This window comes from Homalodisca vitripennis, chromosome 1 (assembly GCF_021130785.1).
Source record: "Homalodisca vitripennis isolate AUS2020 chromosome 1, UT_GWSS_2.1, whole genome shotgun sequence".
In the NCBI taxonomy this organism is placed as follows: domain Eukaryota; kingdom Metazoa; phylum Arthropoda; class Insecta; order Hemiptera; family Cicadellidae; genus Homalodisca; species Homalodisca vitripennis.
Window position 1 is genome coordinate 246,619,886 of NC_060207.1, and position 72,089 is coordinate 246,691,974.

Sequence of the window (72,089 nt, forward strand, 5' to 3'; positions counted from 1 at the left end):
CTGTCCTAATATATATAGTTTAATGTTCGTTTAGGGTAATGTTTCATTAAACAAATTATAATATAAGAAAGAGTAGATGAATATCTAAGCAATTTTTATCGCCTCTGTTATAGACTAAGTATTATCACTATAACGTTTGAAAGAAGAGTTGTGGCTTTTTTTTGTTATTGAGACACACATTAAATAGCCTATATAATATCGGGTATGAAGTGTTTTCAAATTCATCGTAACACTTTTATAGTAATAAACGTACATAAAACCCGTAACACGTGTGGTATAAATTTAAAGATATCTTATTGAAGACACAAAATATGCAGCAGAATTCAAAACTTACATAGACAGAGTTAGTAACATAGTAATGGAACTGTGAAGACGTGAGACGTTCTTACTTTATACGCTTAAGAAATCTCATCTGCTTAAGAGATTGCATTTCAAGAGAAAACATCAAAGGTTCGCTTTTTGTGTTCTTTTAATTTGTTTTGCGTAAATGTCACATATTTAAAAGATGGAAATGTTTTTTCAACGAAAAAAAAAAACTTAATAAAATATGAGGATAAACAACCGTGAAATTGTTTATTGTTGCACTAAAACTAAAGAATCAATTCTGAATGTGTTTTTGAAAAATCTATGTACATGATTCTGTAGTAAAGTTCCAAAATTGAAGTTTAGAATGTTTAATTCAGATCTTACTCTCTCCAATACCTAATTAAGTATTATTAAAATTAAAGTTATTACATAAATAAGTTATACGGGCTTTAGACAAATCTAAACGTATGAAGCACTAATTACAGAAGGTTTTACCGAAGATGAAAATTTTCAGCTTTAAAATTTAGGCTTAAAGTTAATGAAATAAAAATTAAAGAACGAATTCTGGCTAAACTAAACAACAATATATGTATGTATGTATATATATATATATATATATATATATATATATATATATATATACACACATATATTGTTTAATATTTTCTGTTTCTTATTTTGTAATTATCCGCGATTGAAACTTATCTTTTCATGTGAGCATAGAAGACGAGGGATATTGTTGACACCCCAAATATTATATTTTGCAATTTTTAACGTAACAAAATGCTTAGCTTCAAACTTGACAAACTGAACATATGTACCGTATCAAAAAAGTAAAAAATAATATAATTAATTTTATTGATTATTATATCTTGCAATGCTGTGAAAACTTTCACGTAGGGTACTCTAAACTGTCTCTTTGACATTGTGTATGACATTTTTACTGTAGCTTCAGGAAGTATGGATGATTCATCCTATTAAACCGGAAGGAGAACAAAGCGACAGATGCTTTATAACCGAATTTGACATTCTTAGCTTACGTTTCCGTATATTGTCCTGACCGGGGTAAAACTCAAAGCCAACTATAGCAATAAAAATAACGTCGACCGGAAGTAGATGCCTAAAGGTAGATTATAACATTAGTTTGTTTCTGAAACATTGGTCTGTATCCTATATTATATACAGCCGCATGTGAAACCACTCACTCACTCACTGACTGACAGAATATATACAAATTCTAACATAGTTCTAGAAGTGCTAGAAACTTGAAATTTGGCATGCAGGTACCTTTTGCAATATGACCCGGAGGAAAAGTCTGAAAACCGGACTTTTTTACTTTTAAACCCCTCAAAAAAATTCCCAAAAAATCGCGCATTTTTCACCCCTGCAGGCATTTTTTGTAAGCCCGATAGTGGGCGAACCGTTCGAGCTAGCTGGGATCTGACGAAAAATTCATGGTCAGGAATGAAGTGAACTACAAAAAAGGTCTAGTGACTTTTTGCTCTATCTTCCATGGTTAAGCGACAAAAACGCTCGAACATTTGACATTCCAGAGATTTTTTTTTTTCGCTTAAAGTAATGTTTCGAGCCCGATAGCGGCCGAACGGTAGGTCGTAGCTCAAATCTGATTGACCCATCAAATTAGCAAATTACGTGAACTACAGAAATAGTCTAGTGACTTTTTTTTCCCTATCTCCATTGGTTTGGCCGAAAAACGTGATTATGTGTAATTTTTTTTGTTAACTTTTACGTGGAAATTTTGTTTACGGGGTCGATAGCGGCGAAACCATTGGTCGGAGGTCAAAATAAAACGAAGGTTAGATTTAGGAAATAATATGATCTACAAAAAAGGTTAATTGACTTTTTACTATATCTCCATTATTTGACCGCAAAACGCGATTAAGTGAAAATATTTGGAAATTTTCGCTTAAAAAATTTACATTCCAGGCTTGATAGCGGCTAAACGGTTGGTCGTAGCTCAAATAAAATTTTCATTAGGATTTAGGAAATCACGTGATCTATATAAAACTTTCAGTAACATTTTTTGCCCTATCCTCAACGGTTTGGCCGCATAACGCGTTTTAAAGTTTTGATTTTTTGAGTTTTACGTGAGATTTTGTTTTTTGGGCTCTATTTCAGACAAAATCTTAGTTCTAGGCCAGAATAAAAATTTGATTGTAATACAAAAATAATGCGGTGTACACAAACGTTTTCAGTGACTTTTTACTCTATCTTCCATGGTTTTAGCCGTAAAACGTGATTATCTCGAAAATTTTACTTAAAAACTTACATTTCGTGCTCGATAGTGGCCGAACCGTTGGCCGTAGCTTAAAATGTAAAACTTTTTCATAACTAGCTATTTATGAAATCAACAAAAAAGGTCCAGTAGCTTTTTGTCGTTTAATCTTTCCGTAAGCCTGGTTAATGCTCTAAAAGGCAAATTCTTTGTCGTCAATTTTAGGGGTTTTAAATCTTGCAACTATAATTAGTGCGATTCGTGCTGGTTCCAGATTGACCTTGTATTACTACGTTACCGAGTGACTAAAACCCCCCTCCACGTCGGGAGTTGGCTGAGCGTTAGTGAAGCTTCAATAGAAGATAGGGACAGAGTGTTTTTTTATTATGTTCACAGACACAACACCCTCAAAAAATAGGCCCGAACTGTGTAATTAACCCCCGGTAACACCCCCCCCCCGGGGATTTCCTGGTAATGACCAATAACCTCCTGAATAAATTAAACCCCCTGATGTGTTAACCCCCCCAGGGGAATTTCCTGGCTTGACTAGATAATCTCCTGATGATATTAAACCAACTGTTTCAACTTAAAATACTGCCTTAAGGTCGGTTTTTATTATGTTTGTACTAAACAATTCACGATAGCTGACCAGTGCAGACTTTTCTCCCGAGCTCATTCCTGCTAAACCAAAGGTCGCAGCTAAAGTCTGACGACTGAATCGAAAGATAAAATTAAATTTCCGACAAGAAAGGTCCAGTTACTTTTTCACGTATCTCTAACGGTTAAGCCACAAAACGCCCTCAAATTCAAAAGTTTGGGTAAATCCGGAAAATTAAACTATGGTATACATACGTCCTCTGACTTTGGTTAAAACCAAATTCTTCTTGTCTCCAAATTTCACGAACACATAACTTAACTCTTCTACCACATCAATTGATTAATATTATACACTACACATCTTTTGGCTGAGCGTTAGCGAAGCATTACGACCCATAAGATTCTCGAGAACGGATACATAAAATTTGGAAACTTCACGTCTGAATTTAACCAATCACCGAACTACGCTTATCCCCGAATTTAGCCAACACCCAAATGGGGGCCTGGGGGCGTAGCCCCCAGCGAGCCGAAGGCGAGTCTAATATATATACAACCGCATGTGTAACTGACTGACTGACTCACGTATACTAATTCTAACCTACTTCCAGATGAGTTAGAGACTTGAAATTTGGGTACACAGATAGCTTTCCACGTGTAACCACCAGGAAAATCCGAAAAGTGAGAATTTTTCATTTTCAACCCCTCAAAAAAAATTCCCAAAAAATCGCGCATTCTTCACCCCTGCAGGCATTTTTTGTAAGCCCGATAGCGGGCGAACCGTTGGAGCTAGCTCGGATCTGACGGAAAATTCATGGTCAGGAATGAAGTGAACTACAAAAAAGGTCTAATGACTTTTTGCTCTATCTTCCATGGTTAAGCGACAAAACGCTCGAACATTTGAAATTCCAGAGATTTTTTCGATAAAAATAATGTTTCAAAGCCCGATAGCGGCCGAACCGTTGGTCGTAGCTCAAATCTGATTGACCCATCAAATTAGCAAATTGCGCGATCTACAGAAAAGGTCCAGTAATCTTTTGCCCTATCTCGATTGGTTTGGCCGAAAAACGTGATTATGTACAATTTTGTTGTAACTTTTACGCGAAACTTTTGTTTTTGGGGTCGATAGCGGCGAAACCATTGGTCGGAGGTCGAAATAAGACTAACGTTTTATTTAGGAAATAAGATGACTCTACAAAAAGGTCCAGTGACTTTTTACTATATTTCCCTTAGTTTGACCGCAAAACGCGATTAAGTGAAAAATATTGGACATTTTCGCCTAAAAATTTACATTCCGGGCTTGATAGCGGCTAAACGGTTGGTCGTAACTCAAAACAAAATTTTAAACGGGATTTAGGAAATCACGTGATCTACAGAAAAGGTTCAGTGACTTCGGGAGTTGGCTGAGCGTTAGCTAAGCGTCAATAGTAGATAGGGACAGAGGAATATTTATTATGTTTCACAGACACAATACCCTCTAAAAAAGGCCCAAGTGTGTCATTAACCCCCGGTAATATTAACCCCCCCCCCCCCCGGGGATTTCCTGGTATGACCTGATAACCTCCTGTACATTCAACCCCCTGATGTGTTAACCCCCCTGGTAACATTAAACCCCCCCAGGGGAATTTCCTGCCATGACCTCATGTCCGAATTTTACAGTCACCAAATCTCTTAAACCCCCCCCCCCTGGGAAGATCCTGGTATGACCAGATAACCCCCTGGAGACTTATCCCCCGGTAACGTTAACCCCCCCTGGGAATTTGTTCGTATGACCAGACAATATCCTGACGAAATTAAACCCCCTCTTGTCTTAACCATCCTTAACATTAATCACCCACCCAGGGAATTTCTCGCCTTGACTAGATAGTCTCCTGGTGATATTAAACCCCCTGTTCGACTTAAAATACTGCCTTGAGGTCGGTTTTTATTATGTTTATACTAAACAATTCAAGATAGCTGACCCGTGCAGACTTTTCTCCCGAGCTCATTTCTGGCTAAACCATAGGTCCGTAGATCAGATCTGAGGGCACAATCGAAAGACAAAATTAAATTTCCAACAAGAAAGGTCCCAGTCACTTTTTGTCGTATCTCTAACGGTTTTAACCGCAAAATGCCCTCAAAGTCAAAAGTTTTTACGAATCCGGAAAAAAATCTATGAAAAAGGTCAATTTTTAAATCCCTTGTCATTTACTTAATGTCCGGACTTAACCAGTCACCGAATTCCGCTTATCCCCGAATTTGCAAGCGTTTACTTTGGGGGCCTGGGGGCGTAGCCCCCAGCGAGCCGAAGGCGAGTCCTATATATATACAGCCGCATGTGAAACTGACTGACTGATATATGTATACAAATTCTAACCTACTTCTTCTAGAAGTGCTAGAAACTTGAAATTTTTGCACGCAGGTACCTTTTGCCGTAAAACCAACAGGAATTTTAAACCCCTCAAAAAAATTTCCCCGAAAAATCGCGCATTCTTTACCCTTGCAAGCCTTTCTTGTAAGCCCGATAGCGGGCGAACCGTTGGAGCTAGCTTCGATCTGACGAAAAAATCGTTAGTCAGGAATGAAGTGAACAACAAAAAAGGTCCAGTGACTTTTTGCTCTATCTTCCATGGTTAAGCGACAAAAACGCTCGAACATTTGACATTCCAGAGATTTTTTTGATAAAAATAATGTTTCGAGCCCGATAGCGGCCGAACCGTTGGTCGTAGCTCAAATCTGATTGACCCATCAAATTAGCAAATTACGTGATCTACAGAAATGGTCTAGTGACTTTTTGCCCCTATCTCCATCGGTATGACCGCAATACGCGATTTATGTGCAAAATTTATGTAATTTTTACGTGAAAACTTTGTTTTTGGGGTCGATAGCGGCGAAACAATTGGTCGGAGGGTCGGAGGTCAAAATAAAACAAAGGTTAGATTTAGTAAATAATATATGATCTACAAAAAAGGTTCAGTTACTTTTACTATATATCTCCATTATTTTTGACCGCAAAACGCGATTAAGTGAAAATATTTGGAAATTTTCGCCTACAAATTTTCATTCCAGCCTTGATAGCGGCTAAAAACGGTTGGTCGTAGCTCAAAACACGTCATTTAACAAACTTTTAGTAAACGACGTGTTTCTATAAAAAAAAAGTCCAGTAACTTTTTGCCTTATCCTAAGTGGTCTGGCCTAAAAACCTGTTTAAAAGGAAATGTTTTTATTATTTTTTAGATGAACATTTTTGTTTCTGGAGGCAAGTAGCAGCCGAACCATTGGTCAATAACTTAAATCCTAAATGTTCAATAACTAGACAGAATTTTACCAATCACACCAAATCTCTTAACCCCCCTTTGGGAAGTTCCCAGGATGACCAGATAACCCCCTGATGTCTTAACCCTTGGTAACGTTAACCCCTCCCCCCCCTGGGGAATTCCTTGTATGACCTCATGTCCGAATTTTACCTATCAATAAACCACTCTTATCCCTTAATTAGGCAAACACCCTAGTTTTACATCCTTTAATAAGCCTGGAAAACTCTATAAATGGTTAAAATATTTGTCGTGGGATTGGCAATTTTTTGAGTTTTAAATTTTATGTGCGATAAATATTTGTGTAATTCATTCCAGATTCAGACTGCACTTGCTTTGCTAGGTTAACGAGTGAATACAACCCCACATTAGAAATTAGCTGAGCGTTAGCTAAGCGTCAGTAGTAGATATGGACAGAGTGAAGTTTTGTTTTGTTCACAGACACAACACCCTCAAAAATAGACCCCAGTGTGTCATTTACCCCCGGTAAACATTAACCCCCCCCCGGGAATTTACTGGTAAGACCAGATAACCTCCTGAGTAAAATAAACCCCCTGATGTCTTAACCCCCGATAACATTAAACCCCCCCAGGGAATTTCTCGGCATGACCTCATGTCCGAATTTTACCAATCACCAAATCCCTCTCATCCCCGATTTTGCTAGCGTACATCAGATCTACCAATCACCAAATCCTTTAACCACCCCCGGAATTTCCTGTTTATGACTAGATAACCTCCTGAGTAAATTAAACCCCCTGATGGCTTAACCCTCGGTAAGATTAACTTCCCCCCTGGGAATTTCCTGGCATGACTATATACACTCCTGAGCAAATAAAACCCCCTAAGCAACTTAAAAATGTTGACTTAGGGTTAGGTGTTTTACTATATTTCCACTCAACAATTTACAATAGTTGACAGGTGCAGACTTTACACTACCACACTCTGTACTTCCTAAACCAGAGCTCGTAGCTCAAAATCTGATGGCATAATCGAAACACAAAATTAAATTTCCGACAAGAAAGGTCCGGTCACTTTTTGTCGTATCTCTAACGGTTTAGCCGCAAAATGCCCTCAAAGTCAAAAGTTTGGACGAATCCGGAAAAAAAATCAATAAAAAGGTCAATTTTTAAAATCCCTTGTCATTTACCTAATGGTCCGGACTTAACCAGTCACCGAATTCCGCTTATCCCCGAATTTTAAGCATCTACCTTGGGGGCCTGGGGGGCGTAGCCCCCAGCGAGCCGAAGGCGAGTTTATTTTCTTATAACTGCGGAACAACACACACTAAATTGATAAATAAAATGAGGCTGAGAGAGAATTACAACGGCCGAACTGACCTATTTTTGTAGTACAGAAACTTTTAAAATGAAATAATTTGTTTAATCTGGAAAAAATCTAAACTATATATATATATATATATACCCTATATATTTATATATATATATATATATATATATATATATATATACTCGTATATATACATACATACAACTATATATAATATACTTCGGCAGTTCATAAATTTAAACAGTAAAGAGTAGACGCATTTTGACGGAAGTTGGTTTTTTTAAACATTTATTTTCTATGAAGGGCAAGGCAACAATTCAACTATGGTACTGTATATACCTTACACAAAAATTTTACTAAAGAGAATGGTTGACCTAGTTATGTTTAAGAAACCTATATGTATTAATCCGTTCATACATAAAAACCAAATCAGAAAAATTCATTATTTCATTAACTTTAGATTTGTTTACCATGGATCGACCCGCGCTGTCACAGAATCCACCAAGCTGCTTGTCACTTCATCTAAGTATTATACAAAAATATTTCAGATTGATGAATACCGTCATGTTACAGTACAAGATGAATAATAACCGATTTGGTTGGTCTAGATTAACCACTGAAACCACACATTCTGTCACAGAAACTACTGTGGTATACTGTCATTTTATATAAGTTGTATACCCAAATACCCGAGGGTGATGAATACCGTCTGTTACAGTACAAGATGAATATATACGTTTTGATTGGTCTTTATAGACCACTGAAACCACACTGCTGTCACAGAAACTAGTGTTGCCTGTCACTCAATCTTAGTATTATTCCCAAATGCCCGAGGGTGATGAATACCGTCTGTTACAGTACAAGATGAATATATACGTTTTGATTGGTCTGGATAGACCACTGAAACCACACTGCTGTCACAGAAACTAGTGTTGCCTGTCACTCAATCTTAGTATTATTCCCAAATGCCCGAGGGTGATGAATACCGTCTGTTACATTACAAGATGAATATATACGTTTTGATTGGTCTGGATAGACCACTGAAACCACACTGCTGTCACAGAAACTAGTGTTGCCTGTCACTCCATCTCAGTATTATACAAAAATGTCCCAGGGCGATAAGTGCCGTCAGTTACATTACAAGATGATAAAACTATTTTATAGGTCTGGATAAACCACTGATACCATCCTTGCTGTCACATAAACCAGTGCTGTTTGTCACTCCATCTCAATATTATACCAAAATGTCCCATGGTGATGAGTGCTGTGACTGATGGCAATCATCACCCTAGGACAATAGTTATAATACGGAGGTGGAGGGAAAGGCAACACGGTGGTAGATTTGTGTGACAGCAAGTTTGGATTCAGTGGTCTACCTTGTTCAACCAGATAGTTTTTATCATTGACTGCAACTAACGACGCTCAGTACACGGAAAAATTGCTATGATATTCTAGTGCTTGTAACTAGGACAGTCAAACAGACTAAATCAGTGGTGTCCCGCAATAATCATCCCTGTACTGCTAATTCCGTGGTTTATTGAATACCGTGACACACTTTCTCATTGATTATTACATCTCTGTTTCAATAACGATGCAAGATTATCATACCGGGGTTCATGATTATATTCTTATTTAATATCACATGAAAATCCTATTCGGTTACATGTCGAGATCTCTTATCTGAAATTTCTTCTAATAACTATTTTGTTTTCATACCGATTTATTTTAAAATCCCGCTATCGGTATTACACATAATATTTTCTATTTTCTATACATGTTTAAAAAATATAAGCACTTACATGGAATACAAATCTGTGTGATGAATATACGAGTATACACTTCTGCGCTTGCTACCCATCTCAAACCTCGCACCTGAACTCTGAATATCCCTTGAAAGCGGTAAAGGCTGACGAATTGTGTATAAGCTAAATTGTCTCTAACTTGTGAGAACTGTTGACTGTTTCAGGAAAAGAAAAAGGACCTTATGATAAATATTATATTACACCGATTCAAAAATTCATTACAGTAGTGGAATTGTAGATTATTAGTATCTGTCTATAAAATAATGATTTTTATAAGTTTTATTTTGGCGGCTATTTATGCATCCGCCATCAAAGATTTGTAGGCATATTATTTTAAATTAAAATGATGTGTGAAATATCGTTTAAAATTGTTTTATTTTCATTAAAATTGTGGAAAAATCTTATAAAACATTATAACAATCTGCAGCTCCTGAACTGTATTTCAAACTATAATAATGTTTTTTAATAAAGTTTTTTCTGCTTGTTTTGAGTTAAATGGTAAAACCCATGTCCAAATAATCTTACAAATTAATCGCGGCTTTAAAAACTTTAACTGCTTTAGGTATCCTATTATATTCTTCCTGAAACAAACCTATAACTTACTCTATGAACTTTTTAACTATTGAGAACTTAATCAAAATAAGAATCCGTAAGTTATCTGTGACTTACATAGGATAATTTAGATGTACCATTAAGATACCACTATAATCAGTGAGTGATTTACGAAGGGGCTTTCAATAGCTTATTCTTGTAAAACTTTTCCATTTTACAAACTATATTTTTCGTTTGGGGAGAATATATATATATATACCTCCACAAGTGCATTGGAACTTCTGACCTAAACTAATTAAAATCTTCCTTAATTCTTATTGTTGTAAATACAAGGATATATTAGTTAGGAAAACCTTAATTATTATGATTACTCACGGTTCTTAGGAAAGGATCCATACACTGTTCTTGGACAAACGCTATTATTGCAACCGCTTTTTATATAAACCCTTACTTCAAGTAAAAGTTTTTCCTAGATCAAGTTTGAAGATATCGTAAAATTAACAAATACCTAGTTTTTTCAATTTAAAATACAATGCACTGTTTAGCCTAAATATCTAACTGAATAGTTCAGTTTTATGCCTCAGAGTGGGTTGTCTACTCTCAACAAACACGTGTTTCATAATGTGGTATATAGTATGGTATGTCTTTATTATAATTTAATTACAGCTAATATACGTACTAGTAAACAGTTAAGAAACCATTACTACTCTTCATCGTGAGGGACTTGTTTGTACAGTCTCACAGGCTGTAATGCACTGGTGTTGTTCAAGGAAGATCTGCTCTACTTCTATTCACTATCAGAACAAACTTTTAATCTCTATCTGGAATATAATTTTCCGCAGCTCACACAAAATCAACATGTGCACAAATTGTACCAAAGTGAATCACCAATTGCAAGAATCCCACGATATACTTTTTCATCTGGTTCGTTTTGATCCATTATTGAAATAACGTTTTTTAGCCCAATAGTTACATTCCACTCATAACTATTATACGTAAAGTGATACTACACGTCAGAAGAGTATACCATAATAATATATAGTAAGATAGTACTATACGTACTGATTTAATAGTATTTATGAAGACATCCATTACTGTACCCGTCTGTAATTATAAATTAGACGTTTGTTACTCTTGTGTGAAACACAATTGTTTTGATAGTTAAGCTTAGAACTGGGATTATAACTACATGAATGACACCTACTCAAGATACTGTTAACCCCTCTTGTTCAAACGTGAGGTTTTTATATCTATAATATGAAAAAAATTAAATAAAATTGAAAATTTCATTAAGTTACTTCTGGTAAATACAATATAATGCTCCAAGGCAGTAAGCAAATATTCTCTATTACACTTACTATTTATGAGTGTTCTGATGTTCGAAAATCAAGATTTAATGCCTTGTGTTGTAGACTCAACAGAAGTTTTCACGGTACCAAATCTACAAATTTTAGGAAAGACAGTGTTTTGTACATGATTGTTGGTTGAGCGTAAGCGAAGGAGATGTAAAATTGTATTTCTGTCTGTTCGTTCATACATCTCTCTGTTTGCCTTTACAGTAACTAAAATCCAAACTGAACTACAGACCTGAAATTTTCCATGAACCTCCAATCCTCATTAACATTAAGTTTAATGATGGTGCATGTTATTTGTGACATGATTTGACAGTGAGACAATCGTAGAATAAATAAATTTTTAAGCAATCTGCGTACAACATTATGACTTTTCAACATGTAACAGTTCAAATTAAAGTTCTAATAGAATATCAAAATTTTTGAATTGATAGCGATCTAGTAACAGGTTTTCTTCTTTCTTGTGTATAATATTTCATATTTTATGCGTTTTAATTTCCTATGGTAGAGTTGTTGATAGTAAATTTGTACTAATGCAAATTTACCTTTTTACAGCGATATTTCTTATAATATAAGCATCTCTTTTGAATGAGATATTGAGGAAAATTTAAATTCATATGGAGCAAAACAGCATTTTCACCACAGAGATTTAAAAGGTTATATCCAACAAACACTATAGATACGTAATTGAACATTTGGTAAAAGGGTAAAAATGAAAACTCACATATGAAAGAATATTTATTGTTTGTTACAATTGCCATTATGGATTCAGTCAAGATCTACAGAACGAACGGCACTTAACAGGTCAAAGAATGGAACTGTGAAAACGTAACGAGGAACTCCGTGATAACAGCCTGTACAAGAAATTGCCTCACGTGACTTCAAAACACATCCATTAGAAATGTCTCGTCTCGGCTGACAGCTGCATTGATATCTGTAACCGTTCCGTATGAGTCACTGGGTCACATGTGTTGGTCTTTTGGTTTCACATTCAAAGTAATCGTAAGTTTAAGACTTCACAAATATCAATGTTTGCTTTTTAAACAGTATAAAATTTACCCATTAACAGTTTGTAGTTGCGATATCTTACACAATATAGTTCACTTGAATACAAAACTGTATAGGTTCATTAAGTGTTATTTACAGTCACCAGTACACTAACGTACAAATTTAAAAAAGGAGTTATAACGAATTATTAATTCTATATTTACATGAGCACGATCCCTTAAAATAAATAATAGATTTTTTATTTGTATTTGAACATTTTTGTGTATTACAAAATATAAATATTTTATACTTTTGCTTGGATCGTGGTGTATCAACACAAGAGACTGCGAGAAATAGTTTCCAGCTGAAGCCTTTTTGGGCAAATATTTTAAAATATCTAGGATATAACTTATTCAAATATCTGAGTTCAATCCAAAATACTACAATGGAAAAAACTAAAATTAAAAGCGTTTTAACTTATTACGATTAACATTCTTTGAAATTATTTTACTGTTATTGTATTTTATAGCCATGAACTTATTAGATCATTTAAAACATACGTACCAATATGAATGAGCACTCAAAGTCTAACATGTAAACGGTCTTTTTAAATGATACGGATAAACATAATACAAAAATAAAAAATAAAATGTTTTCCTCTGTTATGTGTTTACTTGCCGACCAGACAGCATACAATCCAATAATTATTTGGATTGCTAAATATAGCTTGAAATCTGTAACTAGATATTGCATTCAGATTTAATTTGTTATTATATTAAATAGGAATTACATACACGATCATTTCGTAATTCATTTTCAAAAAACTATTGTAAACGAAATTAAACAGGGTTTACTTAATTTGTCATCATTTTCCACGTTACTAAATTATTTAAATTTTTTAATAGCAATGCAAAACAACAATCTACTTGGATATTGAGTCTTTTTTATTTAGTTTTTATCTAAAATGAAGTTATAAGGCATTAAGATGATGTACGCGTAAACAGTTTTTCATCTGTTTTAATTTTAAATAACAGAAACCGTTATCCTGACTGCAAAACTAAAACTTTGCTAACATTTCCTTAAACTGGTTGGGTTCCTTCTTAGACATTAGCTCAGTAAAGTTAAGAGCATTATTTCCCAGGACTTTAATATTAAGTACAACATAAAATTATAAATTCAGTTATATTATATTGCACAGTGATGTTTTTATGTGTTGTATTTTAATTATAATAACTAAACACACCCGATATGGTTAACTTAAACCTCACGTCATAAATTCACTTAATGTTAATAATAATAACATATTTTGTTTTCCAAAAATATACATTAACTCTCTTGTTTCCTCGTTATAATATCTCTTAAAACTTCGTGATGTCATACATATTCTTCCTTGATGTTTATTAGCAAAATTACGTTACGTTTCATACATCATTAGGCAGCAAAGGAGTTCATTAGAAACGAATGCTTTTCAATAAACGGATTCAAATGGAAACTACAAGGGGCGGTCGAATTTTTAGTTTTACCTATACATTGAACGAGCTTTTTACAATGTTTCATAACACATACATTATGTCAATTAAAACATTGGATATACAATTCTTTACTTTTATAAAAGCTAACCCGACAACGTAATTAGAATATATAAATTAGCTGTAACTTTAGCTTAATTTGTTATTGTAACAAATATTGAAACCATTTTGATTGTATTGCACTGTTTAGCCATTTCATTACAATAGAAGTTCAGATTATTTATTAATAAATAGATATTAGATAGTTACCAGTTTTGGATATGTAGGTAAATGGATATGTTAAAAATATCGATATGTGTACGTTATAGCTTGGCATCGCCGACATATTTAATTTTTAACGAGTAAACCTGTACTGAAAAAGTACACAATTTTAATTTAATAACCCTTAAATTATTATATTGAACCAAATTGGTTATACTTGGATTACTTAATTTATAATACAATAATAACGCTCAGAATTGACTACTATATTACATTTATAATACATATATGTACACGCTTAATAGGTAAACTTATTTAATTAAATTATTTAATTCACATAACTACAAGTCTTTCAACATCTGAGACAACAAAAATTAGTTGCTTAACTTAACGCCATGTGTAGTTTGAAGTCAGTTTTGATATCTTGATAGCTTTACAGAACGTATAGGACAAATATGTATTAAGGAAGTGTCCTAGAACAATTTTTTAGCAAACTGCCGTTTACTTGCTAAGATATCTAGTATTTTTCGGGATTTTTACCAAATTTCTTTGGATTTTGGATTCCATAGTATATGAAGTTTGAACTTAAACTCACGAATAATTTAAACATAAAAAGATATATTGTTTACTTCTATATTTTTGTAGAGGTTAGATTGGGTGGATATATAAATTAAAATGGTGTTTCATATTCACATATAATCTATACGTATCAAGTCACTCAAATTATTAGTCAATAATTATGCACGATACATGCGTTCGATAAGTAAAATTATTCCAAAAGACAGTAAATGTGTTTGTGTATTTGTTTTATAATTAGGAACGATACTGTAACGGTAGCGAATTAGGTCAACTTATTCCAATACAAATAAACTAAATCGTTATTGCAATTATAATGTTTAGATATCTATAAATTACGGCGGAACATTCAAACTGTAAAATAAATAAATTAATAATGTAATTTTCGGTTTTGAATACAATAAACCTTAAAAGTTTCAATTACATGTTTTATTGGGCAAGTAAGAAATTAGTAGAAAATCCACTGTTTAATATACAAACTTGATTCATCAACACTGATCATGTGTAAGAAGGTATAAAATTTCTTGGCAGTTTTTATTTCCTCAACTTAAAAAATTATTTAACTGCAAATTGTTATTCTTACTGCAAATTACACAGGGAGCTTTTTCTAAACTATGTCCTTCCTTCCAGCCTAAAAGTCGTTATTTATTTAGAGATTATTTGGATATTAGTTCGTACGTTAATTGCAGGAAATTAATATTAATGCGTTATCCTTCTAAATTTGTCAGTCAAACCTCACTTCTTGCCAAATGTTATGTAAATTACAGTTCTAAGTTAGTTTTACTATTAATTCCGAAATTAAATCAATAAGTATAGTTTTTGAATCACTAGATTACAGGAGGTATTTCGTCAAATAAATAGGTAGAAATTAGTGAGTTTTATAACACGCTAGGATCAGAGTGCATTATTACTTTGACGGAGTTCTTTTTATAACTCCTAACACAAAGTTTGGTTTTTGTAAGTATTTGCTTCATCTCACGTGTGAGGTGTTAGTTTACATTATACAGCTTCCAATTCAGATTATAATAATTGTTCTGTTTTTCTGTTCGAGATTGTGATAACATTTCTTAAGATTCTTGATTTAAGTTTGGAAGAACCTAACTTTATTTTAAGTACAATCAAGTAAGTAGGTAGAAACGAGTATATAAAGTGGCTTTGATTGTAAATGTATGTTTGCACTGACTTCAAACGACACCACCAAGACTAAGAACACAGTTTAGCCGGCAGGAGCGAGCTATACACAGCTCTCCTGCTGACTGCCCATCAGGGGTGTCCGCACAGTCACGATCTCCCGATGGGAGCCTGTGGCCGGCGACACTAGAGAGTGGGGGGGCCGCCGGTTGTGGTCGATCTCGGCGTATATCGTGGGTTCCTCCCCGCGACGTAGAGTGCCCGATCCTCGGTACGCTGCGTCCACCAGGCTGGTCGGCCGGGACAGGCACAGCTCGGCGTACGTCACGTCGTTGTCAGGCTGCAACAGAAACTATTTTCAACGGGCGTATTCAATCGACTACAGTGGTTTGCTATTTGTTACTAATTTAGTAGAGTTTTAAAATTCTTATGACATAGATATTTTCGGATTAATAATGTAATACAGTAACAATTCATTGTAGGTTTTGCAAAATGACATATACTTTTTCTAAGTGACATTTGTTTATTCGCCATCTGGACACTAACATGACGATAATTAAAGGTATCGCTACATTTATTGTCACACAGACAATTAACAAGCTGGTAGCAATACAAATTTAAAACTCTTCTACAATTATATGGAAAACTGCCAATAAACAATAACATGTTACTTTTATTTTGCTTGTAAATTTTATGGTTGGGTAAACTAGGAATCTCAATAAAAACATTTACATTCGTTTCATAAATTTAAACGCAAAGTATGTTATAATATTTCGGAGATTTAATGTTGTTATTTCTGTTTTTTTTTTATTATCTATATTTGTGCATTAGTGGTTTTAATATCTGCTCCAGTGAGTTAATTATAAATTGAAAGTTACGTACTTAATTCAAAGTAGTTTTAAATGCAGGACATACAACTTGTATTTAATATATTAAATACTTTCAGTGCCCAATAAAACGGTTGTTTATAGTCACAAAATGATGTTAGTTATATTAACTTCCACAATTTCCAGATCGAAGTAATGCCATTAGTCATTTGTATAATACTTATCAGAAATGATCAGATTATTGTATTTATACATTAAGCGTACAATGTGGCCACTAAAAGTACAAAAAATAAATAATTTTACAAAAGTATAAGGCTGTTTTACTCATGAACTACAACCTCAGAGTGTCTTTCTAACTTGAAATGGCATTACTCGTTAAATACAATGAGATAAGAAAATACCGACCCTTTATTTTTAGTTTTTAATAACCAGGAATAAAAAGCTGGCAGTCTGAAAAGTATAGATTTTATTGAGTGTAACCTAATAAATTAAGGATATTACAATATAAAAACAAAGTTAATCTACTTAATTGGTTTTTGCACCTTTTTACGCATTATGGAAGTTTCCTCTACGCGCTGAAATTAATATTCTTAATAAAACTCATATTATAGATATAATATCACGATTATTTTATATTATTAAACAAGCACTCTCGTGGTTTTACTAAGTATGATGACATAGTGACGGTAAATATTGTTAACCATGTGCTGAACAATGTATAAAAGCTTGCAGCGGTCGGCAAAGTATGCTTGGCGAACACGGGGTGAACTGAGCCGAACTTCTCGCGGCCAGAAACTATGCCAAAACCACCTTCAGCACACATTCCTTTACAGGAGACTCGACTGATGAATATGTTAAAGCTACCTTTGCCGTGCCGGTGGCGAATAAATATTGCAGTTCGGGACAACACTATTCTAGGGCTAACCGAACTTGTCGAATTCACGAGGACATTTTAACATTAGAGCAGGTACTATATTACAGTTGTATCTCAGAGAGCATTTTTAAATACACTTTTTACAGTAGCTCCACAAAATATCATGTGGTAGTGATATGTAAATTATTGATTTCTCTTAATCGAAGCCTTTCCTTTTCTCTGGATGCTGGCAAACTGTATTTTCTGTCTGTTTCTCTGCCTGTGTGTCGGATATCGGTCTGGAGGATATCTCGAGATTAAACTGACATATACTTTAGTGTTTTAAGTAACATAATTTATACTTAGACGGTAACATGACGTAGAAAGGGATCTTTTCGCAGGAAGTATCGAGCATGACCTAAGATATAGACGTAATACTTTGAAATGATTACATTAGAATATTTGCTAATTTTTAATATGGACATAAATAAATCTTAAAATTTTACCAGTAATGTTTTCTTGTCACTGCCTGTATAGAAATCTAATATGTTTAAAATGCCAGGAGATTTACGTTTATGGAACGTAATACTAAATGTATCATTGGTATTATTTTCAACATGAATAGGTCCTTTCAAGTAATCCAAATACTAATATGGTGAGTAATTTAAAATTTAAAGCTATTGCTTCCATTAAAATATATTTCCAGGCCATATTTGAAAACGCAATTAAGTGAGCTTTCATTGAGTTATCAGTCTGCACATTACATACAAAACAACAAAGGTTCACGTCCAGAGAAATCTCCAACTCCCCCCCCCCTCACAAATCGTATTAACTTCTAATATCGATAATGAGCTATCGAAAATATGTTTACAATGAAGGAAACGTAAGATGAATTTATTTGTTTAAAGGTTAGGTTACTATTTTTACGTGACAGGTTACTGTGAAAACAGGACACATCATTCGTGCTAAGGATAATTTGACTTTTTGTAATATTGTACTTATTGGCAACAACTAGGTTTAATTCACGCAGTACCGATGAAACGTAGTGTTACTGATTTCTTGTTTCACTGAACTATGGCAAATGTCCGGAAAAATCCTGCTTCCTTCACAGTACCGATGAATTGGTTATAATTTTGTACGCTGCTCCAGTATCTACAACTATAATTTTAAGTGATCCTTAAAGTATTTTCTTAAGTAAATTCTTCGTTAGGCTTTTTAAGATACGAGGTCGATTTAAAATATCTTGAAAAATTTAGGCTTATTTTAAAATTTCAATACGTTATTTTTGAAGACTAGATACAAAAATATTTTATAGAAACAATTCGTAGTAAATGTTTACACAGATAAACTCCGTGTCTACTATCGTTTATTTATCAATATACCTAAATTCTTAAGTTCATTAACATATTTAAAATATATTATCGGTTCACTTGTACTGAAAATTATGCAGTGTCAAAATTTGTAAATCAAATAAACTCTATTGCAGTAATAAGCTTGGAATGTATTTGGTAATAAACGGATTTAACATTTTCTGTAATCCATTTTATTACTGCCACATTTACGATTTTCCTTTTAACATAGTTCATGCTTATTATAACATTATGTTGAAGTATAGTCAGAATTATAACATATATCTTAACATAGCCAATATGTGTGCACACAAAACCAAATTCAGTCAAGAACGTAGCCAGGAAAAGTGAGGGGGGGGAACCAGACAACTGATATTTTCCCTTAGTGGACAGAGAGTAAAGCCCAATGTTGTTCTTTGAAAAGTTCTTAACCCGTATTTTTGTTGAGAACGATATTTCAGCGACCTATTCTGCAATGTATTTATAAAGAAACATTACCCGTTGGGAAAGGTAGTTGTTCTTGTAGTTGTCGTAAAGGTCATCGTTCCTGGAGATGACGTTGTTGCGGGGGTGGTTGTCCTCATACGATGGAAGGGCGAGGGGTGGAGTCACAACATCCCCTGCAGCCGGCGTTCCTGCGTTAGAAACCAGTTGGTAGTCGGAACCTGGAAACAACCGCAACACTCTTAACTTTTTATTTATTTCCAAAAAATTCAGAATATTATTTTATTTCATTATCGATTCTATGAAAAGCTCTACAAGTGTTCCTCTGGTTTCTTATTTTATACATATCACAACATTCATATTTTTCCAATTTTTAGTAACGTATTACATTTAAATGCTTGATGAAAATTAACGTAAGGTAAAAGTAATTGGTCTATTTTCCGTTTTCAATTCTTTTTCAATTTTAAAATTTTTTATAATTTTTAAGTACCAAATTATTTACTCTATTTCGAATTAATTTAACTATTTATAATTTATAATGCTTGCAGTTTAACATGGTAGAGGAAGCCAGGGTCTACCAATGAATGCTATATACAAGATAGTGATAATTTTGGAATGTTTAAATAATTTGTTTTTTATCAACTCCACGTATAGTTTTACGAATACATCCATGGTTCTAATTTAAAACACACCTTTGTTGCAGGGAATGAGGTCGGGGTTCTTGTCATCCATGTCGTACAAGTCCTGGACGTCAGAGCGGAGAGGCAAGGACGCCTTGTCCTTGATGGCCAGGACCTGCGGCCGCTGGGCACCCCCCGAGTTGCCGGACCGCAGCCGCAGAGCCCCCGCTATGATGATGGAGGAGATCAACAGGAGAGTGATGGCCAAGATCAGCAACCCCACCACAGGTGTCAGTTCGAACCCTGCTTGTGGTCCTGTGAGGAAGTTGTTCTCAATTAGTCTACAATACTTAGCCTCCACGAACATGTATTTGTTTATTATGAATGGTATTTCACATCATGTTTATGAGTCCTCTAGAATACAACTTTATTCCGTTCTCCTAATGGAAATGTAAGCACCAAAAAATAACTAGGTGAGAGTGTTTAACTAATTTATTTTCAGAAGTAAGAAGATGAGATCATTAAACTATTTACTACAAAATCAGACAATATTGACATAAACAGTTTATGGAACAGTTTGTTAAATTGTTACTCTCCCAATTCACGTGATTGGACTAGAAGGAACGTGCTGCCTGACGGCGACAGCCAGTAGTAGGGAGTGGTAACGTGATAACAGGCATAATAGAGGGGCGGGAGCCTTCACTGTAACGGCCTGAGGTGGTTGTCTACGCACTTGGGGAGGTGGTAATCACCGGCTTAACGTGTCTCATTGAAAATTATAACCACCAGTCTTCCCACCAACGACATGGGTAACGTCTCACCCACAACATTTCACCACATCCACCTCCGGCTCTTCCCTATCACCAATTGAATGCGTTATTTTCGACGAGATTTTGAAATTCTATTCGTTGGAATTTGGTGAAACCAACCCTGTAGGCATTTCCTCTTCAGAGTAAAATACCAACTCGTGAACTTTCTGATACTATTGTAGAATACCAATTGAGATGAGGTGGTAATAGTTTCTTAATTTAGTACTTGTATGAATCTTTTATTAATCTTCTATTCTATGCTTGTTAGCGTTTATCTTTATTATACTGGACCCAACTGGACCCATAATTTGTTGTAAACAGTCAGTAAAGAATGAAGCTAGTCATCTGTATTAGTGGAAGTTGATTCGAAGTTACTTCTTATCATGGATATATATAGAATATAGCTGTCACTATTGACAATGAAATTAGATATATACTGAGAGCTACAATCTACTCAGATCAGTCTTTGTAGGAATCAATTCAGTTCTAAAGACTGTAATTATTAAATTTGCTAATACAGTCCGGCGCAAGTACAACTGGCCCTTCCCTCTCTCGAAAGTCTTTGATGACATGCTTAAAAATTGAAAAAGAAACCATTAAGTGCTAAAATATTTTGCTTCAGAATGATTTTAATTTTTTCGAAATGAAATGACAGTTAATTTATAAAAACAAGCTAAGTTGTGGGCATACAAACAAAGAAAAAAAGTGTAATCCATACGACTCACCAGTCTGCTTCTCAGCAACTTTGAGCGTGAAGCCCTCCATTGGGTAGATGTCACTCTTGCCCTTGGCATTACTAGCGTAAACTATCATTCGCAGAATTCTGCCAGGACCCAACCCGTCCACAAGGAATGTCGGCCTGTTCGAGGTCTTGTTCGCCCTCAGCTGCTCACTCGCCAGATCGAACACCTCCAAGTGAAATAGCTGAGGTTGACCTCCATCGAAGCCCTCCAGGCAGTCGACCTCCAGTGACTCCGAGGTCTGGTTGGTCACCGTACAGTTCAGTGGAGGGTCAGGGTGACCTGGAAAATGATATTACATAGGGTTAGTATTTTCTGAAATACCACCTCCTAGCCTAGTATTATCTTAGTATTTCCTTTAGTCTTCTCTGGAAGGCTAAAGTGAAAATGGACTGGTTGAGTTGAAAATTGATCCTTTTCCTACCTCCGTTTTTGGTAGGGCATAAAACAATGAGATATCCTTTGAATTTTTTGGTTCTGGGAAATGTTAAATATTATAGTATTTAGTGATACACAAAACCAATAAATTCAAACATTTTCACCAACTTGCTGCGCTGTTTCAAGTAGTGGATGCAATAAATGAACCAAATTATTTAGTAAAATTTAGGTAAAAGCTACCTATTTCGTAAATGTATTCACTAATTCTCTAATATTTTCCCTGTTTCACAGTAACATACGTGCTCGGTGTTTACCTGCGGCGATGATGTGGAAGACACAAGGGTCCTTCTGTCTGCCAGCAGCGTTCTGGGCCCAGCACATGACAGTACCGAAGTCCAGCTCGTTCTGAGGTACGTACGTCAGAGTAGACAAGGAGTGCTGCAGGGAGGAATGGTATCTCTCCGGCGCCACTTCTTGAGTGGAGGCACTGTTGTTGAAACTCCACTTGAAGTCATCCGGTGGCGGGTACGCGTCCACCTCACACATCACGTTAGCTCGCTCCTCCTTCGCCACTCCATAGACTCTCTTCTGGTCAGGTCGACATACCGGAGAGTCTGTGACAGAATTATATGTCAGGGCCCACTACCTCGTTTTAATACATACCAAAACTATAAAGTTAAATATTTATGGATCTTTCGTGTTAAATATGCTACTACCAAATATTGTACTTGAATTAATGTATATACTTGTGATCTATTATGTTTAATAAACAGTGAACTGAAAACCTTTTTCAAATTATTTTATTTCCAGACACGTGTTGTGGTATTGAACCCTCATTAGTGTGAGCATTAACCCCTAAATACTTAATAAACAACTAAATATAAACAAGTGGACCATTTAAACAGATTGTAATTGTGATTAGTATTCTTTACTTAATACATTTTTATTAATTAGGTTTGTCTTATTTTTCAGATTGCTATTTACAATGTGATGAGTATCTTTAACATAATTTAGATAGATATGTAATTCTTCGTCCGTGTTTTTTTCTCCTTTCCTATCAATATCTAAAATTTCCATGTTATTTTCAACATTTTTGTAGTTATGCTCATTTTGTAATAAATGTTCTGCGAAGATTGATTTTATTGTAGACATGCTATTTGTTTTCCAGATCTTTTGTAAATGTTCTTTAAATATTTTATAAAAAATTCTGTCAGTTTGTCCAATATAATACTTACACAGTCACTACAGTAAATTATTTGTACTCCACATTATTTTTATAATTCTTGTTTGTCATCTTTTTGGTTCACTATGTTTTCAATAAGTTTAAATGTATTATTTCTTGTTTGATAACTTATGTAAATTTTGAACTTTGAAAGGTTTTTCGAACAGTTTTGTTTATTTTAGTATTGAAAGGTATACATATATTTCTGAATTTCATTATAATTAGGATTACGCCGTATTATGTTGGTTTTATGGATTTTTACTTTTTTTATTCTTAATCATTTTGTCTACAATATGGGGTTGATAATAATTTTTGAAAGGTAGATATTTTATGATTCTTATTTTTATGATTGTGATGTAATGTATTGTATCACTACTACAGTCTAATGAATGCCATTTTCATAGCATGTACTTTACTTTGTTAAATTGTAGTTTAAATTTATCTAGTTGTATTTATATTTTTAGCAGCAGAGTGAATATTTTATTTATCATACAGTGGGCTATAATTTGATTCACGTGAAAACAATAAGGCGCAAATGTTTAAAGGTTTTGACGCAATAAAAACACATAAGAGGTTTTCACCCTTAGACGCTAAAAAAAGCCAAGTGGATCGTTAACGCTTAAAGACCGCCCTAACAAGGCCGCTTGTAACGCACCCAGCAGGCACTTGCCGCTACTCTGTCAACAGCGCAGCTTTGAGAATTTTGTGAAAATGGCTCATGTCACATTACAATTAGTTACAACAATTGTGAATAAAGTACTTCAAATTTAGCTAAGGTATAATAGGAATTACGCAATATTACATTCTTCCAGAAATGGCACACCCTTTGAGTGCCAAGTATTTGGGTTGTACTGAAAAGTGCCAGCCCTTTTGCAGGCATTTTGCAAGGTTTCTGTGAAAAATTCACACTTTGATTATTTGTTAAGCTATCAACATAACTTTTTTTATTTTTCCCTGAAAACTCTGCCTAACAACATAAAATAAAAAAATGCCATACAATTAAATTTAGTAATACCAAAAATGGACAAAAAACATTCCAGAATTTATTTAAACTTCATTTTTCAACCAAAATACCATTACAGAACAATTAATATCCTTTTATTTGTTCGCGTCACTGGAAAGGGTATTCAATCGTCTATAAATTTAGAAAAATGTATATTGTTATCTTAAAAAATGTGTGAGTAAGTTATACAGATTTTAAGAAACTAATTTGACATTTTTTCCGGTAGCAATTTCAACCAAAACTGTTTATATGTGACTTCTAGATTGATTTTCGTTCAAGTCAGTTGATCCGAATTGTACGATGGCATTTTATTTTGAAAAGAACAGTTCTTCACGAACAATGTAATATAATATTAGTTTTAAATATCTTTTTTTAAGTTTTAGTGATTTTTTCCCGAACGCCCGGTGAAATCGGACGGTGGCACTCAATTGTTTGTACCTATGTTATTAATATTGCACAAGTTGCTGACTCAACTATCACAATGTTGTATAAACTATGAAGGCTATGACTCCGTTCAGTTTCCCTACCGTAACCACCGGTAGTCCACCGACTTACGTTATGTTCATGACAGTACTGTTATCAAATATTCAACATGTTAAACTCGACATTAGCTGACGTAATTTTAAACGTTAAACAACGATAATTTTTCTCTTATCCTTATATGTTTGTACAGATTGCAAGTTTATAAGTTATTATTTGAATAGGAACACGAGAATTTTAAGCAATAATAATAATAACGTTATTTACGTATGTGATATTAATGTCGACCTAGATGTTAAGTATCATATTTCCAACAACTATAGTCTGCTTAAAAATAATGGTTTTCTATCAATAATTAATTCCTCGACTAGGGTTACAGCAAGTTCTCAATCATGTATACCTGTAGGTCATATTATTATCATATGTTTATATGTGAGTAGTTAAATAAGTTTAAAAGATCACTGTGTTATTATCACTGTGTTAGTCTCTTTTGTAATCATAACAAATTTAAAAAATCCTGATAAGTCCACTTATGTTCAGTCTAATAATTATAATTTAGCTAAAAGAGATATATAGTTGATTACAATGTATTGTAAATTAATTTGCAACAAACTAATTGGGACGAACTTTATTCGGAGGATGATGTAAATATTGCTTATCGTAAGTTTAATGATATATTAAGTACTTGTATGTTTCGAAGTAGTAATAAATGTAGTGGTAATTATATATTTTTAAAGACTAATATATTAAGCCCCTGAATAATAGAAAATATTTTGCATAAATTTGAGGGACTTAAAAAACTATATAAAGTATTAAGAAGGAAACATACGATAGAAACTTTAAAAATTACTTTTCTAAATTTTAATAATGAATTAAGCAATGTGATTACTAAAACAATAAAATAAGTATTATTAAAAAATATTAGAGAATTGTGAAGTTGACGTATATAAACAGTGGAAAGTAATAAGTAACTTGATTGGCGGACCTCCAAAGAAAATAGTTAATCAAATAATTTTTTTTTTTTTTCAAATAATGTAACTGTTATAATTATTTAAAGAGTAATTGGAAAATAAATAGTTTATTCATTTATAAAAAAATACTTAATAATCAATGGTTTCCTTTAGTAATAATTTAATTCTAAAGCTGATTTAATTTGAACGCCATCCGGATATGATGGATCACAATGAAAGTCTGGTGTCACTCTAAATGGTAACAAAATAAAATCAAACATTAAGTCACTGAATTTTTGAGATTCAAAGCTTCAACAAACGAAGTTTAAAAATTAAAATTCTAGCCTTTACTAAATTCCTCAACTGTACGCACACCACTTTACTTGATCGCCAAGAGAACTTTAAATCGTCCAGGCGCTCCCCACTTTAATAACGCCATCATGTATAGGCAACATTTCACTTTCACTACGACCAAGGAGTGCGTAGTGCTCATGATTTTGTAACTAACTGTTCATGTTTCGTAGTGATACGGAACTAAGCTCAATGTAAAATTTTAAATAATATTAAATATTAAAATATTAAAGTGCATATGTTTAATCAAAGATAATAAAAATAATGACTGAGGGTTACGAATAGTTGTTAAATTATTGTTTCGGTTTAAATGATTGAGTTATGTAACAGAATGTCTCTCGAAGTACAATAAAAATAATGACTAAGTGTTACGAATAGTTGTTAAATTATTGTTTCGGTTTAAATGATTGAGTTATGTAACAGAATTTCTCTCGAAGTACATGTGTGTTTGCATGTTTATTGTTTACGAAATTATATATTAAGATCTATCTTCTAGATATTACTTTTATTTTCCATAATATAGACTTAATTTTATTTGTAGTTAATAATTAAACACCTTTGTCCAGATTTGGTATGTAAACATTTCAACATTTTAACTTTAAAATAAAACGGTTAAAATTTATTCGACATTATTTGGATATTATAATTTTACATCATTAGATAATAGGAATTTATATATTAAATAAAATATAATGTTTCCAAAAGAGACATTCTAAAATATTACAGGAGCCTTTCCGGTATGATAAATTGTATACCGATTGCTATTATGAAACATAATATTTTTATTTATTCATTCAGATTATAAACAGCTCATTTAAAAAAACTGTAATGGATTTCGTGTACATACCAATTTATTCGTAATTATAGGAATTCTGAAAATATACAAATTCTTGTCTGATGCATTTGTATAGTATATTACGAGTATACTATATATATTTCACAAATTTGCTTTAACTTTGCTAATTATTATTTTCAATTACAAAATAATCCTTGAGTCGTATTAAAGTAGATGTTTTTTAATAACTTGTAAACTAGAAGAGAAGGAAATAAAGTTCAAATTAACAGATTAATTATTTTTTAATTACCTTTAATTTTATATACTACATAAACTATGTTCACGTTTAAAATATTTTGGGCACAAGGCTGCTAAGGTTTACAAATTTTAAAATTTCACTTCTGCCAGAAAATCTTGCATAACAGGACAAACGACATACCGTTCTTAAGCCTATCTTTTTCCTTCTTACAACATAAGAAGTAGTCACTCGTATATGAAAATACAAAAGTACCAGTAAAAAAGAAAACAACACAAAAAAAATTCTAAATATTCTGACGAGATTAGATATTTGTAAAAGTTTTACTAAACTAATGAGTGTTCAAAGACCTTTAAAATGATCGGCCACATGGCCTATCTTTGTAAAATATTCGATATAAAGGATTTTCACAAAAGGGTGTCACAATCGGATTATATTATTCATCATTGCAAACGAAAAATCTCAAATAAAAATATGTCAAGAAATATCTTGTTTAGCCAATAGCCACAATCTTGTATTTTTATTCAGAAATTATTACCTCTAAAAATAGTTAACCAAGTTAACCACATATATAGCATAACATGATTAAAACATAATTGTGTTATTTTTTAATATTAACAAATAAATTATGCGGAAAATTTTTAGCCAAATAACGATACAGACCGTATAGTTATAAAAATATACTATACAGTAATTATTAGAAAAATTTATTAAAACTCCAATAGCACTTTTTTCCACGGAATCTGTCAATGTATAAACGAGTACAACCACTTTAAAGATAGGCTTGCACAAGCCAGAAGCAACAAAGTGATACCTTTAACTGACCTTTTATTGCTACCCTGTGAAAAAATGTATATCTCTCGAAAGAAGATCGGTGTATTCGTTTAACCCGTCTTTTGTTCAAAAATATCAGCAGACAGTTCAAGGTTTCAGCCAAGTCAAGGGCAAGTCTTATATTGTTTATGCCAAATAAACCTTAGCCCTTGGAAATGGCTACTCTATATACTGTGCCACGGTCAAAATCTTACATTTTACTTAGAATCTCTTCGATGTATGTCTTCTATGTATGTACTCTAAGAATATTATTTTTTTCTAACTTTTATTTGTTATTTTATTTCAATCAAGTTGCTTCAAGCCAGCATTTCCCTCTGTCCGAGCCGCAGTATATTTTATAATCTTGTACAACCCCTAATACTAAGAACTAGTCTACGCTTCACAGTTGTCTACTTACACATAACCTTCAGCTGTACGGTGTTGCTCTCGCCGTCACCCTCCACATTGGAGGCGATACACGTGTAGTTCCCGGCTTGGTTCTTCTTAACAGACTGCAGGGCCAAGGCTTGGTTGCTCACGATTACACCTAGCTTCTGGTTGTGGAGGACAACTTGGTTCTGTAACATACAACGTTGTTTGAGGGACTGCAGGGCCAAGGCTTGGTTGCTCACGATTACACCTAGCTTCTGGTTGTGGAGGACAACTTGGTTCTGTAACATCAACGTTGTTTGAGGGAATGCAGGGCCAAGGCTTGGTTGCTAACGATTACACCTAGCTTCTGGTTGTGGAGAACAACTTGGTTCTGTAACATACAACGTTGTTTGAGGGACTGCAGGGCCAAGGCTTGGTTGCTAACGATTACACCTAGCTTCTGGTTGAGGAGGACAACTTGGTTCTGTAACATACAACGTTGTTTGAGAGACTGCAGGGCCAAGGCTTGGTTGCTAACGATTACAACTTCGCTTCTGGTTGTGGAGGACAACTTGGTTCTGTAACATACAACGTTGTTTGGGCCAAGGCTCGGTTGCTAACGATTACACCTAGCTTCTGGTTGTGGAGGAACAACTTGGTTCTGTAACATACAACGTTGTTTGAGAGACTGCAGGGCCAAGGCTCGGTTGCTAACGATTACACCTAGCTTCTGGTTGTGGAGGACAACTTGGTTCTGTAACATACAACGTTGTTTGAGAGACTGCAGGGCCAAGGCTCGTTGCTAACGATTACACCTAGCTTCTGGTTGTGGAGGACAACTTGGTTCTGTAACATACAACGTTGTTTGAGGGACTGCAGGGCCAAGGCTTGGTTGCTAACGATTACACCTAGCTTCTGGTTGTGGAGGACAACTTGGTTCTGTAACATACAACGTTGTTTGAGAGACTGCAGGGCCAAGGCTCGGTTGCTAACGATTACACCTAGCTTCTGGTTGTGGAGGACAACTTGGTTCTGTAACATACAACGTTGTTTGAGGGACTGCAGGGCCAAGGCTTGGTTGCTCACGATTACACCTAGCTTCTGGTTGTGGAGGACAACTTGGTTCTGTAACATACAACGTTGTTTGAGGGACTGCAGGGCCAAGGCTCGGTTGCTAACGATTACACTTCGCTTCTGGTTGTGGAGGACAACTTGGTTCTGTAACATACAACGTTGTTTGAGAGACTGCAGGGCCAAGGCTCGGTTGCTCACGATTACACCTAGCTTCTGGTTGTGGAGGACAACTTGGTTCTGTAACATACAACGTTGTTTGAGGGACTGCAGGGCCAAGGCTTGGTTGCTCACGATTACACCTTCGCTTCTGGTTGTGGAGGACAACTTGGTTCTGTAACATACAACGTTGTTTGAAGGATATTTTGAAGGATATATTGAAGGATATCTCAAACAACGTTGTTTGAGAGACTGCAGGGCCAAGGCTTGGTTGCTCACGATTACACCTAGCTTCTGGTTGTGGAGGACAACTTGGTTCTGTAACATACAACGTTGTTTGAGAGACTGCAGGGCCAAGGCTCGGTTGCTAACGATTACACCTAGCTTCTGGTTGTGGAGGAACAACTTGGTTCTGTAACATACAACGTTGTTTGAGAGACTGCAGGGCCAAGGCTCGGTTGCTAACGATTACACCTAGCTTCTGGTTGTGGAGGACAACTTGGTACTGTAACATACAACGTTGTTTGAGAGACTGCAGGGCCAAGGCTCGGTTGCTAACGATTACACCTAGCTTCTGGTTGTGGAGGACAACTTGGTACTGTAACATACAACGTTGTTTGAGAGACTGCAGGGCCAAGGCTCGGTTGCTAACGATTACACCTAGCTTCTGGTTGTGGAGGACAACTTGGTACTGTAACATACAACGTTGTTTGAGAGACTGCAGGGCCAAGGCTCGGTTGCTCACGATTACACCTAGCTTCTGGTTGTGGAGGACAACTTGGTTCTGTAACATACAACGTTGTTTGAGGGACTGCAGGGCCAAGGCTCGGTTGCTCACGATTACACCTAGCTTCTGGTTGTGGAGGACAACTTGGTTCTGTAACATACAACGTTGTTTGAGGGACTGCAGGGCCAAGGCTTCGGTTGCTCACGATTACACCTAGCTTCTGGTTGTGGAGGACAACTTGGTTCTGTAACATACAACGTTGTTTGAGGGACTGCAGGGCCAAGGCTTGGTTGCTCACGATTACACCTAGCTTCTGGTTGTGGAGGACAACTTGGTTCTGTAACATACAACGTTGTTTGAGAGACTGCAGGGCCAAGGCTTGGTTGCTAACGATTACACCTAGCTTCTGGTTGTGGAGGACAACTTGGTTCTGTAACATACAACGTTGTTTGAGGGACTGCAGGGCCAAGGCTCGGTTGCTCACGATTACACCTAGCTTCTGGTTGTGGAGGACAACTTGGTTCTGTAACATACAACGTTGTTTGAGGGACTGCAGGGCCAAGGCTCGGTTGCTCACGATTACACCTAGCTTCTGGTTGTGGAGGACAACTTGGTTCTGTAACATACAACGTTGTTTGAGGGACTGCAGGGCCAAGGCTTGGTTGCTCACGATTACACCTAGCTTCTGGTTGTGGAGGACAACTTGGTTCTGTAACATACAACGTTGTTTGAGGGACTGCAGGGCCAAGGCTTGGTTGCTCACGATTACACCTAGCTTCTGGTTGTGGAGGACAACTTGGTTCTGTAACATACAACGTTGTTTGAGAGACTGCAGGGCCAAGGCTCGGTTGCTAACGATTACACCTAGCTTCTGGTTGTGGAGGACAACTTGGTTCTGTAACATACAACGTTGTTTGAGGGACTGCAGGGCCAAGGCTTGGTTGCTCACGATTACACCTAGCTTCTGGTTGTGGAGGACAACTTGGTTCTGTAACATACAACGTTGTTTGAGGGACTGCAGGGCCAAGGCTTGGTTGCTCACGATTACACCTAGCTTCTGGTTGTGGAGGACAACTTGGTTCTGTAACATACAACGTTGTTTGAGGGACTGCAGGGCCAAGGCTTGGTTGCTCACGATTACACCTAGATTCTGGTTGTGGAGGATAACTTCGTTCTGTAATATATAACGTATTTTAGGACTTTAGTTCAAGTTTATGCTACTGATGACACCAAAATAGTATAGCTTTAACAAGTTATAAACATTAAAATTGAGCGTACTTCACTATTTACCTAACTACTACATATTTTTAAAGACGCTTTTTTGACTAATTAAATGATTAACATGTTACATTATTTATAAAAAGAACTTTATAACCGTGTATAATCGTTTAGAACGTAGTAAACATGTTTTTGCTAATCAGTGTATGTATTAAAGCCACTAGGTTATTATTTTCTACAATAATAAGTTCAAAATCTCGGAAAAAAATTTCAAATAAACTCCTTCAAAACTATATCTTGGTATTTTAGTGTATCAAAAAAGGCAATGATAATTCGCGAAAAAAATGTACGAAACAGTAATAATGAAAATGCATGAATATCATGAGGACTACCTTAAAATATGGTCTAAATTGTCTGCGGTATATTTAAAGGCTACTTCAGTTCTGTCAGTTACAGCAGATGTAAAGATGATAAACTGTAGGAGATTTTGTCTCATACGCCTCATTGCATGAATAGAGGAACTAAAGCATTATCATAAAGAGAAAAATTCTAAAATAAAGTGTACGAATTAAGTAGAAAAAAAGAATATTTTGTTTTTTAACCCTTCGTGTATAGATTTAAACTTTCGGGACGAGACACTTTTTTACTGAAGAAGACTTTTTAGACAAACGTATCTATATATTTTCTTGATCTAACAAGAATGGTAACAATTCTACGGACTGGAACCATCTTACGGTGGAAGTAGGTACCAGTGTCATGAATTACATGCTTTTTAAGGGAAATTGCCTGTTCATATGAACAGATGTTTCTATTTTCTTGATTAAAGAAACGATGCAAACCCTTCTAAGGCACTAGGAATAAATTACAGATACGTAATATGTAGCTTAAACGTGTCTATTTCCGAGATCCATAACTATTATGTCCATCTTAATTGCTTTCATTGCCTCAGACATAGTATTCCTCCAATCTGGCCTTTAAGTGTTATTCTCTTCAGGCTATTTATTAAAATATTGTGGAATTTTTCAAAAAACATTGTGTATTTCATAAGTAATCATAAAGGTGCTCCTCTCTTTCACTTTATATTGCACCATAATATTGCTCTTTAAACTGAAATTTTAATAATTATGAAATGGATCAGGGATTTGGTATTTATCAGTGACCATTACCAATTTTTTTAGAAGTTTTGCACAAATCGTATACAAATCCGCGGATAATAGGAAGTATCACATAATACGTTGTATTTTAATGAAATTGAGAAATATTTAGTTTGAAATGATTATACTCAAGTTATCTAGTAACTCTTCTGAGTAAATATAAATTGTTAGAAAGATTTATTAATTAACATTGAATGCAGTGTATCCTAATCATAGTATTTTTTGACTGCATGACTCTATAAATATTTATTAATAAAACATTTGAAGTGATTGAACTGTTTACACTGTACACCAAGTACGTAATTGTAAGTTAAGTACGTGTGGATAACATGATAAGCATATTAAACAGCATTAAACATGCATAAAGCACTTATCACACCTCTGTTGACTGCATAAATAAGAAACTAAGAGAGTTATGTTTGCTTACGTTGTGTTTCCATATGACTTTGTAGGCTGGTGGGTTGGAGTGTATCTTGCACTCGAAGTAAACATCGTCTCCTTCCTCTATGTCGTTAGGATTCATTTTGGAGCCTAGCTCCAGTTGAAGGACAGGAATAACTGGAAAATACATTTATTATTTAATATTGTATTTATTATATATTTTCTCTGTTATGTATCAACAATAATTAAACTAATGTTATTTATGAGATTTTGCTACGAATAATGAACAGTGTTATTGTTAATTTAATACAGTTCATTGACACAAGGTTACAACAGTTTCATGAAACCTCGTACTTACAGACCTTTAAACTTACCATTAGCAAACCACATTATACACTATGTGTATTCTGAAAGTAGAGTGCATTTTAATATAAATAGATTAAAACAACATTGTTGTTAAAATGACTTTATTTTAATTAATAAGAATATGCAACTGTAAACACACGATGTTATTACTGTAGAAAGTACATAAACCAGTGTACATTTGTGTAGATGAACGAACAAAATAACGTATTTAAATTAGTGTAATAATCATATAATGTACTTTCATAATCCGGTTTGGCGTGACTGGTGTCTAGTACGCTGAACATGCAGCGTAGATAAATTAAAGTAGAGCGTAATTATTGCTTAAGAAACTACAAGAATGTAGTATCTTTATTTTAACTGCCGCACAACTTCATAAAAAGGGAATTATACAAGTTTAACTTTTATCAACTTCACACAAGCCGCATAACTCCGCGATTCCCCACAGCCAAAGTTATTAAACAACTTCATAGTTGGATTATGAGCATAGGCTTAAGTGAATCTCAAGTTACAATGACTTGGTTAATGAGCTTTGAAGTTTGAGACAAATTTAACTGGAATGAATAACACAAGTGTAGCGTGTATCCGAGAGTTATCCATCCGCTCATCGCACGGTCTTACAATGTAATCTATTACAAGGAGTGTATGATTGAATTTAAGTGTTTCCTTTACAAGCAACCTCGGTCTTTATAAATCGTTATCAACACATTCTTGCCATACCGGTATTCTTACCGGTAACTAAAACTATATCAAAATATGTTTAATAAAGTTTCTGCTTTGAATCTGTGCTGCCATCGGAATAATATATCTACGGAAAGGGCGCCGATTTTACAAGGGATAGATTCCATAGAAGTTCAATAAAAATTAGGAATATGATTTAGAAGGTTTTTCAAAAGAATTTTAAGGGTCACTAATTACAATATTTTGGTATAAAAAGAACTCTCTTTGCATATAAACATTATTTTGATACTCAATTCACCATAATTAGTACTGAAGTGATCAAATTAATATTGTTCGCTATACAATATTGTACTGTACACTCTCTGTAACTTTTACATGTAGAGAACAGGACAAACTGTTTAGGTAGCTTTGGAAACCAAATATATTATCTGAATTTATAGTCATGATTTCAGAATCTCCGTATGAAACGAAAGTGTTCACAAAACTTTAGCACATTTCAGCAGCCATGAAAGGTACTAAAGTTATTGAAAGGTACTTCTCTTTTTAAAATCCACAATCATTACATTTGGAGCAAATGTATTAGAAAACTAAAGGTTAGTTATTTTGTAGTAATTGTATGAGCAAAATGGTGTTTTTACTTAGATTATGGAAAAAAGTTGTAATAAAATATATACCGCGATAAAAATATTAGGCATATCTATATATGCATGTCTATACATAGATATAGATCTTATTAGTATTTTCAAATGGTAAACTTTTCATACTAAAGAAGATTCAATAGACTATAATTTTAGTGTATAGAATTATTTGCTAATTCGTTTTTTGACAAATGCTCCTGTATCATATTTCTATGAGGAATTGAAAATGGCTAAAGGTACTAATTTTCGATCACATCAGCTTTTTAAGTTATTATAGAATCAGTTAACTATTGGCAGAGAAAGTATTTGTTAAATAGAGTACATTATCAGATGTTATACTTATAACACAACTTAAAACCATATTTAAAAATGTATTAGCAAGATAATTGGTATTATGTAATATTGAAATAATAGTGGTCATTTAATAATAAATTAAATTTATTACTAAATTACGAGTATTTTACTTATTATGATTGTCAACTCTTGCTTTCTGACATGTGGTTCATATTATTTTATCAAGAAGCTTTGGATAATAAATATGATAATTTTGTACGCATGTAAAACCTTAAATTACTTACAGTAGACGTTGAGTTTCCACGAGTCCTCTTCAGCGCCCGCCTTGACCCTCACATTGTCTGCTCGACAGGTGAGGGTCTTCTCGTGGTCCAACAGTGTGGGCTTGAACAGGAGTGTGGAGATCGTGACGTTGCCGTCAGGTGAGATCTACAACCACAACGGTGGAGTACGTTTGTTGAGAGTTGCACTAACTACATACTACAGTAACACTAAGATAATTATTGTGATATTTCCCGAGGAGGACAATACAAATATGGAGAAACATGCATTGATATAGAATTTTTATTACATGTATTCGTAAATGTTTCCAATAAGATAAGATAATTAACCATGATTCTACTACGGTAGAAGTTTATCGAAATTAATTAAATTTGATTTGTAATAGGTTTAATGTCACAAGAGTGTATGTTTTTTGCAAAAAAACTCTAGTTTTATGTAAATAAATAAGAAATAGTCGCGGTACGACACCAGTTTACTGTCTGAAGTTCACTACTCATATCTAGACACATTGTTATAGTTATTTAGCACTATGAAGGTCAATTGTGTATTCTAATGTAGTGCAGTATTGTTAGTTATTGATCTATTATGTACTATGGTATTAACTACCGTCTCCGTGTAGTCTTCCAGGTGTTTATTGTCTTTCCACCAACTAATTTTTGCTGGGGGCCGTGATCCGATTGCTTGGCAGACTATCTCCACTTTCCGCTCAGCAGACAGCGGTACGTAGCTCGTGAGAATGTTGGCGCTCATTGGTTTGACTGAAAGTGACAACACAGTTAAATTAATGATATTTAATCAATAATGACATGACTATATTCTACAAACCTTTACTAAAATCAGTGTTTAAACTTTAATCATGCAACATACATTTTTTTAATATACATCTTTGGGATCCACCCGTCACCTATATCCGAGAGAACGACAAACGACAAGCAACTGCTGCCATAGATATGGACACCGATGGATTTGCTCGAGGCTGTAGAGTGATGGAAGCTTCAGTCTAGTATTTCTCTAAGCGAGTTATTAAATACTAGATTAAATGGGTCTACTCAAAGTCATAGCGTGTCTATACAATCGCCAATGTTTGTACGATGTATTTTAATTGGTAACTCAAGTAAGATATTGTGGAACACATAAAACATCTCTTACTTTCTTCAGGCAGTGGATTCTGGCTGGTAAAAGTCATAAGAGAAAGATCATTTACAAACACATTTCCCAGAGTACTATAAAAAATTACCTTATTTTACACATTCTTAAGGAGTATGATATTGATTTATCTATTATTGATATTCAATACTTCTCCAGAAGCAAGCTGAGTTGATTCCCGGATTCAATCTAGGCCGGGGAAAATTTAAGGTACTTGTACAGGATCTTTTTGGTTATAATAGAAGGCACGTTTCAAAATATCCGATCAAGTAATATGAGTAAATCACACTGCGCGCCTAGAAGGTTCACCTTTTCTCTGCAGTAAAGCTGTCAGGGGCTGACCGTCCAAATACAACACCTCTCTGTACATAGGTGCTGTCAAATGTGTATGAACTCATTTTTAACCAAAGACACCCTTAACTGGACAGTCTAATGCAGTGTCTTTAGTGACAATGATTCTTACGAATTTGAATAACTGTCCTTATGTAAATATCACTAAAGGTAGAAGGAAAGAGTTCTTAGGTAGTAAGTAAAGCAATGATTAGCAGAAAAATTTAATTTTATACTTTTAGAGATAGGTGGCTGAAGTATGAGATGATAGATGGACCGGAAGTATGTCGGAACACACACAGCTCAGCTCAGTCCTGGAACCGGATATGTGGCATGTTGCATATGGTGGAATACACTTTAGAGAACTCTTATATACAGATGAATTTCATCAGATATTCGTGTAATATCATGCATTCAAAACAATTGCGATTTTAAATAGGAATTACAGTATTTTATGAAAAATCATTTTTAAATTACAATATATTCTGCAAAGGTACTGTAATTTGTAACAAATTGAAATATACTTGGTTAATATGTTTTTTAAATTAAAATAGGGACCATACACTTTGGAATTGTAGCCACACTTTTTATAGTCGTTGATATCAGAGGTACATCAGTTCATGGGTTCGCCCATTTATCTCAGTGTTGGTTAGGTTCAAACCGTTTTACAAAGCAATAGTGAGTATGTAGGTACTCACAGTGCATCTCGACTCGGACAGAAGCGGTGACCGGGGTGCTGACGTTGTTGTTGCTGGCGGAACACAGGTAGGTGGCGTGCAGGTCACTGCGGTCCAGTCTACGTACCGCGAGTCTACTCTCCTTGGCCAGGGGTCCCGACTGTTGTTGGTATCGCGAGAGTCCAGCAGAGTACTGCCCCGGTACCACCGCACTATAGGAGGAGGCTGACCTGTGGCAAACAGAGGGTCACAGAAAACATAACCCACAAAACAATGCCATTGCAAAAAAAATTGTGGTTGCCTGTAAAGTCGGTTTTACGGGCGAAGATTTTACGTGACAACGTCTTTTTCTCGGTAGAATATTTATTGATATGAATATTATTAAATTGCACAATAGGAACAAGGAATTGAATGAAAATAAGAATTGCACAAATTTTAACTATAGAAATATATTTTGTTTACTAAAAAATTGTACATAATTTGAAATTAATTAAAATTTGTTATTGTAAATGGTAAAGTTGAATAAAACATTTACTAAAAATTGGAATTTGAAATTCTTGCTAAACACAGTTAAATTCTAACTCCGCGCGTGGTGATTGGTCGGTTTAGTTCGTTTGTTTGGTCGCACTGTTATGACAGGTTAGAGGTTATAATTTGTTATTTTAAATGTTTGACTAGCAATACGCGCTGTTTCTTCTCAATCGACTGAATTACGATTGATTGCAGAGTGATTTAAACTAATAATTTACTTAACACTATCAACATTTGTCAATAGTATGACATAACCTACACACTCAGTTTCTCAACTTTTGTGTCAATCTAACAATTAATCAATCAATCATAGTTTACGATAATGAAATATCAGTGTACAATTATTTACCTTTATTGTTGTAGTTGTTGTAAATGACGAATCTAAGCACTCCACATGTTCACGAATAAACATAGTTATCTGCTTTATCCCGTGCGGCGGACCCAAAGTTATCTGCTTTATCCCGTGCGGATCCCGTGCGGCGGACCCACTGGACGGGCATCGTAACGTTACCGGGCGTTACACTTTTTCATGAGAGACGTTGTCACGTCAAAAAATGTTTCCTGTTTAGTGATTGTTTTTTAAATACGGATATTTGTATGACCTGAACTTATAATGGAGGGTAGGACAGTTTTATGTAAATAACTCGAAATAAAGACTACTGACTCAATTCGTTTGATAACAAAAAAACTGAGCACAATGACAATATGACATTATATTTCAAAGACCTACATCTGACTTGACAAACAATGAGCTTGTAATTCTTATCAATACTATGAAAAACACAATAATAATTACAAACTAGAAGTTCACACGTCCTCAAACGCAATATTGGAGTTTTTACACGTGTATGAGAACTTCTGGTTGGAGTGAATTAGTTTCCGACGACAATGTGGCAAGACAAAGAAACTATGTCATCAATTTTCCATTTATGGCTGTTTTAATTTAACCCGGTCTTATTATTTTTAGAGCCATAGTTGATTTTATCTAATTTAAATATGCATACTTGCACGGGTCTGAGAAACCTACTTCTACCAACAGACATATAAGATGATTTTGAACAGAAGTTACGTAGTAACTTTGTCTTTGATATTTCCATTACAGTACTGACCAAGCACTGTATATTAAATATTTGAGAAAAACGGATAGCTCAAGGTATATTTTTACCGAATCTTAAAGTTTTAGGCCTACTATCCAGATTTTTACTCAGTGCACAACAGCGGTTCCAGAAACGAAAATAAGAAGAGTTGTTGTAATCAAACTTACTTTATGCTTTATAAACTATAAATATTAACAGTTTAAAAAGTAGCAATGGAATTCTTATAACATATTTTAACCATAAAATTTTTTCTGTCAGAAAAAGTTTTCACAGAACAGTAGATTACATTTAAGAGACTCTTTCAATTAAAAATATGCCTTTCTTGTATGGCAACTATAGAGATCAGTGTATTGTAGATTGGAGGGATTTAAAAAAAAACATAGGCCTATATGTTAACCAGGTACTCTAAAAAGTCCATGACAAATTAGGTTCGGTTAGTCTTGTAGTGTTTAACGTGATTGATTAACACACAAACACGCAAACACTATTAGACTTTTATATGATACTATAGATTATATGGTCTTTTAATAACGCAGTAAAGAATAATCAACTATTCAATAAAGAATAATCAAACTTTGTCAATTTATAAACAAAGTTAAAGTTTAAAGTTAATTAGCAATCTACACCGTATACAATAGCAGCCTGATTATATACCAGGGTGATAAAACGTTCATCAACGTGGTCGTCATAAACAATGTTATCGTCATCAACAAACTATTATTTACTAAATATGATTTGCTATTGCAACATCGAATAAAATCTTGTCACGTGGAAATAATGAAATTCAGCGAAATGTGTTAGGCATTAAACCACGCGACACTCATTGTCTTTTCTGATAATGTGTACAGATAAGTCATAAATTAGAATAGTAATGTTGTAAAATAGTATTAAACGAAGTCACCAGATTACATTTTTACAAATCAATGTCTAGTAAGTTCATTATAGATTCATTAATCAGGAAAGAAAGCCACCTTTCATTATTCATCATAAAAGTAGTATTACTTGATGTCAAATTGAAAATTAATCTTTAGTACAATAATCTACATTTCCAGACACATTTAATATAGTACTTTTTGCGGTGTTTTATATATAAATTCAATAACACGAACGCTTATAAGTGCATTTTTTGCCTAGAAGGAACACAAAACCTGCAAGTATAAATCATGTAATTTAAGTTTAAACCCACAGTAGGTTTTACGACGCATAACTTTGTCCGCCCTGTTTTGTAACCACCCATTAAGTGTCGACCCTGCACCTCGTATTTCGTCCGCTCCAACACCACCACGCCGCTCCAACACCAACACCGCGCCACGCCGCGCCACTTTTTGTTCTGCCATAAACTCCTCAGTACACTTTTATGATGGATGTTGCAACGTCTCTATTTGAAATATTACCGCCAACACTTCACCTGAGCTCCTGCAGAATGATTATCATGTTTTCTTCTAGTAAACACCAATGGATAGGAATTTAGGTTTCAATACATTACAGTGTGTAACAATACAGATCTACAAGTGTATTTCCTACCGTATTAAAGTGTATGCAAATAAAACAGATAGAACAAAAGAAATTCTCCACCAATAATTATACCGTTCGTAATGAAGTTTTTCGCGTCTAACACAAAAAAAACAAGAAAGAATAATTTATAATGTATTTATGTATTTGTATCTGTAACGTGATTGAGCAGGATTTGTGTTTTGACTCTAGAATGAACCATAGTTTGAAAACCATCAGTTTTTATGGAACAAACCTTCCCTAAAGCTATTTATATAATATAATTATAGCACATGTTTCCCAATACAAAAGAAACTATGGTAATATAAATATTACAATAACATAATCTGAATAATATAATTTTTAAATTAATATGGACTAGTTTCAATACCTGTAAGTATCCTATAATTCAAAGCAGTAAAAATCAAATATATTTTGAAATCAAGGAAAACTAAAGTTAGTCAAGGCCTATAACGCAAAATACTTATAGTTGTGTCGAACTTAAAAAAACATATATAAAATAAGTTTATTCCAAAGTGTCATGTAGGCAATATTCTTTCACTGCAGTTGTTATGATGTAAGGTTTCACAAACAACAAAATGAAATGGTCACATGATTTATCACTTGTTGCAATAACAATTTTTGTAGTTGAATATAAGTACAAATACTCTTTTATAATAAGTGCAGTTCTCTAAAGTACAAAACGTAAATGCAAGTACTGATAATTAACCTGAGTCAGCAGCGTAGTACTTCAGTAGTCATAGTCTTGACATAGTCTTTACTGTGTAAATCAGGCTGAAAATGTAAAAGACTATGTGCTGTAAAAGTATTATGGAGGATTGTCAGAGATTTTACAATTTTACTCGTGTGGTTACTGACCTCCACTGACGATACAACGTAAGTTCATTTCTGAGCCCTCCTCATACGGTCCCGCCAGTTCCTGGATCTCCTTCCCTCGGTCGTCAATAATGTACGGCTTGTTGGGTGGAACTGCAATCACATTTTAAAGTTTAAATTGCAATATTTTATGTCAATCTAGGATTTAATTATACATGGCAACAGGCTAAGTACGAGTAAACTAATTAGTTAATTTAGAAAAGGAGCTGTTGAAGAAACAAACATACTTAATTGTAATTCAATTCAAAAGAATACTAAATGGTGTATTACTTAGAATAGTAATTCTATAAACAATTGCCATAATGTTTCTTACAAAATATTCGACTTAAACAACAGTTTCAAATTGACTAGCTTACATATAGCAATATCCAGCAATAATAATAATGCTTGAATAAATGTTTATTGCTGCTAAACATACTAATATAAAGAGATATTCTATTTTTACTAAATATTTAAAAATAGTGTAATATCCACGTCACATTTACTCAACAGCCTTTATAAATATTAACTAATTAATATTAGTATATAACATAAAAAAGCTTACTGAAAACTAAAAAAATTAAGATGTAAATTTTAATAGATGTAGAGAGAGACGAGTAGTCGAGATACAGATATTTTTCATTAAGCTATATTATGCAGACAGGTAAAAATATTTAAATATCAAACTGGGAGGGGTACGCTATAAAGGATCTCAAGTATAATATTTATCTCTAATTTGCATGCAGCAGTACTTTCGTGATCCGCCCCAGTTAGCAGAGACGTCGTTATATTTTTGTTCCTCGTTTTGTGTATTAGATATCTCACCCTCTTTAGTTGCACTCGTATTGAAAGTACACGTGTATTGCCGTGTTGTATCCTGTGTATTGTACGGAGTGAGACTACCACAGCCCGAGGTATTTTTGTGGCCGGGGATCGATACAGGAGTGCCAGTCTCCGTCTGCTCCGAGTCACACAAATCACGACCGAACACTACCCTTACATTCCGGCCCCATAAACTTGCGTTTTCCTTGTCATCATAACTAATACAGATATCGGCTCTTTATGTTACCCAACCGTTTATTCCCCGATTTAGATTTCCTTATTTTGCATTGTTGCATGTATTCATGTCTGAGTTTACATCTACCCGTGTATTGAGTTCCTCAGGGTGTTACCCTGTTGGGCGTTTGCCAATACCGCAATATCTTATACTATAGATGTAGCATTTTTAAATTACAGAAATTGTTTAAATTCATTGTGTAAGTATTGCATTACACTTCTCTGGTTATACACCCACGATATAAATATTTACTCGTAATGTACATACCTTTATATAAAGAATTAGTTTTAATACAAATAATTAATCATGTTGTGTTAAAAAAACAACTGGAAAGAATGAGTAGAGATGTTCTTTAAAACGGTTTACATATTTTACGAACATCAAAATGGAATCGTTAACTCCCTGTTAACGAAGTAAAAGTGTTTTTACGAAGATAAATGTTTATTTATATTTATCTCTATTAATAAAACGTGCCACAGAATATAATTAAAACACGTGGATTATTACACTGATACACCGATAGAGTGACAAGAATGTTGTTACACTGACTACTACAAGGCAGCAGTACACCGTACCACGTGTTGCGTAACAACGAAGGTACATCTGTTACTATTTCTTAATGTGTTACATTTGTCACGTCATGATTGTATTCAGTTCGTTTACAAATATATTTACTCTGTGATTCTCTCGTTGTACATCAACAAATTTGATACTGCTTATATATAAAAGAAGCTTAATGCGATATTCAAGTCTATATGTTAGTTTGTTTTAGAGATATCGGGCGGACAAACAAATGAAGAGAAATGAAATTATCCCTAGCTTTTTAAGGGATAAGCTTCGTTAAGGCTCTGTTACTTACGTACAAAAAGGTGGATCGAAAACTAGCAATGAACAATGACTAGATTAAACAATGACTTACATTATTTTTGGTAGATGAATGTTTGTGTATTTTCTACAAATATTGTCACAATGTAGAATAGAATATTTTTACTGTCGAACTGTACCTGTGACGACTAGCTTGACCTTGAAATTCCTGGTAGGGGACTTGCGGAAGTCAACCCGACACCGATACTCTGCCTCGTCACTCAAGTCCACGTTTTCTATAACCAAGGAAGCTGGCTCGGACATGGTTCTGAAGTAAGCTCTCCCGCCCAACGTGTTCTTCTCAATCCAGTGATTGTCTTTCATGTCTTTCTTGCGTAGATCATAGCTATAACAAGGAACCTTTGTTTCTAAGGTTGGCACGCAAAAGTTACAAGATATCCATTAATATTAAGGTTAAAAGAACAATATAGATAACTTTAAAGACAACTTTTATCTGCCATACTATAAATAAACCTGTTGCTAAGATAGTAACAACAAAAATAGTTTTATTAGCTAACAGAGAAACAGACAGGAGATTCATTGGAAGTTACAGTAAAATAATGCATTTGTTATTTCATCTATAAGTTTGTTTAATGCTAAACGATAATAAGTAATATAGTATATAATCCTTGTCACTGAAATGGTTTAGTGAATACACTAAGTTTCACTTAGTTGAAATTGAACTTTACGAGAACTTAAATCTTAGATTAAAGTAGTGGCCTTACAAAAACACTGTAATTTATCTGAATCTCTTGTATCATTTAATTTCATTAATTTATGATTACCATTTCTCTGTTTAAGTGTATACTTTCAACTATATTTATGAAAATAAAAAAGTAAAAAATAACTAAAAAAGTTATATTGTAAAGAATTAGAAAAAGTGATGTATTCAGAACATCAACTAATTTCTTTCCACAGTTTTCAAATTTATTTCACTTGCATTTTTAATATTATATTGATTTTCTGTATCAAATATGTATCCATCATGTGTTGGTCCAGTTGCCTACTCAAGGCAAAGTAATTTATTTACCATTGTATATTATTGCGCCAAACGAAGATATTTCTGGTAACGTATCATAGTAAATTGTTTTCAGTATGGATTTTGAAATATACATAATCTAAAATCTAAGTGATAAATATAATTTTGATAAGCAAGCATATTAGAGTTAGTTAGGTTTAGATATATTTATGTAAAAATATACATCTAGCTGAGAGTAAATAGTGTTACTAACCTGTATATAGCCCTTACGTCACTTTTGTACCAGACAACGAGTAACACGCTATCGTTAGCTACGGGTGCTGTCATGTCACACGGCAGACTGGCAGAGCCCTTCACTACAGCCTGGACTGTTACTGCTGGCCCTACGACAGAAAACTGCTGTCAGGAAACTGCATTATACACTTTATATTCACTATACAATATACAATCAGAACAAAAGTTTAATGATGAAATCTTCTTACAAGATGAAGAATGTTAACAGGTTGAATCAATTAGCTGAAAATATCAAAGTTAGAAAAATGTGTGCATGCATATAAAAATATTTTAATTTGACCTTACCATAAAGATTTTTAAATTAATAAATAAATGTACAAAATTATCCAGCTACATCACTAAATATCTCATTAGTTGATGTTTTAAATATCGTAAAACAAAAGTGGTCTAGGATAAAACCCAGAGATCTAAAGATAATGAGTACGTTTGTGCACACATCGTCAACATTCCATCAATTGGATGTATAGTAGTGGCTTATCCGCACCTAAGCGGCTTACAGGCCGGGAGCTTACGCGATTTGGATCAGCAAAACAGGGTGCCATACAAGTGTTGGCACGTTTGTAAACCAGAAGTGAGCCGCCCCACTTCTCCATGTGGTTTTGTTGTCATTTTAATTCTTAATCGTTGCCACGAGTATTAAGTGATAATACACATCAGTAACAGCAAATGCATAATTAGTCAAAACATAAGATAAGATTAAGCATAAATAATAATTATGGATAAGATCAACCATAAAAGTAGTACGCGATTAAAGGATTTCATATTAATAGCAATAATCATAATTTTTCATCTACAGCACACATATTTGTAGTATCCTAATGCGAAAAATTTGGTGAAGTATTCGTATATTTATTAAAAATAAGAAAATATGTATTAAAATTGTTAACTCTTACAAAAATGTGATTTTATATCATGGAATCTATAATAAATACGCTGTAGAAACACCTAACCGTAAAAAATGTAGAATTGTATTATCGTTTATTTTGGTATATTTTAATTAGTAGCTCCTAACCTTTAATTGTACACTAATGATATACTATTAGTCAAACAGATATTTAAATTCTTTATTTAATTAATAAATTAAAAAAAAATCTTCTAATACTAATATATATTATAATAGCAACATAATATTAACTCAAGTTGTGGAAATTAAATTTTTTATTGTAGAAATAATTATTCATCTGCCAAGTGAAGTATAAGGTATTTTAATATATCTCACTTTTTAGAATGATTACGTCAGAATTTTCTACTATTTTCACAATCAAAAGCTCTCAAAATATCCATATACAGATAGATAGGTCAAATTATAAATTTGTGAAAATTCCTTTCCATGATACAAAATTTACCGACAATTACACAGCGTGATGAGACAATTAAGGCAGTCGCCAAATAAAATGCAGATAAGTCTACCCAAAGGGACGTAGCGACCCTTCTCACCTTTGTGACTTTATAGACCGAATTAGCTGCTTTTGTAATGCTAATTAAAAGGTCGTCTTGTTTTCCAAACTGTCCAATTAGTCTTTCTAATTCTATATTGTCTTGTTTTAACCCTTGAAAACAAATTAGATTCATCCTTAAGGAAGAAGTCTTGTAGAAGGTATATGGTAAGTTGTTTGATGAAATAGTTTTAACTATTCAAATAATAATTATAACTTAAATTTTTAAGCATTTAAATTAGTTTGAATGGAATTAATACTAAATTTAATAATTAACACGTCATTGGAAAATTACTGTGTTCTTCTATCCGAAAGAGTATGAAAATGGTTTTATACGTACGATAATACAAATGCAGGTCCATGACGCATATTGTAGATGAGGGTAACTTTACGAAAACTTTTAGTAGCTTATCAACAGCTTTTAAAACAGCCCAAAATAATCAGTAAAAATATTAGACCAAACCACACGCATAAAATGTAATCTAAACATTGTTGTTTTAGATATTTTTACTCCTATTAGTTAATTTGTACCTATGTTTACTGCTCGTAGTTTTGAGATAGTGGATCAAACCACAAGACCGAAGCAATGTACGAACAAAGAATGATATGCTGTTTGATTTTCCGTACTCAAACAGCGAAGCCCTGTATCATGCAAACTTATGTGTAGACTGGATAGGGAAAATGGACAGGCCAGGAATAAAGGCTAATCAGGTGGACAAACTCATTATTCAGTTACATGGTTAATTAATAGAACACAGCCAATTTATTGTGATTGTTGTTTTTAATAAAAGAAACAGAAAATACATGATTTATGTAATTAGTCTCCCTAGCATTGCTGATTTTACTCTGTTTAAATATTCACATAAGTCTTAATTATTCCAAAGTAGAAGCTTGAAAGTTAACAACTATATCATTAAAATATTACTTGGCCAAATATCGAACAGCGTTGTCGGATAATATAAACTGCTGAACTGATGCGCATAAATCTTGTTTCTGTTCTCGAAGTCACGAACCAAATACTCTGCAATTCCGCAAGCCGGTGCATATTGGTTTATATAAAAGTGTTGTATAAATAAGTGTAATAGTCACTTTTAACTATGAACAGTTGCATTTTATGCAGAAAGTACTGCAGTCATATCGTTGTTAGGAGTTGTTACAAAGTGGCTGAAGCTCTTAGAGTTTAAAACAACTATAAAAGGTGAACATGAGTGTTAAAGAGACTATGAATAAAGTACCATAGAGAAATGCATGAATTACATTGAGTGTATTTTAAACATATTGATTGGGAATAAACCAATATATAAATGTAAGTTATCCGTATGATTACAATTGTCTCAAAAATTAACGGCCTTCTCCAACATTTATTTTAAGATTCGTATGTTATTTTATTTTCTCTGTTGTTGATTTATGAACTAGCAGCATTTAAATGAAAACTCTAATAAGGGCAGAGTATTTTAAATACGTAGGAAGAATTTTAAAGTTGGAAAAATACACAATTAAAGTTCATTTAATGATTTGTTACGTGTTAATGGAAGTCGGTTTTAATAAAAAGATATTAGCCTCAAACATTCTAAGCTACACTGTTGAAAATTATGGTATTATTATTAATATAACTTTCCAAATGGCACTGGTTGCAAATGTTGCATGCCATATTTAGTAATATTTCGGTGAAAAATAATAATTGTAAAAGAAGAAAAGCTTATAAAAAAGCATTTTATTTGTTATTGTTTTTTACTATTGGATGGTGACGAGTACCTGAAGCAAAGGTAGAGCGAACGATATATCAACACATAACTTAGCTACGGACGGAAGCATTGATTCAATGTGAATGTTGAGTTTGGCTTGTCATAACGTCAGATTCCAGACGTTGCACTAAGGAAGGTAAACTGAAGCTACACTCAACATTCATATTTAGGAAATTAGTTTTACCTAGTCCTGTAGAACTACACATATAGGGTTGATTCATGTTTAAATATGCTAATAATTTATTTTTATTTCAACACTAAAAACGTATTTTTTGTCCTGAGGTACTAAAAAAGATATAACACGATCGACGACATTTTGTAATATAGTTTTTTACGTTACCTGAAGATTAAAAATTTTTTCATTGGTCAAAAATATTATAGCGTAACCAAGTCAGATTCGCATTGTCCGAAACATAAACAAAACCATCACCTCCACACTATTCGTCGTTATTACATAGATGTCAAAATGTGATTCTAAGGTAATTAAACATCAGAAAGTGGCCAGGGCGATTCGCACTCACAGTTAAATGAAGATAATGGGTCATTACCGTTTAGCAATTCAGGCTTAAACAGTTAAAGGTAGAGTAAGTGAACTCTGTCCGGAATGTAATATGAGAGAACACAAAGGGTTCCCCGCCCTACACGAACACAATACCGGTGGTGACCACTGCGCTGCACTGGTTTTGTTTCTGGGATTTCTACCTTGCTGAATACCTTCTTTGTTGTCGCTGACACATTGTTTGGTTTCTAAACCCCTTTATGAATGGGACTGTACCTCCGGGATTACCTATATTTTGTTTATATTTATTGATTTATACACCCCCTTTCATACAAACTGAAGACATTTCGCTGGAGTTTTAAATACCTAATATAATACGCGTATTATAACATAATGTATCTCTAAAAATATTACCAATATATTTAAAAACAATTTGTAAGCTATATTTTCACTTTAAATACAGCCAAAATTATCAAAGCTGCAGAAAAGAATTTAATGAATTAATACGTTGATACGAGAATATTAAAACTAAAATACAATGTAATCTTACAAATTATACAACTCTCTCTCTCTCTCTCTCTCTCTCTCTCTCTCTCTCTCTCTCTCTCTCTCTCTATCTCTCTCTCCAAATTTTCCACATAAAATTCTACAGGATTATCACAAGATGATTACACGTGACTTTCTACAAGGCTATTACAAGATGATTACACATAAATTTCTATAAGAGTATTAAAAGATGATTACACACATAAACTTCTATAAAATTATTACAAGATGATTATACAAAATCTTCTACAAGATTATTAAAAGATGCACCCATAAATTTGTGAAATTGCGACCATCCTGGCAAGAATGTTTAAGAAATAAAAGGTTCGAAATAGAAAATGAAATATATATATATATATATTTATTTATTTATTATATATATATTTTATTTGTATATATATATATATATGTATATATATTTATGCACACAAATAAATATATAAATACAAATGTTTGGCTTTTATATTGTATATAAAATTATTATATATACACAAAAATTGTCTTTAAGTTTGATTTTTTTTTAAGATCAGTTGCAGTATATTTTTAAGCTTTTGGACTTACAAATTTTCAAGACTAATTAATGCGTTTTTTTTAAAATTATAAGTTACCACTATAATCACTACAGATATAATTATATAACTTGAAAGAACATTTTAAGGGAAGATTTCCAGGCATTACAAATTTACCCGCTAAAATAGTTAGCCCAATACTTGTAATCTGAAAGGAGCATCGGCAGATATATTGGCAGGGCTATATTTATGTTGCTGAGTAAGCGGTATTGGTGCCTTACTCCAGCGATTCTCCTCTAAACACAACCACCAGACATTATTGCATCGTGTGACGCAGCTTACGTTTCAGAGTGAAAAGTTACAAAGTAACACAGTGCCAACTACATATGTGAATGCGTGATTAAGTAGTGCCGATTTATAAAGTGGTGTCGCCATTGCGTTATAGTGTTAAACTGAAAAAAATAGTTTATGCACAAATAGTTTGTCTGGTATAAACGTGTAAATGTTTAATTTCATATCGGTACAATTCTTTTGAGTTTTGGTATACCTTCAGTGCAAATATTCATGAGAATATAATCAATGTATATTTAACATATCAACGTATACGGTATAAAAGTATATTTGAGATTGTTCCACCTAAGAAATCTAATATTAAAAATTAGATCATAATATTATAATTAAATTTAAAAGAAAAAAATTTTACCATAAGACAGACACTTAAATACTACAAAATTGTTTCAAATTCGAGGAAATTTAATTTCTTAAAGTAAAACACCTAAAATGCTCTACGCGCAAAATACATAGCGATGATCATACACGTATTTAACCTTATTAACTTTTTTGAGGCTGAGACCTTAACATCCTGACGTATATCGAATGCTATGTTGTACGTTACTTCTGTAGAAGTAAGTATCCACTTGATAACACACATAACGTAACTTAGAATAACGTATTGTATCTAAGTTCTGGAATCTTCTGCAGTAAAAACTCTTATAGTATCTTAGAGTTACATTTATAGATTGGAGTAAGCATTATACCAGGTACAAGAACACGACATTACATGTGACGTAACAGAATTTTCTGAAGTTGAATGCAAAATTTCAGTCTTCTTTTAGTGTTTATTCCATTATATTTTTGTCCTACGGTCAGACAGGCATCGATATGAAAAAGAAAAGATTTAGAAAAAGAAGAGAGAGGGTAGAGAAAAATATGATGGCTTATTATGTTATATTCTTCAATTACGCACAGAATAAAATCAATGGATAGACAACCCTTCGAAAAAAAAAACTAATTTTTATATAAATAATTTAAGTATAAAGTCTAAATATGAAATAAGTCCCCAGATAATATGTGGATATTTTCATGTATGCGTTGATAACGTCTAGCTAAATCCCATGGATGAGCAAGTACCATAATTTTTAGTTAAGTTCGATTTTGTATATGTATATATATATATATACATATGTATGTATATATTTTTTATTGGTTTATTTGTATATATACAAATAAAAAAAATTAAACTTTTCTTTTGTATCAAGTGCTAACTTTTTTCTTGGCAGTGAGTGTGTCACATTATTGCAAAACTAGTCACAGTCAGGATGATATATGAAATAGATATATGCTAAGTAAAGTATTAAAATGTTAAATAATTTGTTTACAAAAGAGTTTATTTTAAAATGAAATATAGTTGCATATTATCATCACGATTCACATTATAGTTACCCGTAAGACCAATGTAAATACTCATGGCACGGATTATAAGTAGACGTTATATAATGTAAGGGAAAGAGGATTTTCAGGACATCGTTCGGTGATACCAATAATCAGTATCATTACGTTTCGAGATCTGCAATCTGATCTCTTCTTCAGGTAATTAACTGACCTGACATATAAGTACGAAATAGGGTAAAATAAACAAAGAAAATAGAGCGTAATGACAAGCGTAAGTCAGGAGTCACAACCACCATGGTGTGTGTCAACTTCACTAACTTTAAAACATGCACTTAATGAACCATATAACGACACTAATTATTTAATCTTATTAAATTATTGAAACTAATCCTGTGTCCTTCACAAAACTTTCATCGTAAAAATTAAAAATTAAATCCCATGTAATGTAATTAAACGTTGTACCAAGTATACACCTGATACCACATGCCATTTTAGGTATTGATTCTATTCGTTAATTTACACTTTTGTTTACTCTATAATTTTATCATTGCCTCATGGTTAGTCATGAAACGAAACTAAAAATTTTCAATTACAGTTAGGTAAATCCCGTGCAGTGACATACATCACCATCAAACTCGAGATTTTTTAAAAATTAATGCAAATTTCAATTTTATGTATCAATTCGTTCCTGATCTATCTGGACATACAAGCAGACAAATAAAGTTACATAATTGTTTTTTTAGTCCTTCGATTGATAGGCTTCACCGACGCTCAGTTAATAAATTATATTATTTTATGTCATTATATAGAGCACCAAATTGCTTAAAAGCCAAAATAACGGAAAGAATAAAAATATGAATATAATTATTATTCAAGAATATTGATATCGAGCATAATTACATCAATTTTTACTTTGAAGCTTTACCTCAAGTACTTATGCTAGTTTAAAAAAACTACTTTATTTTAAACTGCAGTATAAACACGATCAGCCTTCATGAGAAATGGAGGATAGGAAGTATTTTTAAAGTGGTTATTTCCATTTACAATTATGAATTTCAATATAACAAACATCAGCTTTAATATTGGACAGAGTTTGTATCGTTATAAATATTCTGTTGGTTTTAAAAACACCAATAAAATATTATCAACGGCAATAAATATTTTGGACTTGTATGGAAAAAGCTAATGTCTATTTTGAAGCAGAATTGATTAAGTAATTTGAAGATATGTAGTTATGTGGTTGGAAACTGCTGAAACACGTTACAAAACACATTTCTTCGACCCAATACGATTCATATGAGTATCCTGACACAGATGGATAAAACATAACATACACGCGAACATGGAAAAACTCTTTGTTTTATATTGCCATGTGTTGTGTTATCCTTTTATGTTCGCTACATTTAGTACTGTTCTGCAGTGTTTCAGCATTCATTCTTGACCACAAAATACATCGATTTATTATTAACCAGCAATAAAATGCATAATATGACGCGTAAATATTTTGTACTTCTAAATTGTGCAATGTATAGAGTTTATTAAGGATTATTTTTATATGGCAAGTTTATTTTGTCAACTACGAACAATTCGCCTTGCCGTTTGTATTTCTGGGCATGATAGAAGAGCAATATTTTTCTAGGACAAACATAAATTATGTTGTTATAAGAATTCGTATCACAGTATCCAAGACTGCTTATACAAGTTGTTTACATTCTGCATGTATTTATTATGTCTCACTAAGTCTTTTTCACATAGTAAAAGAAAAATACTATTTTCTTTCCTACTGAACATGCCTTTCATCGTATTACTGATCGCGTTTAAAACGTATTATATAAATAAAACAAATGTAATTAGACCAACCAATTCAATGTTGTATAATAAAGTCCTAACTTAAAATTAAAATATACGTCATTTGTAATCAATAATTTGTCTCATGAACACTGTAGGACAAGTTCAATATCACATCGCTTATGTATTGGTTACATTCTTTAAATAGACGAGTCCTTACAAATCTGTATTTTGTAATTTTCAAGCAGGTCAGAAGTTTAGAAATAGTTTAGAAAGGTAAAATAAAGAAATTCGTAATTTTCTAAATGAATAATGGGTAATAATATATAAAGAACATTATTAGAGGCGAAACAGGTAAATATTGGTTGGCATGTAACCGAGATCAGGAAAACAAAGGGCACTATAGCTCGAGCACAATGCCGGTAACCACGGTCGTGTATTGGTTTTGTTTTTGGGATTTCTGTTTCGTTCGGTGAATACCTATATTTTTTTTTTTTTTTTTTTTTTTTTTTTTTCCTTTGGGATATTGGGGTGGATTCCTAGATCCTCACACGTCAACCTGAGCTTATTGTGTGCCCCTTTGATGTTAGAGGGGTAAGCCTATCTTCGTGCCCTTAATTAGGCTAAGAAGCTTTTCCCCGATACTAGCATCTGGTTCGTCGCCTGGTTGTTTATCACCGAAAAGAGCCCTTCTCCTTGCTCCCAGTCTCTCACAGTCCAGTATTATGTGCTTTGCAGTCTCTTCAGACTTATTGCAGAGTCTACACTCCGAGTCCTCATTTCGTAAACCTAGAGTGTTTAGGTGTTTCCTGAAGTGGCCGTGTCCAGTGATCAAGGCAATCACTTGCTTAACCCGATCCCTCCCCAGCCCCATCAGCCATCTGGTGAATCCGGAGCTAGAATCGGCAAGCAATTTTTTTGCCGAGTGCTTGTCCTTGGTGACTCTGCCACCGCAAGCGGAATACCTATATTACTGGCGTTCACAAATTATTTAGCTTAAAAAAACCACTCATGAAAGTATCGATGACGTATTAAAAACTAAGAAAAATTGGTATATATATATATATATATATATATAAATTTTTTTATTTAAAGATCACAATTTTCTAATATCTTTGAAAATGTTTTATATAAAATAAATCAAATAATTGTAAGTAAAATGTGTAGATAAGTATAGAACATCTGGTTGCTGCCAAAAACTTAAATGTTTATACACTTAGGAATGTTCACATCTGCTTTAGTTATTATGCAGTTACATCATGGACACCCCTTCTTCGGCTAAATTCTCGGAGATGAAGGAGATGAAACAATAGTAACAGCTGAGGTTGTCATTCATAGTAGCCAATTTACTTCTAAAATATATTTACCGCTTCCAAAAATCTAGGTTGGAAGGAGCAAGTTAAATATTCTTAACGGCAACCCCATCATGTGACTCCTCATTGTAAAGTTCTTGATAAAAGACAAATATTTGTACACAAAAATACATCCATCGAAAGTATAATCTACCTGAATCCATATTTGTACCTTTATTCATGGGAAACTCGTTGTAGATAGAACGAGTTAAATATTAATTTTAATTAGTTTAAATTATTGTTAGTTAAAAATAATGTACCTTTATTCATTTACGTTAATGTCACTGAACTATCAAGTTTACGATGCACACGTCAACACACTTATCTTTACTATGAGGTATCAGGAGATAAAGCATTCTTGTAAAATGTTGCAATAATCACCAACAGTCAACTGTGACTGAGAGAGAGATAGTGGTATAGAAATCCATAATAATGCCTAAATTTTATAATAAAAAATAACACCATATAATTTGCAATAAACTATAAATAAAAGTAAAAGACATATTTTGGTACACCCGTAACTGTACATTTTGCATCATCATATTTTAAGTTAACTTTTTTTCAAAAATTGTTTTTACTTTTCACCCGCTGCTGTAAGTGATTAGGCAATATTTGTAGGAAATAATAAAAAATTCAAATTGTCCACGCTATTTGGAACCTCACATAGCAATGTGAATGACTGAGGTATACATGTAATATTACTTACTCGGAAACATTAAACGTTATATTACATTTTATTTATCAATAAACATTGAACTTGCTGTTTTAACAAATGTTTTCCTAAACACACTATATAAAATATAAGGAGTAGTAGACAAGCTATTGCATATATCTGTAAGAAAACACATATAAGGGCAGTAATGCACTGCAACTATAACGACCAAGTAAATGTCACTCTATATTGTACAGCAACACTCTCGGTCTAATGGGAAAATGCGCCCTAACTTCAGCTCTAGTTGGTAATAAACTCAGTGTAGCTTGTTAAATTATATTTTACATGTAAATTATTGAAATATTTAAATATGAAGTCTCAGAACCAACAAAAGTATATTACATCATTAAAATATTCCACACTTTTAGAATACAAATATGTTTCTTTATTATTTTATGAATAAATACAACGTTTCTAAACATTTCTGTATCGATTACACTGTGAGCTGTAGATTATATCAATGAAATGATTGATAACAAAGTTTATGTTTATGATTATATTAACTCACGCTATATGATAATATTGTTTGTGAACACGTTAACAACTATAATTTATAGCCAATTTACAGTAAAATAACAATAGCTTAACATGTCATGAAGAGGTTTATCGACCACCCCGTCTAATGGTAATATGATTTAACCTCTATTATTTGAACTAAGTTTTAATAAAGGCTTACTACGTCATTAAGACCAAACAGGTCTACATGCGATTAAGAAACAATGCGAAATAAATATTTTTCATATCTAAATTAAGCATTTCTTAAAGTGTCACTATCCAGGATGTTTAACGTTTAGAATACAAATAAGTCCCAGCTGTTAGTCATTACAGATAAACTTTATAGTGAATTTGGAGCTTATGTTATTATAAGTCATGTTATTATAAGTTATGTATGGAGTCACACGAATCCAGAAATCTGGAACGGTTGCAAGATATGAGCCATTCCGTGCCAAACGTGACACCAGATTCCAGGAGTCAAGTCTGAGACATTGTCAGATACCAGGCGGTTCAATAAAAAAGAAGGTGAACTGGAGCCATCTGTACTCGTAACAGTTCTATAGACCACATTGATAAAGCACAGTAATCACACATTTCTACACCAGCTAGGAAACTCGGGTCACTACTTTCACTTTCAAAAGTCTTTGTTTACTTAGTAGCAGTTCTTTTCAAGCCGAGTTTAATGTTGATCCATCAAAAAAGAAATTTATAATCACCATTATTTATTTCTGGGGTTTTACAATATAAACAATATTAAAAAGTCAATATTTAAAATTTAGTCTTTTCTAATCAGCTGCTATATGGTTCATGAATACTCTGATATCAGTTGTGTGACAATAATTATCGCTTGGGCGAACATTACTTGACTTCGTGGCTTGTTTCTGCATCTCTAGTGCTAAATATTTCCTTAATTTTCAGTGACATTATCAAAAGCATTTATAATAAAACGTTACAAATTATAATAACACGCGGTATGCAAACAAGTCAATGAAATATGGAACTCTTCCTAAACACATACAAAGATAAAACAAAACTTTAAATACACTATGCCTTATATTAAATACTACTAATCATTAAGTCTCAAGAGCCAATATAACAAATACTTCGGAAACAAGGTATATAATAAGTTTTATATAAAGTATAGGCATAATAGGCATACTATGGAACGCATTACAATTGTAACGGCATGATTGACATACATTTTTGCGTGTAAAATGTTCTTGCGAACTCAGTTACACTGGTTTTGGTAAATCAAATAACCAACTAAAAGTATATAATTTATTAGAGCAAGTAAAAATACATTACGAAAAACAACACCTGTTGCTAAATAAAAATATATAAAATAATTTGGCTTGTATAAAATTAAATAAAACAGAATAAATATAAGGTATGACGATCATTAAATATTTGTTATCGCTATGGCTAACCACTAATCGATGAATGCATAAACGGAAAACCAGGAGAAATCAGAGTTACTATTTTGGAAACTTGTTACACCATACAAGATGGGCGTAGATTATATTACATTCAGACGGATAAGAGAGGAGTGTCACTCCTACGTCAGTCAGGAGGTAGTGGGCAGTGAGTGGTGGACACCGGCGAAACAAGTTGTTCCTATGCCATCGTTCAGTGATACAACAAATTATTATCACTAAGTTTCGAGACCTGCAATCTGATCTGTTCCTCATGTGAATAACTAACTTACCACGTAACTACAATCTTCGTTAAATAAATAAATCCTATCGGAGCGTTATGACGCGCATAAGTGAGGAATCACGATAACTATGTTTTGTATCAACTCCATGCACCTGACACCAAAACATGTATTTCATAAGAAAAAACGCAATATTTATTATTAGAACTAAACAGAATACAAGTCACAATAGGTCTGCAGTCAGCAACCAACCACATAGGACTCACCAGTGACCAGTAGTAGTAACGGCAGAAACAAGATAGCGGTAGAAAAGGAGAGGACGGGACAACAATTCAAACATTGAAGTTTGTTGTAGTAAGCTGAGAAGTGGTCACTTCTGTTAGTGATGTTTCGTTTAGTTCAGATTCTACTTCAACAAATTTTAGAAAAATGCAGATTTTTATTTTTTATGATTTATTGAAGGTTGTATTGCCTTTCTTGGCAGAACCTTTGATTAGGGCTACTTTAATCAGCAGACTATGGACGCAGAATATCGTATAACACATTTTGTAACATATGTTATTGAAAAAGGAGTTAACTGTTCAACTAATTCTACGCTATATATTTCAACCTTGTTTGAAATTAGACTCATAAAATCTCCTGCTTACTCCAATGAACGGTATTTCTTCTAGAACAGAAGCATTATCACGAAATAAATTCTGACCTAATAATTTGAATGAGTGTAGCTAATCAATGATTGTAGCTCGTGTAACAAATCCATGCTGGATATAATGTTACTAGTAATATGTTGACGTATGGAACATTCTATTATATGCAAACTTAGTCCAAGCCACAAAATTCACTTAGATCCACATAAAAATTTAAGGTATTATCACATAGGGCATAAACGTTCGGGAGATACCCTAGAAAGATATTACGACTGAAGTGTGTATCTGACATTTTTTATTGAAGATCGCAAATGAAAACATGTGATCTTTGCTTAGAGTCCACATTGCGGATACTTGATGAGTGCCTGAATTGGACCTGTCCAAGTGGCCGGACGAATATAAAAATACCATACACTAACTAAAAGTAATTTTTACACTTAGTGTGTAATTTTGTTTCACATACGAAGGTGAGCCCAAAGTCCGACAGCTTAAAACATAACATTTTTTTATATATTAGATTCTGGTACACAATTTTTCTAATGGGCTGCAAAAACTTAATGATGTGTTGAAGATCTACTAACGTGTTTCAATTGTACATTATGATTATTAAAATTTTATACTTCTTGTGGCCAGTCTGTGAACATTATAAAATTCGATTTATCTGGCTATAAATTACATAGGGTGATAATAATTTTTAAAATATTTGTTTTAATCGTTTCATATTTTATCGTTTGTAAGCGATACGTACTACAACTTACGATTCACGTAACAGTAATGCACGTCGAGCGTAAGTACAACATAGTTTTTCCCTAAGATCTGGGTAAATAAGTGGGGAATGGGACAAAACTGTCCTTAACCATTTCTATTATAATCCGTAGTGTATAAACTTTGAAAAAGTCTGGATAAAATAAATTTATTTTATAATATTTTAAGTAGTTTAGTTAGGATATAAAATATTTATTAATATATCTTTATTATTTTATTTCTTTTAAGACATTTATAAACACCATGGCAGTACACTATTTTCAGAATAGTCAGTAATGAGTTGAACATTGTAAATTGGCAACTTTTATTTACCAGTAACGTGTGAGAGGTCCAAGTATATTAACTATACAACGATGGGACACAATTTCCGGGCATCTCTCGCTTTACAACCTGTACGACTATACGTCGAGCAATGCATTTCACAATAGCTCTTTCAGCGTGCTGTGTTTGCTATTTATAACGTCTCCTTAAACTCTTTCCACAGGAAAAGGAGACGTATAGAGTTTATGTTGTACTTCTATACGTTTTAAATTGTGGGTGATAGGACATCGATTTTCTGCAATCGTGACAAATATTCTGTTATTTTAAACTTATCAACGCAGTACTTTTAGCTATTATATTGCTACCATTGTATCCATGACTTGTACTAAGTGACATGAGATAGTGTGTACGCGCTTCACATTCGGTGTTGTGGTGTCATCCCATTCTGACTGGATTATAGCAACGTACGTGAACCTGATTATAAACGTACGTCATCGCTTACTATCCAAACCATACCTAATTCATTGACCTTGACAATCCCATGATGTAAGTTCATCACCATTGAACTAAATGTGTTTTTTAGAAATAAAGCTTCAGGCAAATTACAAATGTATAGGTCTGTTAGTACCCAAAGTATCGTTTTCCAACCCTAGGTTAATAGGCTTCGCTAATGCTTAATTAACTAATAATAATTTCCGTTATTAGACTAACGAGACACCATAAGATGAAAAAGGTTTTGTTCCTGGATGGAGTTCAGTATATAAAACAAAACTTTTTCATTTTCAGTACGTGTATTTCATTGACACAAATGAAACACTGCGGAGACAGTGAACATAAGACATTGTAGTCCAAGATAATGGCGGGTTGTTGTATGGGACTCTACTGTGAACCACGCAATCACGGTGCGACGCTCTTTACAATATACTTCACTACCAGTAGGTTTTACAAACAAATAACAGAGATGAAGAGTTGGAGGTAGTGCATGTTCAAGTCCTGTCTTGTACTCGACTGGTTATCATCCTTACTAAGGACATGTCAGGTTTGGTACAGAGGTTCTTTCTTCTCTCAAAGAAGATCTATATTTAATTTGGTGTCAGAAGCTCGTTTCCAAGTCTTACGGATAAAACGATTAAACGATTAATGGCTAACGATTAAACGATAAACAAATTAGCAAACATAATATGCTGTAAGATCAGCTGTAAAACTGTGTTAATTATTTACCAAAACCTGTCTGTAGTTTATTTTTTTAGGATTTATAGGTTTCTTGAAGACCCACAGTAGAAACATTTTATTAAACTGTGATGCCATTAAATTCAGTAGTAGCTTGTTTATATTTTCCATTATAACAGTCTATTTTATTACATATTAATCAAACAGAATGGTTGCGACTCTTAGTAATTAATTAAATAAGATTAAAGATTCACATTATAATTGTATGGCTATGTGTATGAACTATAAAATAAGCTTTAAAATCACCAGATGTAGTTTCTTTTTCTTTTGAGGGTTTTGATATTAAGGGGTAAGAGAAATTTATTTTTGCTAGCTAGAATAATTACTCATGTTCAAATACATGTCGTGGAAATGAATTTCATTAAATATTTGAATGTATTTAAGCAACAACCACACTACGGAATGAAATGACACAGACGTTGGTTACTAGTGCTGTACTACTCAAAACTACCAAGTTCCTAGGTCTAGCAGTAGGATGGCGCTGTAAGTGTTCCAGTGAGACTTCTATTTTATAATTTTGTAGAAGAGGGCTATATATTTTGGTGGCTTAGCTATATGAGTGTGGCAAATCACCTATCGTGTTTAAAATATGTTGTACGTTTGAAATATTTCCGCAAATTGGACGTTTTTAATTGTTTACATAGAGTAATCCACCCTGTCTATATTAAAAGAATAAAGTACTATATATTTTTTTTACTTTGTATAAAATTGGCGATTGCCGTGGAAATAAATAAATAAATAGTGAATGTGTATAGATGTTACGCAAAACATCCGTTGAAATATAGTTCTATTTCTAAACACGATAAATAATTATTTGAAACTACAAAATTCAACTGTAACTATAAATTTATTTTAAACGATGCAAATAGCTTTTTTATCGCTAATAATCCTTGAAGTTATTTAAGCTCTTCCATGTAAATAAACCTACATTAAGCTATACAAAGCCTTTAATGTCACATTTAATTTGTCACCAAAGAAATATAAGAAGTATGGTACTTGTGTATTTACTACTAAAATATTGTAGAAGTTTACACAATGTACCATGTAAATTAGATGTAAGTTATTGAAATAAACTGTATAACCTGAAAACTAAGAAAATATTACTGCTCTAAGTAGTCTTTGACTGAATACTGAATAGTTACCGTTGTCACCTTGTCTGGTTCGATTGCTGTTGACAATTTATTAAATATGGTAGCGATTTTATTGAGCGTGTAGTGTAATTCAATAAACAAATACAATGCACGCAATACTATCAATACCTTTAAATTTCTAGAAATTAGAATTTTTTTTTACAAATTTTTATTTAACGTGGTAACATTATCCATTTACCAACAATGCCAAATGTCTGAAATCCTATTATCCTTTAAAACCTTCCATCGCCAATAACAAATATTAAAAAAACAACATACCACTAGTTACAAAATAGTCTTTTTCGATAGTCCATTATGATAGTAATACTTCGGGCGAAGTAACAACAAAGTGGAAGTGGAAGTGTTATGTGGAAGTTTGTAACAACAAATAACTAAGACTAGCGACTGAACAATATGCTAAGTGATTATAATTGGCAGCTAAAACATAATTACGTATCTCGCATTAAGCGAACCTTGAATGATATACATTCAGTCAGCGTGAAGTAGTGTTATATATTCGAAAATAGAACTATGCTTAAGGAAATAATGGTTTAAAATTCCAGCAATTGTAAAGTAATAAATGGGTAGATAAAGGATAATTCAGAGGAATGTATGCGTTATGAAGCTAAATAAACGTTCTATAAGTGATTTAATTTTAAAACATTTTTATAATACATTTTTAACTGTCATGATTCGACAAGTTTAATCATGTTTTGCAATTTATATACTTTAATAAATTTAAAAAACTAAAATAGTAATTTTTTTTTAATTAACTTTTCTTTTATATAAAATTTATTTTACATAACTACTTACAAATCTTGGATTATAGACAATTTTTTATTTTGAGACTTTTTTAAAAATCAAGTATAAGAGATTCTACCTAACTTTCACTTACAAATAACTGAATAATAAGCTTGTGTTATTTTCAATCTAGTTAAACTAACACAGACCTTAATTTTATAGGTCTATTTTGAAACGTTTTGATACATCGTATAAATTTGGTTCAAAAACATATATTTTATTTCGATTAAATTTTTGCTGTAAAAAGACCTTTAAATTTATTATTAAACACAGGTCTATTTTTATACTTTTTCAAAAAGCACAACTAAAAGCCAAATTATGGTCCTTTTGGAATATAACAAATTAAAAATAATTTTATGACATATTATAAAATTTAGGTAAAATTTGGAGGGAATTAAAAGAAAAAGTGTTACACTTAGTTAGTATGACATACTGCGTGGGCTGTCTGCCTCACACGGTATTTATTTATTACTGTAAAATATATATTTTGAGATCAAAAATATATTAATTTTTTTTTTATAATACAGATATCTTGGAAACTTGTTAATTATATTAGTGGCAATTATTGACCATTATTTAATTGCTCTGAAAAATGAGCGCTTTATATTATTGCTATACGTAAAAGTTTCCAGAATATACAAAGTTTGCTTGCAAGCGTTAGAGGGTTGAACCTACATCTAAGAGGCTAGCAGCTATTCCGGTTTATGAACAAGAATTGCATTATTCCTGAGACGATCATACTACATACGAATGTTTTCTACTTAAAGTACATTCGAATCTGTAACAATAACTAAAGGGTTCATCAGCTACTTTCAATTATTCGAATACACAAACTTTAACTGTAGATATTTTATTACTGATACAAACTGAGTTTTATTACACGTAAATTGTAATTATGGGGCCAGATTCCTCAAATGAGGTATTGAGAATTATTTGAGTTATTCTTTTCTACAAACCTTAGGAATTTAAATTGTCTAAATAATTTAATATATTATATAATGTTCAAAGGTATACCTTTTGAATTCACTCAAAATCATTCCAGTAGCAAATGGAAAATTGAGCCATAAATAAATTTATGCGGTCGGTGTTCGTACCTGATAATATGTCTGGGATTCCTAATCTTCGTCAAAGGATTGTTGGATGCAGCGTATCAATCATTAGCAAGCTCTAAATCTGTACCAAACTACATACTCGTGAAGATTTTCATGCTATACATAGTCGTGAAGATTGTCATACTATACATGGTCGTAAAGATTGTCATACTATACATAGTCGTGAAGATTGTCATACTATACATAGTCTTTAAGATTGTCATACTATACATAGTCGTGAAGATTGTCATACTATACATAGTCGTGAAGATTGTCATACTATACATAGTCGTGAAGATTGTCATACTATACATAGTCGTGAAGATTGTTCCATACTATACATAGTCGTAGAGATTGTCATACTATACATAGTCGTGATGAGTGTCGTAATATAAATAGTCGTGAAGATTGTCATACTATACATAGTCGTGAAGATTGTCATACTATACATAGTCGTAAAGATTATCATACTATACATAGTCTTGAAGATTGTCATACTATACATGGTCGTAAAGATTGTCATACTATACATAGTCGTGAAGATTGTCATACTACACATAAACCGTGAAGATTGTCATACTATACATAGTCGTGAAGATTGCCATACTATACATGGTCGTAAAGATTGTCATACTATACATAGTCGTGAAGATTGGCATACTATACATATTCGTGAAGATTGTCATACTATACGTAGTCGTGAAGATTGTCATACTATACATAGTCGTGAAGATTGTCATACTATACATAGTCGTGATGAGTGTCGTAATATACATAGTCTTGAAGATTGTCATACTATACATAGTCGTGAAGATTGTCATACTATACATAGTCGTGATGAGTGTCGTAATATACATAGTCGTGAAGATTGTCATACTACACATAACCGTGAAGATTGTCATACTATACATAGTCGTGAAGATTGCCATAATATACATGGTCGTGAAGATTGTCATACTATACATAGTCGTGAAGATTGTCATACTATACACATAACCGTGAAGATTGTCATAACTATACATAGTCGTGAAGATTGCCATAATATACATGGTCGTAAAGATTATCATACTACACATAGTCGTGAAGATTGGCATACTATACATATTCGTGAAGATTGTCATACTATACATAGTCGTGAAGAGCGTCATAATATACATAGTCGTGAAGATTGTCATACTATACATAGTCGTGAGGATTGTCATACTACACATAATCGTGAAGATTGTCATACTATACTTAGTCGTGAAGATTGTCATACTATACATAGTCGTGAAGATTGTCATACTATACATAGTCGTGAAGATTGTCATACTATACATAGTCGTGAAGATTGTCATACTATACATAGTCGTGATGAGTGTCATAATATACATAGTCGTGAAGATTGTCATACTATACATAGTCGTGAAGATTGTCATACTATACATAGTCGTGATGAGTGTCATAATATACATAGTCGTGAAGATTGTCATACTATACATAGTCGTGAGGATTGTCATACTACACATAGTCGTGAACACTCATCACGTACATAGTGTCATACTATAAATAGTAGTAAAATGTATGTCATTAAAATACATTGGTAATGTGAGCTGTTTTATCTCCATATATATGAATGTAAAGCTTACGTTTAAATCGCAGAAGGTGATAGTAGTGATGTGACGATATTAGTTCATAATGAACAGATTTTGTGTTTGTGAAACTGGAGTGGCTTGGTTAATATTTCAGTTGCATGTAGACATGTACATTTAAAACTGTGTTGAATAGTAATGAGGAAAGGTAATCATTAATATCCATCAATATATCAAACATCAATAGTAGATTACCGGTTATGATTATATTATTTTAGGCTTCTTGAACCTTTTACCAGTTAGCGGTAGATTCAGATAATTGTTACACATATTTCAAAGTAACATTCATACTATACTTAGTCGTGAAGATTGTCATACTATACATAGTCGTGAAGATTGTCATACTATACATAGTCGTGAAGATTGTCATACTATACATAGTCGTGAAGATTGTCATACTATACATAGTCGTGAAGATTGTCATACTATACATAGTCGTGAAGATTGTCATACTATACATAGTCGTGAAGATTGTCATACTATACATAGTCGTGAAGATTGTCATACTATACATAGTCGTGAAGATTGTCATACTATACATAGTCGTGAAGATTGTCATACTATACATAGTCGTGAAGATTGTCATACTATACATAGTCGTGAAGATTGTCATACTATACATAGTCGTGAAGATTGTCATACTATACATATTCGTGAAGATTGTCATACTATACGTAGTTTTGAAGAGTTCTATACTATACATAGTCGTAGAGATTGTCATACTATACATAGTCGTGATGAGTGTCGTAATATACATAGTCGTGAAGATTGTCATACTATACATAGTCGTGAAGATTGCCATAATATACATAGTCGTGAAGATTGTCATAATATACATAGTCGTGAAGATTGTCATACTATACATAGTCGTGAAGATTGTCATACTATACATAGTCGTGAAGATTGTCATTCTATACATGGTCGTAAAGATTGTCATACTATACATAGTCGTGAAGATTGTCATACTATACATAGTCGTGAAGATTGTCATACTATACATAGTCGTGAAGATTGTCATACTATACATAGTCGTGAAGATTGTCATACTATACATAGTCGTGAAGATTGTCATACTATACGTAGTTTTGAAGAGTTATACACTATGCATAGTCGTAGAGATTGTCATACTATACATAGTCGTGATGAGTGTCGTAATATACATAGTCGTGAAGATTGTCATACTATACATATTCGTGAAGATTGTCATACTATACATAGTCGTGATGAGTGTCATAATATACATAGTCGTGAAGATTGTCATACTATACATAGTCGTGAAGATTGTCATACTATACATAATCGTGAAGATTGTCATACTATACATAGTCGTGAAGATTGTCATACTATACATAGTCGTGAAGATTGTCATACTATACATAGTCGTGAAGATTGTCATACTATACATAGTCGTGAAGATTGTCATACTATACATAGTCGTGATGAGTGTCATAATATACATAGTCTTGAAGATTGTCATTCTATACATATTCGTGAAGATTGTCATACTATACATAGTCGTAAAGATTGTCATACTATACATAGTCGTGAAGATTGTCATACTATACATAGTCGTGAAGATTGTCATACTATACATAGTCGTGAACACTCATCACGTACATAGTTTCATACTATAAATAGTAGTAAAAAGTATGTCTTTAAAATACATTGGTAATGTAAGCTGTTTTATCTCCATATATATGAATGTAAAGCTTACGTTTAAATCGCAGAAGGTGATAGTAGTGATGTGACGATATTAGTTCCTAATGAACAGATTTTGTGTTTGTGAAACTGGAGTGGCTTGGTTAATATTTCAGTTGCATTTAGACGTGTACATATAAAACTGTGTTGAATAGTAATGAGGAAAGGTAATCATTAATATCCATCAATATATCAAACATCAATAGTAGATTACCGGTTATGATTATATTATTTTAGGCTTCTTGAACCTTTTACCAGTTAGCGGTAGATTCAGATAATTGTTACACATATTTCAAAGTAACATTCATACTATACTTAGTCGTGAAGATTGTCATACTATACATAGTCGTGAAGATTGTAATACTACACATAATCGTGAAGATTGTCATACTATACATAGTCGTGAAGATTGTCATACTATACATAGTCGTGAAGATTGTCATACTATACATAGTCGTGAAGATTGTTATACTATACATAGTCGTGAAGATTGTCATACTATACATAGTCGTGATAAGTGTCATAATATACATAGTCTTGAAGATTGTCATTCTATACATGGTCGTAAAGATTGTCATACTATACATGGTCGTAAAGATTGTCATACTATACATAGTCGTGAAGATTGTCATACTATACATAGTCTTGAAGATTGTAATACTATACATGGTCGTGAAAGATTGTCATACTATACATATTCGTGAAGATTGTCATACTATACGTAGTTTTGAAGAGTTCTATACTATACATAGTCGTAGAGATTGTCATACTATACATAGTCGTGAAGATTGTCATACTATACATAGTCGTGAAGATTGTAATACTACACATAATCGTGAAGATTGTCATACTATACATAGTCGTGAAGATTGTCATACTATACATAGTCGTGAAGATTGCCATAATATACATGGTCGTGATGAGTGTCATAATATACATAGTCGTGATGAGTGTCATAATATACATAGTCGTGAAGATTGTCATACTACACATAATCGTGAAGATTGTCATGCTATACATAGTCATGAAGATTGCATTCTATACATGGTCGTAAAGATTGTCATACTATACATGGTCGTAAAGATTGTCATACTATACATAGTCGTGAAGATTGTCATACTATACATAGTCTTGAAGATTGTCATACTATACATGGTCGTAAAGATTGTCATACTATACATAGTCGTGAAGATTGTCATACTATACGTAGTTTTGAAGAGTTATACACTATGCATAGTCGTAGAGATTGTCATACTATACATAGTCGTGATGAGTGTCGTAATATACATAGTCGTGAAGATTGTCATACTATACATAGTCGTGATGATTGCCATAATATACATGGTCGTAAAGATTATCATACTATACATAGTCGTGAAGATTGTCATACTATACATAGTCGTGATGAGTGTCATAATATACATAGTCGTGATGAGTGTCATAATATACATAGTCGTGAAGATTGTCATACTATACATAGTCGTGAAGATTGTCATACTACACATAATCGTGAAGATTGTCATACTATACATAGTGGTGAAGATTTTCATACTATACATACTCGTGAAGATTGTCATACTATACATAGTCGTGAAGATTGTCATACTATACATAGTCGTGATGAGTGTCATAATATACATAGCCTTGAAGATTGTCATTCTATACATGGTCGTAAAGATTGTCATACTATACATGGTCGTAAAGATTGTCATACTATACATAGTCGTGAAGATTGTCATACTAAACATAGTCTTGAAGATTGTCATACTATACATAGTCGTGAACACTCATCACGTACATAGTGTCATACTATAAATAGTAGTAAAATGTATGTCATTAAAATACATTGGTAATGTGAGCTTTTTATCTCATATATATGAATGTAAAGCTTACGTTTAAATCGCAGAAGGTGATAGTAGTGATGTGACGATATTAGTTCCTAATTAGATTACCGGTTATGATTATATTATTTTAGGCTTCTTGAACCTTTTACCAGTTAGCGGTAGATTCAGATAATTGTTACACATATTTCAAAGTAACATTATATAAATAAAGAACACAAGATTGAAACTTTAGAATGTTGAATACACACTTTGGATTGAGCGTAGACGTGTTAAAGTCTATGCATACTTCAAGTATAACGAATCTTTTAACAGAAAGTTTATGCAGAATTCTGCATTCGGAATATACGCGTAGTAACTCTAAAGCATTTATATTTCTTATAGGAGAATAATATCTTAATATTATTTTTCGTCTGAAACTTTTTTTTTTGCCAGGATTTAAATTTTGTTCAATAGTGTATCCAATAATATTTGCACACAATCATTTACTTCAAAGTTAAATGTTTATATCAAATGTCTAGCACAATAAAAAATAAATTCTGCATTACTAATATATGTATTACATCTTTTTTTCAATTGCAGGCATTACTACAAGAGAAACTTTTGTTTCAACCCAGTAGAGTACTAAAGTGAAATGAATTCTTTTCTTGCATACATATTTCCGAAATTTGCAGGTTAGCAATCATATTTCACTGTATACTATTCCATTGATATATTTAGGTATGAAAATAGAAAATTGAAAATTACTGTCAGACTCTCTATTTTAATCATACGATGGGAACGTACGGAAAAAATACATACGTAAAATTTTCGAGGAAATGGTCTTTAATTATATATTTGACCATTTTTGTGAAAAAGTATAACATTATACAATAAACTGTCATAATCAGCCTTAAAAGCCAACAATGTTAATCTCGTATAGAGCTAAGGATTGTGAGTCTGATGTTAATTTGTAAGTGATTAGCATTACAAGCAGCTCCCTAACCCTTTCTGAATATTTATAACTTAAACTTCCCGTGAAAGAAGAAAAGTCATAAAGTTTTCAAAACAAGAGTTTCATGTTTTGTAAGTACATCCTAACTGAGGGACCCCTCTGTATGTTTCCTCGGAAACAACAGTTTAGACAGGAGAAAATAGTAGAGCTTAATCGTCTTTTCATGTTTGTCTGGTATACTTTTGGTCATCAAGTTACTGGTAGGAGACCAAAATAATATATTATAAGGAAGTAGAACTTGGGAAAAACTCCTTCAATTTAATCCGAAGACAAGCATGTATATCTATACTAAATTAATTTCATAATACGTTTTAAATTTTTAACCTGATTATGGATTTAACCTGGTAGACTAAGTTTATCTCAAAGTTTACAGTTCACTGAAGGTTATATCTCACTGACCAGAGGCAATGTTTGCGAGGAAATAAAGTTGAATGGTAGATAACATTGTCAGATTTTGATGTAAGAATCTGGATTGTAGCTTTCAAATATTAAGAAATGTGATAAAAAACATAATTAACACAAGATTAACACTCATGTTAAGGTCTCTACATTCAGGTATAACGTATCTTTTCAACAAAAGATTTATGCAGAATTCTTCGTTAGGAATACCCACCCTAATCCATATCCTGTTTTTCCTCTTATCAGAATGTTACGACTGCGGAAGTACTTAGGGTTGGGAGAGTGTTATTTGGTTGAAGTAATCTGACCTATTTGCTGCGAATGTCAGAGTAATTGGTTTGACCAAGGATAGAAGTTCAAATAGTCTTCATGAGGTTAGGATAAACAAGGAGTAAATATCATAAACTGAGAAGTTCATGTTAAAGTTGAAAGAATACAAATACGGAAATTTATAATTGGGGATTTTTTCACTGTTATGTGGAATTGACAAAGAGCCTGCGTTCATAAATTGATTTAAATGGACAGGGACAGAAATTAACCTCGGTTATAACTTTAAAGTTATCATGATTTTAAGAGGTTACGGTAATAATAGTTAAAAGGGCGTAAAACCGCTTCAGTTTTGGAGCGAAGCAAAATAATATTTAGCTTTTAGGATTCTGTAATTTACTTCACTTCAAAACTTAATGCCACCACATCTTTATTAGTGAAGCTACCACATTACAATCTATTTATCAAACTCAAAATATGTCGAATGAGTTTATTCGAATATCACAAAAGCTTTGGTTTTGTAATTTTGGTTATTTATGTGGCTCAAATTTTTCAATGAGTAAAACAGCTATCTGCATATCCGACCGAATTTGTTTATTAAGATGTGTTGCAATTTAAAGGAAATGCCTACAAGTATACTTAGTAAATCTAAAAATAGCAGATATAAATTTGAGAAACTTTTCAATTGAACCTTTTAACAGTGTTTTCCAATGAAAATAAAATAGTAGGAATATTATAGGGTTTAGTTTTATTTCAGTATTTACAAGTGTTCCTTGTGACGGAATAAAGTGATGGAAATAGAATCAACACGCTGCCCCATATAAATAAATAAAATACAACAAATATCAAGTGGTACGCTAATTATATAACTATTAATGTCGTCCTACTGTCTATTGATAGCACTAGATAGTAATGGTTACCTCGTAATAATGATGTAGCCTCACATGAAAATGTTTTTTTTTTTCAATTATCTGTTTCAAACTTATAAATATCAACATTTTTGTGAAATAGAGTTAACGAATATTTTACTAAAATAGCGTAAATTTTACATTTTTATATTTATTTAACATTATTTTGAATTATTATAGATAGTTATTATATTTAATTTACACTCCTAATATAATAAACATTGTACAGCAGTGATAAAAAAGGTTTTTGAAATACATCCACTAAATTACATGGGTCACATATGCCCATTCAACCTCCCTTCCTAGAACTGAAGACATTTTAAATAATTGCTGTTTTCCTGTTATTTGATGTAGTGTTCCAATCTTTTAGCTCAACGTGTTTGACCGTCGTTCACGGTACGTTTGACCGGTTTTCCGTGTGGACACAAGGACAAGCAGACATTCCTATTTTGATAAACTGAGCAAGTCATTTATTTCAAACCCAATATTAATGTTTACCACTTTACGCATTTTAACTGCTAAGTCGTGGATCTACTTATACACGGAGGTAATATGCCTAATATGCAGAATAAACATTCGCATTTACTCTTAATCCCCAAATCACATATTTACAGGATGTTAATTTATCTTTTCTCAATAATAAAATAAGGAGAAGTAATTCAGTAATGATTTTTTATCGCCGTTAGCTACAGTTTAGTTTTTTAAAGAGTTACTTTTAGTTTATACAAATCTTTTGTACTTATTATTTTATACATAATTTTACAAAGGAAAAATTCATTAGCTAAATAACATTAAATGTTTCCACATCTGTTGTATTGATTGGTTAATTTTTATATATAATCCAAGATAAATAAAATTACAAATACCTTGGAAATTAATAATATTAATTAATAATTAATATTAATAATTAATTAATTATTAATATTAATAATTAATAATAATGTTAATAGCAAAGTCTAGTTGTAAATATAACTTTACCCATTAAAAATTAAGTATTTAGTGCAAATAGGTGAAACATATATTAAATGTTGTTTTATAATTACATTTTTTGAAACACAAGATTAAGGAAGGTAACCACAAAATTTAAATCTACATTACTCATAAATGCAAACAGATCATATGAAAATATTGTTTCCTTAATTAGGATTTTCTAGGATATTACTATTTACATTTTCTGCATGTAATCCGGTGTTAATCGGAAACAAACTAAACATTGGGAAATGAAATCTAATGTTTTATTATATGATTTTGAAATAAAAATGTATGTATAGAATGTGATATATTTTACACGCAGGATAATAATTGAAGTATCATCGATACGAAAGTACAAGTAATTTGAAGTAGATAAAAATTGAAAGCAGCCCACTGGAATAATATGGAGAAGCAAAGCTAACAAGCAATTAGGAGGTGTATAGCGTTGTACGGGCGGCTGCACATGCAGACAGCTCAGCTCGGCGTGACACTCAGATCGGACCATCTCTGTGTGTTCAATCATTCATTACGTAGTCCGTCACATTGTACGTGCGAAATATTACATAGCGATCAACTTCGTATAACACAATAATAATAGCAAAATTTTAATTAACTTCGTAGTAAACCAATAAAAAACTACTCAGTTATT

At 33.0% G+C, this 72,089-nt stretch overlaps 1 protein-coding gene across 1 annotated transcript; it reads right to left on the reverse strand.

Annotated features, from left to right (window-relative positions):
• Positions 1–12,147: 12,147 nt before the first annotated feature.
• Positions 12,148–44,483, reverse strand: LOC124353238 (nephrin-like). The gene is given in 14 exon segments (XM_046803154.1): positions 12,148–16,186; positions 19,374–19,540; positions 20,012–20,254; positions 21,474–21,770; positions 22,181–22,480; positions 28,135–28,294; positions 32,845–32,975; positions 35,059–35,203; positions 35,663–35,814; positions 37,231–37,369; positions 37,372–37,439; positions 41,208–41,318; positions 43,266–43,471; positions 44,358–44,483. Coding segments are annotated over 14 exon segments (2,430 nt in total). The 5' UTR covers positions 44,432–44,483; the 3' UTR covers positions 12,148–15,949.
• Positions 44,484–72,089: the final 27,606 nt, after the last annotated feature.